Genomic DNA, 72,089 nt, shown 5'->3' on the forward strand with positions numbered 1-72,089 from the left:
GGAGCTAGAGGTCATGTATATGTGGTTAGTTCAATTATGGTAGCATGTACATTGGTCCATGCATGTGTGGCAAGACCTAAACTTTGATCAAGGTAGGTGACTTGGAAATTATGTGTAATCTTAATAGCTTGATCAAATTATGAAAATTAGTTGACTTGGACATGATGATTCTAATACCTCAATCAAGGCATCTGACATCATCTAAATACCTCAATTGTGCTACCCTAATACCAAGATCATCATATGGTTTGGGATTTCTCAAACGTGTTGATCTTCAAGATGTGTTAGGTATTGCCAAGTTATACACCAAAGAACTTATGTCCCAAAATTAGTAGGAGGGTCCAAAGTGGAAACCCTTACTTTGCTATCACCCAAGAATAGCAAGCATTCCAATGCATGGCTAGGAACACCCAGAATTTATGGTACTCAACATCTAGATCCTATAGGTAGTACTCAATATTTGGATCCTACATGCAATGCAAAATGAAAATGTCACAGTTAATGCTCTTAAATAATTTTGAGTTTTATGCTTCATTGTTTCCAACCCTTAATTCTAAGCAGTCCTTCATTGGATCATTTCCCAAGGGAACATGCCTAATTGATATACATAATCTTAGTTTGTCCATCCAAATAAGAGAGGCCCTTGAAGAAGAGATGGGACTTAGTCTAGAGAGTATGCCATCTGGCGGTTTACACGTATGGGGGGAAAAGAGAGGAATATATCCTCAAATGGGCCTCTATTTAGGTGGATTTAGCATGGAATACTTTTGGCAAGGAAGAATTGCTATACTAGGTCCTGGAAGAAACCTACTAAAAGGGACCCCCCTAGGACAACTAGGGACATTCCATCACCATTCCAGCCTGCAAATAAGAATAACACTCCTGGAATATGGGATATCTTCCCCTTAGTCCAAAGATGTAATACCGTCTATGAGCAGATAAAGGGAAATAAAGGCCTTACTAAAGAAATCCTATTGTTTCAATCCCACTTTCTCTACTACCCACCATTGGAAGCTGATAAAGAGGAGGATCTATTACAGATACTAGAGAGGCAAGGAGAGAAAGGCGGTCTTATAAAGCTAACCAATGAGGAGTCCTTGGAAGAAAGAGCATGTAAGGAATGGAGCACAAGGCTTAAAAATAGGTAGATATATAGGCTTCCCAAAAAGGAGTGGTATAGCTACTCAAATGGGAGATGGTCAACCCACAAGGGGATTGACTACATCATCCCTATAGAGATATAAAAGGAGCTTGTTGAAATAAAAGAGAAGGTATCCCAAGAGAATAGAAAGAGAATGGGCACCGTGCAATTTAGAAAGCTTATGGAAGAGTGCCTAAGGATAGAGTTGCACAAAGTCGTTCATCTCCTAAGGGAGGTACATTTTACTAATGGTATGTTAGTTGTAAAAAATGAGCATAAGATGTTGTAGCCCCCCAATCCAAGTTTATGGTTATTCCATCGAGGGGGCATAAAGTTGGATCTGTGTACACCCTCATCTAAAACACACAAAAGGTTTCTACTTAGTTTGACAAGGGGAGATCCTCTTAAGCTTAATGTGATCAGGGCTTTTTTGCGATTACTCTTTACAAATGGTAACCACAAACAATTTTGTTTATATCTATGGGGGCCGAGAGCGATCGATAAGTCTACATTTGTGCATCTTTGGAGCATATATTAGGGGATGCAACATGTTCCTTGGACGGACTTAGATTGACTAATTGCTTTGAAATGAAAATAATACATGATAAAATATTAATATGCTTCTAGATATACCTACAAAGGTAAACGATGTGCAAATTTCCATTATAAAGAAGATGATTTCATGCAATAAGCTTGTAGTGGAAATTAAAAATGGATGTATTTATATTGCACCCGTGATAGCATTACTGTTAGTTTCATCCAACACTATATGGATGGCTCAGGATGACCGAACCAGTGGCTTTAGACGTCATATACTATACCTGCTTACGCCCAAGGCGGCTATACGAAGAGACCCATATTTACTTACAAAACTAAAAAAAGATGAGAGTGGGCTGGTTAACTGGGCACTTGATATGCCTGCCAAATGGTCTCAAATAGGACAGAATGTAGAAGCTGCTAACAACCAAAGAGAAGGGGGGAGAGATGTCTCGGGTGTACTAGAATGGTTGTTTAGCAACATAAAGTATCACCCCCTAGTGAAATACCACTAGGTACCAGGAAGATACCCATACCTAGGGGGTTGCACAATTCATATATACACTACACAAAGGCAAAAGGGATTGAACTTGTCATTTACCTTTCACTTGGAGAAGTGCTCAACGACCCTCTAAGATCCCTAGGATATAGGGATATCATCATAAAAAAGAAAATGAATGGAAGAATGGTAAAGGGAATTAGTTTAGAAGAGGAAGAACCTATAAAAGAAGCCTGCGATCAAACATTGTTAAGTATTTGATGGACATGGAGCACTGGGAAGGGTTCTTTAACGAGTTACCATTATGGGGGAGAGGGGGGGGATATAAAGGACAACCATGACAACTATGATGACCATGAGGACTATGACGATCACGATGACCATGGCGACTTTAAGATATCTGACAAGACTATCTATCCTTAAAAAACTCAAATGGAAATAGTCAATCCATTTGAAGCAGACAAGGGGGAAAAGACGAAAGAATAGGAGGACAATAGGCTATTAAGGCTAGAGGAGAGACCATGGAGTACAAAGGACAATAGAATTATTAAGAAACAATTTGATAGAGGGAGCCTTTCCTATCTAATTGAAGAAAAAGTGGGATCTTTGATAGGGCCAAAAGCCTAGAAAACCAAAGAATTTCTATCAATTTACCCATGGTTAAAGGATGCGCTGGTAAACTAATACAAGGATTGGGCCACAGAGCATATAGTAGATGAGGCCAAAATCATACTACAAGGGGATTACTCTATCATAGAGGAGGTAGAGAAGGTATACCAATCCATAACAAAATCGCATACCGTTAGCATTCACGTACCATCTACGTTGTGTGTCTCAACCACCATGGATGGATTAAACTACCTACTGCTGGCTCCAGCCTTAGAGCAATCTATTGAATAATTAAAGCTATCTCGATTGCAATTTCAAAGCCTTTTCAACCTAATAAATAGAGCAACATCCCCAATAGTGGACATTGTTAATATGCTCTTTAGGCTATTTAGGAGACAAGGTAGCACTTATTTTATTCATTATTTTATTCATTGTCCAAGACTAATTCCCCATGAGGTGGAAGGATCTGGCACTATCTCTTGTCCAAAAAGGGAGTGTAAGAAGGTTCTCAAGGAACTACTACAAGAAATGGTCATTTCGGAGCATCTAGTTATTGAGGAACTAGATATGGTGGCATGTCACATGGGGTTGTATGCAGGTCTTACAGGGAGAGGTTTTGCTCCCAATACATTGGGGGATTACAAAACGGGCCGTTTTTGGTCCTTTATAATGCCCAAATGGGGAGAGGATATCCCTAAAAGACTGCTTAAAACCCTCTTTTATGCCGATTTAAATGACACTAGTCTTACAAGAGCAAGAGCCATATGAGAGCAAGTTATGGATTTAGACAAGTCTGAAAAGGATTCTTATCTACAAAGGGTTTTACGCTATCCCATTCTTTAGGAGCTTGCTCTATTTCAGTCATTGTTAAACCAGAGAGACAAAATCTATCTACCCTCCTGTGTACTACCATACTATGGGAGGGTAGAAGAAGAACTAAGCAAGAAGTCTAGGGGCAATCAGTATCATAAGGGGTTGCTCTCCTCTCGTATATTAGCCTCTCACGAAATAGTACTTCTTGCCTACTTGAAAGAGGTTCTCTATCAAAAGAGGCTAGGTAATTCCCTTTCCCTAGAAAACGATGGACTTTTAATTCTTACCCAAGCAAGCAAACAAGATTTGGTGTTTGAACAACTAGAAATTTTCTTAAAGCAACAAAATAATAGCTTCTTAGGAGTCAATATCTCATTAGAGAGAAAATATTAGGTCACTTAGCCACTTCAATCTAGGTAGTTAAAGTGGCAAGAATGGGAATAACCATCATAGTTGGCATAGCCGGCATAGTTGGCATATCTTTTTTTTCACTCTCACAAAATTTCAAATTAGTTCATGCTCTTTTATCAATTTGGCTCTTCCTTATTTATTTCACTAATAGCTTTAATAAGTTGAGGATCTTATGAACCACCTAGCAACCTTGATACACACCTTCGGAGTACTGAAATACGTTCAGATTCTATAGCAATGCCTCCATTATTTTCAGGAATTCGTCCGTGATTCTTTAAAGCAAAGTAAAAAAACTCTCATCTAATGAGTAGCAACTTATTCCATTGGATATCACCACAAAGGTATAGGAAAAGCTTGGCCATGTGTTTTCCCCTGAGAAGATAAGCTTGTGGTCCCACACCTGGGCTCATTTATTGGGTCTTTATACCAATATATAGTTCCTAGTTTCACTTAATGGTATGACTCTGTATCTCGGTCCCTTGGGTCCCTCCATGTTGACAATTTTGATGTACTCCATTATGCGAACAAGCAGGGATGTGGCTAGATAGGCAAGGTTGATGGGTATAACAATGCTCCATAAACCTTGCACGGCCATATCATGAGCTTGTTCTCTTAGTGAGTCAATTTGTCTTTTTTCTATACAAAATCTAAAAGGAGAGGTAATCACATACCCTATTTATTAGTTAGAACAAGTTACTCTATTAACTATTATAGCAAGATGTAAGAGTTAGCACATCAATAATGAATATGTTCCTTAGAGGGAGATGAGGGGGATTTATGATGCCTCATAATACAAAAGATAGGAACACCACTAATGATACATCTTTAGATTCTAATAGTCTTAGATTAGAATCTTTAAAAAAATGGCACGCTAAGCAATGGATTACTACTTTTATAGTGGAAGAATTAGTGGTTGTACTGCATTTAAAGACGGCCTATTTATTATATAAACAACAATGCATAGCGTATGATATTTCATGCGTGCGTATTCGAGCATTCAACTGTCTTATTAAGAATGGCTTGGCATCACACTAGCCCAAGGCGCACGACTACTGGGGAGCAAAGAGCATATTATGAAAACCTCACAATTCATGATTGGGTCCCTACTGTAGATTTTAATTCGAAACGATATGAGGAGCCCCCCCTCTGATTTCTCTACTATGTTCTCGTAATAAAGGCAGACACCAAAGTATTTATGATACCAATCTATGAAAAAGGGAGGGTTAAATGAATAATCCTAACACTAGAAAGGGACCCTTTGAATTTAAGCAGCCTCTTGATATAGCTGGATAGCAAAAGAAGAAAATGAGTCAAACTCTAGAGAGGGCAAAATCTCCACAAGTAAAGGAAGATCCACCCACACGTATTAGTGATAATCCGCTTTATTAGGCTAGCCATATAGACATACGAGATGATTATTCAACAAACATTCTATTTTCTAATAATCAAGGTGATGAACCTAAGTTTCCCTTCAGTGGGTCAGGGCCTTATTGTCTCATAGGGGGAATCTTCAATATTCTAGCTTCAACCCATACAAGAAGATTGACATGGAGAAAGAAGGCATGGGTGTTGAGGCTCCTAATAGAGTTCTGTAAGCTTTCCTAAGGACAAGGCCCATGAGGAATTTTAACAGGATAATCGTGATACCATACACATTGTGCAATGAATAAGCCAACATGGATATAGATTATTGAGGGGGCATTATTTGTTCCAAGATATGTTACAGTGTGATCATGACAAGCTCTTTGAGTTGCCATCACCATTGGCTAAAGCTTTGATGGTCAATGAAGTAACCATGTGACAAGTAGGGATTTATATCCCTCTATAGCCTATGTGAGTGACTTTGAAAATATGGCAAGATTGCATGGAGAATTAAGGAGCATATGGATAATTGAGTTAAACTTGGCTCCATGGATAATTGAGTTGAACTTGGCTATGTAGAATGGCAAGATTGCATGGATAACTAAGAAGCATATGAATAATGAGTTGAACATCATGTCATCAACCTAAAGAGGAATGCCATTGCAAGCCATCACAACAACTACCATCACAAATAATCATCAACCAAGACACAAAAGGATTGATCTTTCTTTCAATACTTCTATCTATAAATTTATTTTTTAATAAAGCTTGAGATGTAAGGTCCTTTAAAATTTTTATTTTGTCATTTGCATGTTATACTTGGAGTCCATGTCTAATTTATCATCTTTGATCTAACTTAGAAAAAAAGAAGAAATGAAGATGTAGAATGAGAGAAGAGGAGGGAGAAGCTACATATAGTTTGAAGAAATAGACATCAGCACAAAACTAGGATCGTGACCCAATAGAGTGGAAGTACACATTAGGACAACATGCACTTTGGTGAATGTGGGATATTTGTTAGATTGCAATGGTCCTTCTCAATACATACACATAAAATCTAGGTAATAGCTTAGAAACTCGATCTTTCCTCTTGCTAAATCCTTCCTTCTCTTGCTTGAAGCTAACAACATTGATGTCCTTTCTTGGTGTGGCACTACTACAAACCAAAGGTAGGAGTTACTAGATCACTTTGCAAAATTAGTGAGAAAATAGGATATGACTTTATAAATATTGTGTACAAAGCTATCTTAGTTTCATACATTAAGTATGGTAAAGAATTGCCACAATTCTCCCTGAAATTTTTAGAGATACGGGTCACTTCTAGAACGACCCCGTTATTCATAAATTCTAAAGAGAAGTATGCCACCTCTCCATCATATATGATCTATGACACTCATGTAGCTCTACACATCATTTGCCCACTTCCTTTTTGCAAATGATCTAATCATTCACAATTTTTTGTTTATCATGATATCATTTGCAACAAAATCAAGTAAGAAGCATTGACATAATCACTTGTGAACTCAATAAATCTCAAGTATTGTAACTTGAAGATGTAAATTATATGACTAATTTGTACTTATAACTATTTTCATTACATTAGATCTTAGTTATTGTGTTTGGAGTTATTAAGAATTGCACAAATAGTTGACACTCCAACCAATAAAAATTTCAAACAAGGCCTCCAAGTCTTAGCATCTCTATATCTTTCACATACATTAAAGCAATTATTTTCATAGAAATGCACCTACCATAGGGTGACCAAGCAAGGATAGTTTAAACTTGTATTACCCTAATGACCTATGCTGACATGGAGGAATGTTGAATATTACCATACACTTGTTGCCTACTTATGTAGTGATATAATGTGTGTGTGTGTGTGTGTGTGTGTGTGTGCGCGCGCGCGCGCGCGTGTGGGCGTGCGCGCGTGCGTGGGCATGTGCGTGCACGTGCACACGTGCCCCTACAAAGTTTTAAATTATGAATTTTCATACTAATTGCATTCACCATTCATGATTATACCTTTATTCAATGCAACTACCTTGTGTTGAGGCTTGCAAAAAAAAGACAAAGAGTAGTATATGGTGATTTGGTTGGTGCAAAGCTCATGATAAAAAGGAGGAGGAGAAGCATTTGTTGATGTTAATCAAAGATCTAAATCATATAGACCATTAAAGCTAGCCAAGGATGTAAGTTTGATAGACGTAAGCACAAAAAAGGTCACCATTTTGAGTGAAGCAAAGTTGGACGTGAACTAAGAGGTCAAGCAAGAAGTGTTTAGGAATTTCTCATGAGGATAGTGGAAGATCAAGAAATTGTGTAAGCCATCATATGTAGCTTAAAAGAAAACTTTTAAAAGTACTACATGTGTCAAGATTTGGAGTGATGTGGATGTATAATCTAGTGATCTTTATCCAACTTCGTATTGATCTTAATCCTAGAATTGATTATTTAGGTGCAACATTACCTCTCGCGCCCACCTTGACACTACTATGCCAACTTGTCATGCATGTCATGGTGTATCTCAAGATTGATCACTATTACATGGTTTAAATCAAAGGCCTAGTCCCTTAAGCAGTGTTCTCAGCTACTTAAGTAGCTTTCTGAGCTACTCAAGGGAGGTGCATGCTTAAGATGGGGAAGGTGCTCTTAAGATCCTCCATATAGATCAAGCTCTTCGTGGACCAGTAATGGATATGGAGTACATGGATTGAGTTATGTATAGTTATGGGTGAAAAACAATAACTCCAAAATCTTCCTCAAGCTTCTGCACCACTATAATAGAACCAAAGCTATTATATTCAAGCAATCATCTACATAGATAATGGGTGAGGATATGGATGATTGTCTTTATTAATAAACTTTGAAGCTGCATGTGCCAACTCTCCACATTATGCATGCCATTCATGCCTTCTTTCATCTTTATCTAATCTCTCTTCTTTCCTCCTCTCGTACATTGACACATCCCCATCTACTTTAGAAAACATTATGGTGATCATCATGCACTCTTGTAGACAACTTTTGTTGGTGCCATTACTAAGCTCATGTGGACTTCTAAAAAAGGTCCTCTACCACAAATGTGGCTACAAAAGAAATGTTAGAGACTTGTGAGACCCCTACATAGGTATTTCAAAAGTAGGTGCATTATGGCAATGGTGTGAGCAATAGCACAAGGTGAGCTAGGAGTTGGGAAGAAAGGAAGTGTGAGGAAAGAAAGTTGACATGGAGCAACCAACTAAGATGAAGTGAAGGGAGGATGTGTGGCAAGTTGCCACTAGTCATGGCCCTCATAGTAGTTTGAATCTTCTCGACAATTTCGAGCATTACAAGTTTTGCGTGTTATCAGTATTATCTAACAAAGTCTCGTTATGTATGGGTGTAGACCAATACATGTGCATTTGAGTTACTAGTACTCATAACCCACTTAAAACACATATATTCACATGTGTTTTTGAGTTATTAGTACGCATAACCCACTTAAAACACCTCTAAGATACTAGGCGAACATGATAATCAATATCATCCTTCACATGAGAGTTGTTCAAACCCAGCACCTAGAAATTTTCCTTGCCCCATCTTTGCATCATGTAATAAAGCTCTTCCCCTCACTATTGTTTACCACTGCCTAATGTTTGTGTAGCCTCTTTATACCTCCCCTACACCTTTTGATTGCAATATGCAAAATTCTCTATAGTCTCCATTGTTGTACATAGTAAGAGAAGTATCCTATGTAGGAGTGTTGACGATCTAAGAAGGTGTGACTATTGATAGAGGGAAACTACCTTTTTTGTAACATTTCTTATGGGCTTCAATATGATGTTTGTTATCCTTTTGCAATTTCTTACTCACCTTCTTGAGACTTTGATTGGTTTCTATTTGCTTTTGAGAATCTTCGGTCTTCCCAAAGCAACATTTGTTTTGCCTTAGAGTGCAACAATATATTTGGCTACAGGAACTTGATATGCAACATGGTCTCTAATACAAAAGGTATAGGGTGACCTTAAATAGTTTCCACTTGCTCCTTTGAAGAGCTTTTTCCATTTAGATCATCTACCATTTGAACTTATTCCTTTGTTTAGCTTCAACCAAAGAATGCAATGAGGTTTACATTACTTCTCGCATATAAGGACTTTACTCATCATATAGTTGACACATTTGGCATTGGAAAGTCCATAAATAGAAAGTGTTTTCACCTTATATTTTACATTATTGGAATGAAACTTGGCCCTAAGTATATCAAGATTCAACACTTAAAAGATTAAGGACCATAATGGTAAATGTCTACTCTCTCCCATTGTCCCCAAAATCAACATAGCAATTGATAGCACTCATATCAAACTCCATAGAAAGCTTGACATAGAACACATCCCTACACTAGTGGTTTAGGCACCACTTTCAATCAATTAGTCTCTGAGGGATTTGGGATGCAAGGAAGGGACTATGGATGTGATGGATCCTAGAGGCACTAATGATGTGCATGTTTGGAGGCCTCGACTACTTGCAACCAAATAAGGAACAATAAAGTATTGCAAGAACCCAACTAGGTAATGTGTTTGCACTTTAATATCTCCTTACTGATGCAACGTATGTAGCTTGTAGCCATCTCATCAATTTCTTCAAAAAGACAGAGTGTCCTAACCCATGGACATTGGATCAAATTTAATCAACACTTATCAAAATGTAAAGTGCACATTAAGCATGTGTTTGGCATATTGAAAAATAGAGGCTTTTGCCTGACATTAATGTTGATCTCCATCACGCTCCTCGTATATAGTAGCTTGTTTTGTGTTGCACAAATTTCTTTTGGATACTTATGACAATGAACTTAGAGAGTATGACCTCATTCTAATTATAATACACCAACTCGTGCTACACAATTTGAACATGTAGAGGGAATGGCTCTTATGAAAGCAATCTTTAACAATCATTCAAATTCTTTTTACTTTGGCAAATTGTATTAAAGATGCATAGTTTGTGTACTGCCAAGTTGAATTGTGCGCTAACAACAACTGTGCACTAACTTTAGTTGGTTAGATAGAACTAGATATGATAGTTGAAACTTAAAGATAATGTTATTCCCTAGTGAATGATGTTGCCCTAAGTTAAAACTATTGTGGATTGGATGATGATCCTGCCTCAAGACCATTGGCTTTTGGTGTTGTGTATAACATTTTTGTATGCTCGTATAATTCCCACTTTAACCTCTTTAGGCTGCTCCCATGTGTAGGCCTTTGCCGTATTATCCCATTTGTTTTAACATTAGCTCCCAATGAATTTTACATGGCACCTTGCATTGAAATCTTAGGCCATTTCCACCCGATGGTTCTCATTTAGATTTCTTCTATCCAAAGAAATCTTGATAATAATGTTGTTTCAACGATGCAAAGAGAACTAATGGTGTTGGAGTCTAACATAACGTTGAGTGGCTATAGAGAACAAGACTTCGCATTCTTAAGTAATAAAAGAAAACATTTCGCATCAAAAGCATCCAATTATATACTTAGTCACAATCTTTTTTGTTCATTTATTTTACTTTTCAGTATAAAGCCTTACTATGCTTTCCAATCATCTGCATGACCAGTTTAGTGCTTAGTACACAGGAATAATTTAGGTACGCCATGCTTATGAGAATGTAATCAAATGTGCTTATGAGTAAAAACAAATGGCAAGGTATGACTAATAACATAGATTTCTAGGAAGTAGAAGATCTGTAGCCAAATACTACCATAGAAGGAACATGTTAGTGACCACCTGCATATCGATAAATATACAATACTATCTGTAGATAAATAGTCCTTGCGTTCATGCTTGTTATATCACAAGTCTGTTTGGGGCCCTGATAGAAGTTCCATGAAGCATTTTGATCAACTCATATGATAGAATCATCATTGAGCTTTAGGCTGTAATGCACCCAGCCAGCTTGAACCCTCCACTACAGGGAATCAACTGCCAGAACTCAGATAACTCTCCTTGTAACACATGCTGCACAAGCAAGCAAGTCCATAAAATTGTTAATACCAAAAAGTATTGTCGTACTTAAACCGTGGATCCCGAACTGCAGATCTTATCAAGAAACACAAGCCCACACACTACCACCATGAAAAAAACCACGCTCACATGCACAAAAACAGTTGACATACACCCTCTACAAATCAGTCTTCTTTGGTTTTCAAAAGGAAAAATAAGGGTGAAAAACCCAACCAACAAAATTTCAAGAAAACCTCATTTTCTCCAAAAAGTGGGGAAGGGGGAAAATGGAATCTAAAAATACAAGCAGACGTCAAAAGCCTAATCAGTGCACTGTGATTCTTGCACTACTCTATATGAATCCTTCATTTTGTCATATAAAACAAAGAATTGGCTTTCTTATTGCCAAATTACAAGAAAAATGGTTACATTCCCAACCTTCCACCACATCTGAAATGGGAGGAACCAATGTTTATAAGCAGGATCAATGAATGCCTCCTGTAAAAGAATACATGATTTGGAGTGGTGCACTGCATATTCACAATATATATGTGGACCACAGTCCACCCTTTACTGTAAAACTGTCTAGAACTCGGGATGCAAAGATATAAGTTACAGATACCAATATTATAGTGCGTCTGTCCGAATAGAGAGACACAGTCCATGGTGGCATTTGTCTGGTTTGTTATAATGAGTCACGACAGGGTTTCCTGCCTCATCAATGTCAACCAGGGCAGTGTCCCCAGCAACATAAGCTTCTCCCAGCAAAGCTTCACTAACTTTATCTTCAATCAAATGTACTATCGCCCTACGCAATGGCCGTGCACCATATGTGGGATCGTACCCTTGATCGCATATGAACTTGATCATAGCTTCAGATATTTCCAACCCTATTCCCAATTTTGAAAGCCTTCCATTAGTCTCTTTCAGCATCATTTCTACAATCTCTCGCACCTGTGTTCAGCAAAAACAGTATGTGAGAAATCAATAAAGCTCAAATATAACTGACGTCTTTGATGAAATGGAACAGGATGAACCTACATCTGACTTCTCTAGCGAGCGGAAAACCACAATTTCATCCAGTCTGTTTAGTAACTCTGGCCTGAAATATGATTTGAGCTCATCTGTCACCAGTGCTTTGAGGGCTGCATACTTTCCACCATCAACATCATCTGTGAAAGTGAAACCTATTCTATTACTACCCCCCTTAGCAATTGATGAGGACCCTATGTTTGATGTCATCACAAGAAGAGTATTTTTAAACGAAACTCTGCGTCCCTGTAAACAACCAACAATAATGAGGAAATCAGTATGTGGGGCATAAATGAGTCTTTTGCCTTTAGCAATGGAGTGTCACAGTAGCAGCTACCTGAGAATCTGTCAGATGTCCATCTTCAAACACTTGAAGAAGAATGTTGAACACATCAGGGTGGGCCTTCTCTATTTCATCCAACAAAACAATCGTGAAGGGGCGTTTCCGTACAGATTCTGTAAGCACTCCCCCATCACCATACCCAACGTAGCCTGGGGGAGGACCTGTCAACTTGCTTACTGCATGTCGTTCCATGTACTCACTCATGTCCAGCCTGATCATTGCCTGCTCCTGCAGCATTCTATCATTGTTTACTGTAAAGTTTCTAATGAGTGATTGTAGCTTAGAAGTAACCTGAGACACTTACAGATCCAAAGTAATGCTGAGCAAGAGCTTTGGTAAGCTCTGTTTTTCCAACTCCTGTGGGTCCACAGAAAAGCATTGCAGCTATCGGACGATTTGGATCTTTGAGGCCAACTCGTGCCCTTTTAACAGCTCGGGCGATTGCGCCTACAGCATCATCTTGGCCAACAACACGGCTTCTCAAAGTTTCTTCAATATGAAGCAGCTTGCTTTGTTCATCTGCAGTCAACTGTTCAATGGGTATACCAGACCACATCGATGCCACTGATGCAATGTCAGCTGCATCAACCACCACAGACCTGCATAACACCATGGTAATAGTATTAAGCTTTCCATGTTCATCTGAAGACATTATTTCGTCTGCTCACTCACTGGTCTAATCAGCTACATCAAACTGCTGGTAACAATCTCCCTGAAATAGGGGAAGTATATGTACCCATCATCAGTACCGTCACTACGAAATACGCTCGATATGCTAAGTGATGAGTCATCCTTAGTATCAGGACTCCGTAATACAGTATCTTGAACCACAGAAGCAGTAGCACCACTCACCAAAGAACTGTCAGTTACAATTTGAGGAACAAGAACCTGAAAACAGACACGAGAAAAATCAGTCAAATATAATTATACTGAAAATTTGAAGAACAAACAAAATTAAAATTGTCAAAACTTGTTAATTCTAAGCCAACCCAAACTCATATTCCCTCAGGTTTTACTAATGGATTAACAATGTTGACAATTGCCATGGTTACCCAATGACAATTCTTTTCATATGACGGAGAAAGAGGCCCTTCATTGGTTGGTACTACAGCTTTGAAATAAACATGTATTAGATAAAACAGTGCAAGTCCTCACTGAGAGTATCACTGAATTTGTAAAAAGTTTACAACATAAAAGTCCACCCTGACATAAAACTCGTGATTTTGTGCCCTCTCATACAGAAAGTCACGACGACCTGCTAGCCATGACATGAGGAACTTCAAGATGCACTACTAGTAGATACTTTGGCTCGTGACCTGCTAACAACGCCATGGTCCTGATCAAAATTTTGGTTGTGATTCCTAGATTGGCGAAGATCCGTTGTGACCAATGTGGTAGATAGTATTTGAGGGTAGTAAAACTCAATAAAGAAAAGAGGCATCCAATTATAGACAATCCACAATTCCACCATTCACCACATCCAGATTGCTTTTGGCTTTGCCAGCAGCATACTCTGCCAGGTATACAGCTTATGTAGATGAGACATAAGTACTTTAATGAGCGCATTCAGAATATTGAAAATAGCCGAAGTCCATAAAGTCAATTTACATCATTGCAAGTGTGCCCTATACCACCCTGCACTACTTGGTGCTCAGATTCTAACGATCAACAAAACAACGGCAGTAGATTCTGAAAGAATGCCAGAAAATAGTGGAATGGAAAATCACATACTGCTTCTTGGAAAGCTTGCACAGCTCGAATTTCTTGCCAATATTCACTTGGTGACTTTGAAAGAATGCCAACTTCTTGCTCCTTTCGCCTTTTGAATGCATCAATGCGAGCTCGGCTTCCTGCCTCATCCAAAAGATCAATAGCTTTATCTGGAAGAAATCTGTCAGCAATGTATCTAGCAGATAAATAAACTGCCGCTTCAACTGCTTCAGTAGTTATTCTACATTTGTGGTGTTCTTCATACTTGTCACGAAGCCCCAGTAATATTTCAACAGCATCTTCCTACAAGAAGGAATATATTATGGAAAATCTAATCCAAAATGTCTTTGAACTGAAATAAAAGATCTATGCAAGAGATCAACATACCTGGCTAGGTTCATTCACAATAACTGGCTGAAAACGCCGTGCCAGAGCCTTATCCTTTTCAATGTACTTTCTGTGCTCGCCAATTGTTGTAGCACCAATACACTACATAGTAGAACAAACAAAATTTTGATAATTGCTATAGGTCACAAATGGAAGTCCAATACTTGAGCTTCCAAAACAAAGCAGACACCAATAAAATGATACAAATGTGAGTAGACACCAGTAAATGCGTATATTTCAGGAAAACTCAACAAACATTGTCAAAACTTGAATGCTGATCGTAATTGAGAAAACACATTTTCTTAATGGCCAAGAATGTGTTTAAGGAACGAGGTCTAAATGCTAAATAACAGGTGCAATTAGTCCACTCAGGAAATACAGACCTAGACCAACAACAACATACATAGCATACACTAGACACTTCAGAAAACACATCAGGGCTACTTAAGAAAACCATAGTCAATAACCATCAGATAGTTATAGTTATTAATTAGATTTACAACTGGTCTTAAGACCCAGCCCCGAAATCCTTATAAACTGTACAGTCATGGAGCAACTAGTTACTAATCTTAGTTTTTGAGAAGATTCTCACAGGGTAAAATATCAAGCCCAATCTCAACATAAGTATATACTACGTTTCCAACTTCCTTACTGTCAACTAGCCTGATTAGAAGGAAACCCAGCTATTCACACAACCTACCTAGAAAGTAACCCTGTACCTCCCTCAAACTTGGGCTATATAATTGGACCCCAAGGTCTTAAATATATGGATCCAAATGATCTGATGCATGAAAGTATTCAGCTGCCAGCAGAAAGATGCTTCTTCATTCAATGGGGTTTTTTTTTGGCCCATAATCAACTCTCACTTGCTTTGTTGCATACTGAACATATGCTGTGAGTATCTATGCCTTTGTACACCAGTGCATGATCTGTAGCCATGAGCAGTAGCTTTTGCACTCTCAAGTTGATCGTAGCAAGCTCAACCCCAATAGATTTGGGTAGGGTTATTGTTCTCCAACTCCTCCATTGAACACAGCTATATCAATATGATTCTTAAAAGCTACGTCCAAATAGTTTTTCATGATGTCTCCTTGTACACTAATGAGCTAGTGTACAATGTTCTCACCAAATAACAAGGCATATGGCTACAGCCACTTCTTTATATTCACAAAAAAAAATGGTTTTTGAATCAGAGTAACATTGTTTGTAGTTTCATAATGGAAATCAGCTAATTGCAGCTAATGGTGAGCCAAATGACCAACAGAACACAGCCAAGCCCCAAGGGCACTCGCATATTTGCAACTTGGTAGGCACCACTTGCACTACATCGCTTCTTCACAGCAGCCTTCAATATCAATGGTAGTCTCCAAGTGTATTGCAGTCAAGGACAATTTGTAGACTAGTGGGGCAGTACAGCCAGCCTACAAGATGGCCCCTATGCCCATGTTTCCAAAAGGATTTTTCTCATTCTTCTGTAATTTAATGTATTTGGCAGGTCTGACCTGGTTTACTTCTAATACTTAAACCAACCTCAATGTTACCCACTCACGCACATATTGAATGTTTAGTTCCATGCTCCAAGCTAGGACATCTAGGGATGTAGTCAGTCACATGAACCTTCACATTCAATACCCCAACATAAGAGTAGGAAGACTTTGGTTCTCTTATCACTTTTGAGAAATTTTGGAAGTCTGTCTATTACATCCTTCGACATCTGGATGGCCATTGGTAGCATTGGTCACAGCATAGTTGCACTCGTACGTAGTACGAACTGGTTCGTACTATATGGTTCGTACCGTACCATACCGTACGAATTCGAACCAAAAAACAAGCACTTTTTTTTTCTTTTTCTTTTTCTTTCTTTTTTTTTTTTGGTGGTTGTTGTTGGTGGTGGTGGTTTGGGTTGTTGACTATTGTTGTTGTGGTGGTGGTGGTGGTGGTGATTTTGTAGCCTTGATCGATCAACCAAGAAAGGGGGTGGAAGCTTGATTAGACTCCTCATACATGTTGTGTTATGATTTATCCTAGAGCCAAAGGCCATACATAAGGTATTCAAGCAGTTCCAAACGTTTCTAATTGATGTCCCATCATTTTTCACAATATGTTAGTATCATCAATAAATAAATTCAGCACCATTTGAGAACCATCAAGTAGCTTAATCCTATTGATTTTACCTTTGTTCACAGCTCATTTTGCACACCCCAACCCAAAGCATTAGTACACATTGCTAATAAAACTAGGCCAAAGGATAGCTTGGCCTAATGTACCTTCTGAGAGTACACGAATTAGTGAATGTACCATCGGTAGCTACTTTAGCCTTAGCAATGCCAAACAAAACCATAACAAAATTCATAAATCTTTTACCAAAACCTTTGGTGGTTTGTTTGGTAACTGTTGGTCTCACAGATCATTTTGGCCTCTTGTAGACATTAATAAAGCATCTCATGTCATTTCATCTCCCTCTCTCTCTCTCTCTCTCTCTCTCTCTCTCTCTCTCTCTCTCTCTCTCTCTCAAGCATACATGCCTCTTATTTGTATGATCATTCATGTATGATGTATCCACTCCTATGTATGTACTTATAAGTTATAGCGCATGTTGCACATGCGACATATGCCATAGAGATTTTGGCGTGTTACCCTCAAGTATTCATCTTATATACTCCAATAGCATTGCTATTTAGACTTTAAACATCTATTCTATCATCTATAGTTCAAAATAATGAAGTTATTTTTTTTCGTACTAATATCGTACTATACCTTATAAAATCTTAAGGTACCATTTAGTACCATATTTTATCGTACCGTACCATACCATACTTTTCATACCTAACAACTATGGGTCATAGTCATTATGAAGTGACTTAGAACACTTCCGGATTAGGGCAACCAACCCTTATTTAAATTTTATAGGACTCAAGATCCTTTGCACAATTTATTGTGTAGGTCACAATGGTTATGAAGTGACTTAGAACACTTTAGATTAGGGCAAGTGGGCCCTATTTAAATTTCATAGGACTCAAGGCCCTGCTGTGTAGATTATTGTGTGATCATCACTCTTGGACTCTATGCCCATAGTGTAAAAACCAAACAACAGTTTGTTTTCAAGATTTAATATTTCAAGAAATGGAGAGAAAAAATACTTAAAGCTAAATACAACAATTTACAACCATGGAAATGAAAAACTAATGGAGATAAGATTGACAATTGAAGATGGACCAAACCACTGCCCAGTCTCCCCCGCCCCTTCCTTCGAGGACATTCCAAGGAATTTCTTTGGTCAAGTCTTACGTGCACAAGTGCTCGCAGTGTTCAACTTAACAAAGTTGAATGGCACAAACAAGCACAGATGTCACATCCTTTACAAATTCCCAACAAGATGTGGAGTAGAATTTCTATGAATTTTGTAGTGTGATCAGATGTCACATCCTTTACAAATTCCCAACAAAACGTGGAGTAGTATTTCTATGGATTTTGTAGTGCGTTACCCATACAAATCGAAGTCATGATGCAATCTAGTTCATGGTCGACCAATTGATGAAAATGGCTTCATTGTTAAAAAGACAACCATAAAAGCCACAAATTGGCTAGCCTCTTTGTTGAGCATCATTATAGACTTTATGGTTTGCTCAATGAAATAGCTAGTGATTGTGACCTAAATTCATTGGCCATTTCTTGCATATGGTATTCCAAAAATTGAAAACTCAATTGTCCATGTTATTCTTGGAACATTTTGAAACCAATGGACAAACCGAGAGGACAAATCAAACTATGAAGCATATGTTGCATGCATATGTCTCCCATAGATAATTTGATTGGAAGTGTTACCTTTCTCAAATTGAGTTTGCTTACAACAACACTAAGCATTCAACTATTGGCTTTAGCCTGTTTATGCTTGTGTACCGTTATAAGCCGAAACCACCAATCATCGTCAAGCTCAAGGGAGTAAAAATGCCATCCATACTTTTTACATAATATGTAGGAAATCTTGATGATTGCAAAGGAAAGCATTAAAACGGCCCAAGATCATGCCACATTTTATGCTAAGCAACATCGTACTCCTTAAGCACCAAGAGGGTATGTGGGTTTACCTTAAGTCCCAAAAAACTCTAATTCAATGACTAACCGCAAATGTTATAAGTTAACTTTAAGGTATTGCGACCCTTTCCAAATTACCAAGAAGATAAGTAGTGTATCCGAAAAGCTTAATTTACCTCCAAAGATCCAACTTTACCCTATGTTCCACGTAAGTCATTTGAAAGAACAACTGGAACAAGGAGAACAAATTGTTCCAACTGAGGAAGTTCCACAGCCCAAGGACACAACTTGATATGTTCCATTCGAACCCGAATTGGTTCTTGACTATAGGACTAAACAATCCCATCAAATCGTTTATCCTGCGTATTTAGTCAAGTGGAAAAACTACCCAGAGGCAAAGGTTACTCAAGAGTTGTACATTTGTTAAAGAATCATTTTCTCCACTTCATTCCTAAGAGTATTCGTAAGGACAGCAATATTCTTAAGGGGGGAAGTGTTACATCCTTGAACATCCAGATGGGCACTAGTAGCATTGGTCTCACAAAGGTTATAAAGTGACTTAGGACACTCTGAGGTTGGGGCAACTGAGCCCTATTTATGGGACTCTTAAGGCCCTATTGTGCACATTATTGTGTGATCACCACTCTTGGACTCCTGGCCCATAGCAAGATGCATCCATATATCCGAATGGTACGGGCTCGTGGTATGGGACGCCAACTCTTGCGGTGTGGTTGTGACCCGGAGTGTTGCTAAGTCCCACGCTCATACGTGAGTCTGTTTGGCTCTACAACTAGAAGGTGAGTCTGATATCCAATCCCTTTATGTTCATGGATATGACATGTGTCATCTCTCACGTACAAGTGCCTTGTGCTTCTGAGATGGGTCACACTTTGTCCTATGCTCAAGTAGCATCCTAGGTGGGCATTTCACTCTCTCTTAGAGGATCCCTCTACACAATCCAAGTTCTCCTCTATTGTGAGTTGTGCAATTTTGGGAGATTGATGTCTCACAAACTCTCTGAGTTGTGCAATTTTTGGGAGGCTAGTGTCTTACAACTTACAAGGTCCTTTGCACAATCCACATGAGTGAAGAATTACCACAAGGCAAATATTCTTGTCACAAATAAATAGATTGGACTTTTCTTTTAAGACAATGGCACTACAGTATGCTACTCGAATGTTTTCATGAGCTAGGATAGCAAGTGTAGTGATATACTTGCTCTAGAACTTTCATTTCAAATAGAAATAAAACTTTACAACAAAAGGAGAAGTAATCAATTGTTCAAATCTTTATCATGTAAGAGGTCTCAATGACAAGAGACTCTGCCTTTGTAAGTTGGAGTACAAAATTAAGGAAATTTGCACAACACCAACCATGCTTTCATTGACAATCAAACAATGAAGCTAAGATATCAAATCGAGCTATATATTCCCACCAAAAAACCAACCATCATTAGGAGGGCCGGAATTAACATATCTTGTGATCTCTTTTATGCATGGAGACCACCCTTAATATTTATTTTCACCAAATCATTAGATTAGTATATATACTCTCCTTGCAAACCATGAAAACCATACATCTCAAGAAAGTGTAAGATTCTTTAATGTCAAGAAAGTAGAGACTTTGGAGGACCATCCTATAGTCTTCAAATCTTCAACCAAATGTGGAGTTTGTCTGGACTTGCGGACAATGTTGAGGAAGTAGAGTCTTGTCCAAGCCATTGATCCGAACTAAGGCTCTGTTGGGACTCACGAATCATTTATCAAAGACCTAGTAAAGGATCAAAGTAGAGACTTCGGAGGACCATCCTATAGTCTTCAAATCTTCAACCAAATGCGGTGTTTGTTTGGACTTGCGGACAATGTTGAGGAAGTAGAGTCTTGTCCCAAGCCACTGATCTGAACTAAGGCTTTGCTGGGACTCACGAATCATTTATCAAAGAGCTGGTAAAGGATCATGATAACCAAACAAAACACAACAAATGGATTGCATCCAAATCGAAGCTAAGTACTCCTCTATAATAGCATTGTGAATGACCATCTGATATATTTCAACCATACATGATGTTATTCAAGCATTGTTGAAGAAGTAGAGTCAAGCCCCAATGATGCACTTATCTTGGCAAAAGCTCAGCGCATGAATTATCTTTCAAAGCACTAATAAAGGATATGATAAAGAGAGAGAACACAACAACATATATCCGCTAGGAGCCACATATAAAGAATTCTAGTGTGTCGCTTGCTTGCTGACCTGAGTATCATACATCCATTAAAAGCACCTAGTAGCCTACTCTGCTTCCAAAGACTCTGTATACAAGGGACCCCTTCCCACTCCAACATTCCTATAGTTGCAGCAGTTGGGTTGATACTTGGTTTGACTTGGTCTTCGTGGGAGACATTCTACGAGGGGCCCTTTGATGACTAGCTGTGACGAACAGCAGCAACATATACCCCTCCCAAAACCGCCCCCCCCCCTTTCTGTTTCCCTCCCTTCCCTCATTCCCTCCCTGCCCACATAAGCTTTTCATGGTACTCCATATAGATTAAAAGATATTGAATGTCATCATAAAATGCTAACCTTAAGAAAGTTATGGCAACCATGGATCTTTAGTTTGAAAAAAGATTTTCATCATAATAAATATGTTTTGCAGGAAAGAATCATAACCATAGGTGTATGGAATGATCTCATCCTAAAAGTAATGGTATTTATCTCTTCCTTTGAAAGCACACAGTGTGCTTTACAGTATCTGTCCTTTAATAGAATTCTATCTACAATGGGCCACAATGTTGATTTGACTCCCTATTCAGTTAAATCAACTGTAGCAGCTTTGGCATCTTTAAGTCCCACAAGATGATTCCATAGTGAGTGCCCAACACTTTTTTGAATGCGCATCAGATCAAGAAGATAAGTTATTCGAATACTCCAGTCAATACCAATTAGAAACATCAAGTGCCATCGATTGTCTCTCTCATCTCTGTAAGACTCGTCATCTGCTTGATTGGTTCATAATTCTAGATTGGGCACATTTATCAAAGTACAAAAATTATCCATTTTCTATACCATGTAACCACAAACCAAAAAAAGCAAACAATATGCTGATCTTTTACACATGATACCTGAAGTTCTCCCCTAGCTAGGGCAGGTTTTAGCAGATTTGCTATGTCAAGACCTGCACCACTAATTCCACCTCTGCCAACTGTGCCAGAACCCACGAGCATGTGAACCTCATCAATAAGCAGCACCACATTTCCTGAAATCAAAAACAACTTAAGCTCAGGTGAGTTTAAGTGTTTCAAGCAAGCTTATCAAAAGCTCAACTATTTCCAATTGCAAATCAAAACCTGCTTTTCTTATTTCATCTATAAGGCTGGTCACACGAGACTCCAACTCTCCCCTCTCTTTTGCCCCAGCAAGCAGCAGACCCATGTCCAAAGACATAACACGCTTGTCCTGGATATGCCAATGAAAAACGACTCAGCAACTGTAAAGATATGGAGAAAAAGAAAAAAGTCATCTCGTCTTTCTCTATTCAGAAGAATAAAGATCATGCTCATGCTACAAAAAATTCACACTAAGCTAGTCATTGGATATTCTTGGTGCAGCAACCTAACTTACATTGAGAAACTCAGGAACATTGGAACCAACAATGCGCAATGCCAAACCTTCAGCAATTGCTGTCTTTCCAACCCCTGGTTCTCCCAAAAGGATTGGATTATTTTTTGTACGGCGTGCAAGAATCTGTACAACTCTTTGAACTTCTTTGTCACGACCAATAACAGGATCGATCCTGCCTTCCCGTGCACGGGCAGTTATATCTACACAAAAATCAGCAAGGGCACCCTTTTCTGCCAGACCAAACGCCCAATTAGAAATACATAGTAAAAGATGTTAGGAAATCTTCTGTGTAATGATTTCTGCTAACTTGCCAGAGAAAGTAAACCATCCATTAGCCCTTGAAGTCTTATTTCTCTATATATTATCTAGCAAACACAAAGTTGAATGAGCAGGTAGAACACTTCTTTTCTTCTTCTCCCCTCCCCAGGTAGAACTCTTCTTTCCTTCTTCTCCCCTCACCCCCTAGTCCCCCCCCCCGCCCCCCGGGGGGGCCCTTTTAACTCCCTCCTCCTCTGTCAACATACAAACCTTTTCTGCCACTTGAACGCTTTGAAACTGTCCCAGCAGCAGCTGTCGACTTAGCAGGAACTGCAAGAGATGCCATGGGCGTTCGGCCTTCTTTGTCAAGCTCTCCTTGAAGTCTTGAGATAGCTTCAGTCTGCAGTTTCTCTTTTTTCAAGCCCAGCCTGCACTACTAAAACTTGCTGATAAACAAATTGCAATACTTTAATGCTGCTCAGAAAGGAAAATGGAACAGCATGAGAGTTACAAATTCATTGCACAGACCTCTCAAGAATCTCCGTGGCCGGGCCTTCATCCACTGTGAAAAGTGCCAATGCAATGTGCTCAGGGGCAATATAATTATGCCCCATCTTCTTGGAATTTTCAAGTGCAGCCTCAAATACACGCTTGCTCCCGACTGAAAAGGGCACCTCCGTCGCAGGCTTATCAGGACTAGTTGGTGGAACATTGTCACCAGAGACTGCTCGGGCAGCTTCACGTGCTCTCTCAATTGTGATTCCCGACCGAAGAAAGCCTTCACTTGCACGATCTTCAGCGATTAGCCCCAAAAGCAATTGCTCTGTTCCTACCTCGGTTTTTCTGAAAGCTTTGGCTTCTCTTTGTGCGAGCATTACAGACTTGATTGCCCGTTCAGTGAAGCGCTCAAAGACTGCCTTTACTACAAGCCTTGAGTATCGAGACGTCCGGCAACCTGGGCAGGAAACCAGATTGAACATGCAACCAGAAGAAACGACAGCAAAGTCAAATCCCTCCCCGTGTGAGTACAACCGGCCCACTTCATCCACAGATTTGCGTGACCTGAGGCCACGCTGGCAGGCCAAGGACTGTTTCGAGAGGACACCAGAGCTTTTACTGAATGAGATCGTGCAATGAGGCGGCCGCGCAGCTGCTGACATCCGCAGCAATGAGCCATTGTGAGAGCGTGGGATGCGAGACAATTTCTTGGCTTGAGGCCTCTTCTGTACACCAGTGGCGGCCCTTGATGTTGAGGCGCCATCAAAGGCAGATGCGGCTAAGCTTATGCTCTCCATGCCAATAATCGTCGGTGCCTTGATTCCGAAATTTGCAGCTAGATGATCCTTTGGATAAATCTGTTATTGCAATCCTTTTGAAGGGTGATAACCTAATTCGAATAATCCCTATACAACACAATACTCTGTGTGTGCGCGGGCGCGTGTGAGTATGTTTTTCTAATTACCTGCAGATTCGACGAATTAGACTTCCCGGGAACCAGAGATATGCCCGGGGATGGAAAATGCGCTGTAGATTGCCAGAATGAGACGATTAAGGATCGAGAGGTTATGTACAGAAGCCTGCTATTGCGAGAGACAGACTGCCACCATTCAGAACGCAGGAATGTACAAAGGGGAGGATGGGCGAGGGAGCGAATAGGAGAGGGGCGGCTCCGCGTGTGCTGGAGAGAGTGGACCACAAGCACGGGAGCGAGCGAGCGAGCGAGCGAGCGAGAAGAGACGGGCACGCAAGCTTTTCCCAACTTTGAGAGAGAAAGAGGAAAAAGAATAATGGAGGAGAATCACCTACACGTTTTCTAAGAGCATCAGCACACGCGTCTATTCCTTAAGGATCCTTCCCCTCGCTTTGCCCCCCTTTTGGGCACTTGTTCTCGTGGTTCATGTTTCAGCAAGAATCATACCCACTTCCGAGGCCTAAGCCTAATACCCTTGCAACCATGGCCCCTAGAATTTCTCGTGATCCAAACTCCATGGCTACGGAAAAAGCAATAGTCTCATGTGCATGTGCTTAAGGTTCAAAAAGCTTGCAAAATAAGTTGCAATGAAGTCAATGTTATCAAAGAGAATCTCAATGTTAGAATCATCGTGCCTGCAACGACGATCAAGGTGTAGAGAGCTTCCGAAATAAGCTGCAATGAGGTCAATTCTCTCAAAATAGTGACGGTCACAATGCTCGAATGAGGATGGTTACATGCTACACATACGGACTAGTATGTGTAGAAAAAAAAAGGGGCATTGTGCCATGTGTCGAAAGATTATAGATACCACATATGCAAGATGGCTAACACATTTGAGCATAAACACTTGTGTCCACATGCAACTCACAAAGTGACAACACCCATTTTAAGAAAGGCGCCATAAAAGGTCTAGTGTGCATCTATCAAGACTTGAACCCTTCGTAATCTTGTGAGGTTAAGTCTTGCAAACTAATGGGTCACAAGTCTTTTTATATTATAACTAGGCACAGAAGATGTGTAAAGGACACATGGATACCTTTTGCACTACCTCAACCATCCAAGGCAACATGTAGCTACCCTAAGTCAATTGTAGAATAAGCATTGTGTGCATACAATCAAGATCCAAAGAGCTTGTAGAACAAGTTCCAATGAAGTTGATGTTATGGAAAAGTGGCAATCACAATGCAAGACTAAGTTTTAATGAAATTGATGTTATGAGAAAAGTGTTATCCCCTTAACGCGGAGGGGAGAATTTCTTAGGATCGTTATTCAAGAGTGAACTAGATGAGTCAACGTCATCAATAATTTGAGCATGATAGGTTGATCAACATTAAGAACATCTTAAGTATGTGTTACCATGCAAAACTCCCATCTCTTCAAGGAAAACTCGTACTATAAGTACCCAAGGCTACTATACAATAGCATGATTCTTTGATTTAAGATGAAAAGAGAGTTGCCATTTGCTCATTCACATCTAAAATTGCACCTCCCATTCTTTGTAATAACAAACCTAGAGAGCAAGAATGCCTCCAAGTCACTAACATTAAGCATCATTCATTAAGGATTCATATTTGATACCATCCCACCTAAAGCTTTTGTCCTTATGTGGGTTCATTGGGACAACATCTATTGAAGGCTATCATAAAAGGTGAGAAGTGTAATAACATTGCAGAATGTGAAGGGAAGATCAAAGATAGCATGCCTTGATCTTTTATACCCTCAAAACTCCTTGGGGATAACTTTGTTGGGTTGCCATGTTGCTAAAAAAGGGGATAAAAGCTTGCCATAAAGCTCAGCACTATGTTGAAGGCTATTGTAAAAGGTGTGAAGTGTAGTAGCATTGCAAAATGAAAAGAGAATATCAAAGCTACCATGCCTTCATCTTTTATACCCTCAAATCTCCTTAGGGATGGCATAGTTGGGTTGCCATGTTACTAGAAAAGGGGAAAATATGCACATATAGACTTTCTATATCTAGTATCTTGAATATCAAAATCACTTCCATCTCAATAAACCTAAGTTAACCAATGTAATTCACCAAGCCAATTTGGTGGCATAATTACACATATCTATGTCTATTAAACATATATGAATACCTATTACCAAACATATCTTTGGGAACATAATAGTAGAACAACCTCAAAAATGCTTCTTGAGATTAACAACAATGTTTGTAATGCATGCCCCTTGACACAATGAAAGCATCCCCAAGTAGAATCTAGGCATGCTTCCTTAGCTCAAACGATACAAGTTTTTGTTGTTAAGATAACTAGTGGTGCCAATGAGCCTCAAAAAATGAGTGAGAATCCTTGATCATATGTTATACGTATAAAGAAAAGAATCCAAGAATCATTCACGTGATATTTGAAGAGAAGAGAATAATTATTTATCCCAAGACCTCTTCTACATATAAGACAAGCAAATTGTTTGACATCCATGCGGGGGGCATGGGGCAGGGGACAAAGACAAGAGGGACACATTTAAATTGCGCTCAACTCTCATGGGGTAGATGTAAAAAGATAGATCTTAAAAGCTAATGTGTGCCTAAGAGAGTCAACATGCATGAATACCCCACATTTCAACAAGCTAAGAGCTAACAAACTTTGAAACAATCAACATGCATGGATACCCCACATTTTAACAAACTATGAACTACCAAACATTCACATTCACCTTACAAATTTCATGCTTTCTTGAAGCTAATGAGTACTCTCATTACATCAATATGATTATTTGGTGATACTAAGTGTACTAATTTATTTAAAGTTGAGGATCATAGTTTCACTACTATATTATTTTTGCTATAGGTTCGAAAAGCCCCAAACCTCGACTTCCCGAACCTACTCCCTTTTCCAAACCTCCCTTTTTCAATCAAAACCCCCTTCCTTCCCCTCTTTCTCATGTAATCTCTCATTTTCTCTTCCCCCTCCCTTTTTTCATTAAAGTCCCCCCCCCCCTCCATTTTTAATTAAAACGCCCTCCCCTCTCTCCCGCTTATAATCTCTCTCTTTCTTTTCCCCTTTCCCTTTTTAATGAAATTCCTCCCCCCTCTCTCTCATGTGTAGAGCCTAAGTTCTCTCTCTCTCTCTCTCTCTCTCTCTCTCTTTGATTAAACTTTTCTTTTAATTAATTTAAAAAATAATAATTTAAAGTTTTTAACATAATTTTTCACACACTTTGAGAGAGAGATAGAGAGAGAAGAAGAAGAAGAAGAAGAAGAAGATGGAGAGAGGAGGGGGAAAATAGGAAAGAGAATAGTCTTTTTTAAATTAAACATTTTTATTTTCCCCCTCCCCTCTCTCATATGTACCACACACACACACACACACACACACACAAAGAGCAAAAAAGAAAGAAGAGAGGAAAGGAGAGAGAGGGGGGAACAGAGAAAAAGAATTATAGAGAGAGGAAATATAAAATTTAAAAGAGAGAGAGAGAGAGAGAAAAAGAAAAAAGGAAAAGAAGAGAGAGGGGAGAGAGAGACAGAGAGAAGAAAAGGAGAGAGAGAAAATAAGAAGAGAGAGAATTTGAACACAAAGAGAATTAAGAGAAAAGAAAAAATAAAGAGAAAAAAATGTAAAAAGAGGAGAGAGAAAGAAAGAGAGAATAAGAATAAGAATAAGAAAGAGGAAAAGAGGAAGAGAGATGGGGAAAAAGAGAAAAGTCTTTTTTAAATTTAAATATTTTGTGTGAGAGAGAGGAGGGAAGAGAAAGAGAGAGAAAAGAAAAAAAGAAAAATCATGAGAAAAGGGAGGAGAAGAAAAAGGGGTGGAGAGAGAGAGAGAAGAAGAAAAAAAAAAGAGAATATAAACATAAAGAGAGAATTATATATAGGGAAAATATAAAATTTACATACTTTAAGAGAGACCAAGGGGGGAGAAGAAAGTGAAAGAAGGAGAGAGAGAGAGAGAGAGAGAGGGAGGGAGAGAACATGTAGAGAGAATTATAGAGAGAGGAAAGATAACATTTAAAAAGAGAGAGAGAATTAAAAATAGAAGAGAAAGAGAGAAGGAAAAGAGAGGAGAGAGGAGAGAGGGAGAGAAGAAGAAAAGCGCAAAGAGAAGATAAGGAGAGAGAGAGAGAGAATAAAAAATTTAAAAAGAGAATAGAGAAAGAGAGAGAGAGAAGAAAAAAAAACAAGGAAAAAAGAGGAGAGGGAGAGAGAAGGAAAAGAGAGGAGAGAGGGGGGAGAATAAAAGGGGAGAGAGTGTGTGTGTGTGTGTGAGAATTTAAAAATTAAAAAAATAGAGGAAAAAAAGGAGAGAGAAAGATAAGAAATGGATTGTATCACACGGCAACTTTGCTTGCCGTCTATTCGCTAGTTTTCATTATGTTACTTATTCAATTCAATGTCATCTAAGCAACAATACAAAAGCTGAACAAACATTAACTTCAATACAATCTTGCTAATGACTATGCTTCTCTTGCAAGTTGAAACCAACATACAAAACATTATATATTCTTATATTAAAGAATGGTCTAACCTTCCTAAGGCACTTCACTAGTCTAATCAAATAACATTCAAGCTCCTCTTGAGGAGCTAAGGTAATGGTTTCAAGGACAATCATGTCACATCTTTCCTTGTGATGTAAATATATTTTTTAATAGAATTGCATCATACTAAAATAAATTATATAACATTGGTCAATGAGCTTGTAACATTGGTCAAATGCACTCAATTAAATGTACAAGTGCATTGACCATCATTTAGGTGTGTGTAAGATTTTGTGGGCGTTGTTTGTATGAAAGGTGTAAATCTATCCATCACCACTTTGCGAAAATAGATAAACAAATAAAATACTCATCAAACATAAAGTTGTGTATGCAAATGAATACTTGCTAAATTAGATTAGTTGCATGTTTTAACATGGCTTATACAACTATCATAAGGTTAACCATTTTAGCAATTTGTCTTTAAATTGATAATATTATTGTGTGCTTATTGAGCTAAACACATTAGTTGATCGTTAAATATAATTACTAAGCCTAATATGCCATAAATCAAGTTATACATCCCCTTAGATTCAAAACTTAGAAGTAAAGCACTAAAGTAACAAAGACATAAAAAAATCTAACAAAAGAACATGATTTGTTTGTCACCACATAGGCTTGCGTATTAGTATGCAAGTTTCTCACACTTTCAATTTGGAAATTTACGATTCAATTTTTTTATATCATTTGTACACAAAATTCTTTGATTTGTATTCAAACATCTACATCTCTCTCCGACATCTTCAAATTGTGCATAGTAAACATCCATGCACAGAAACTAGTGATTGCATGCATGCACTAGGTAGCATATGAACATAAAGACATGTACTTGAAGTGTATGCACTAGATGACCGCATAGATTTTGCGAGCAAGGTAACTTAATAGATATTAGTACAATCTCAAAATAACATGCAAAATGAATTGTGCTCTCTCTCTCTCTCTCTCTCTCTCTCTCTCTCTCTCTCTCTCTCTCTCTCTCTCTCTCTCATATTAGCTTATTCTTACAATATAGCTTGATGGGTTGGTCAACTCTTCCATGCCATTGTTACAACTTGAGGACAATATAGGTGCTTCTCACTTTGACTTTGCATCAAGGATGTAAAATATTTCATGACCATCTATTGCACATCACAATAACATAGCTTTCTCTGCTGTCAAACCTCTTGGCATTAGCTTATATGATGCCTCTTTCTAGCTTACCCCTCCATCTATAACTCCACCAAGGCCATGGAGAAATTTTAGCAATAGTTCATCCTAATGACACCAACCATTCCACCCCAACGTTTTTCTCTTGCCATTCTATGTTTTAGCAATTGTTCATCCCCACAACACAAACAATTCCCATGCCTACTAACATTAGTTTCTCATCTTCTCGTCACCACGGGCCCATGGTGACTAGCTAGGGTGCATCCCAATAGTTTCCTTCCTTTCCAACTCTAGTGGCAACCACACATATGCAAAGCAATCTTGTGCAAGGGTTCTCCCATGTTCATAGGCCTCCTAACAAGAGTACAGGGATGGTCTCATATGTCCCTCTTTGCTCCTCCCCATACAAGCCAAGCTATATTGTGGAGGGGGTGTTCATATAGAATAGTGCACACCCCTTGCAAATACTAAGTAGAAAGTACCAAAGGGCACATTTATGGTAGCAGATCAAGCAACCAAATTTTGCCAAGTAGGGGGACAAGTAGTGCGAGCTAGCCTCCTGTAAACAATTCACAAGGCTATAGGATGCTAGGGAGACTTTGGTGCTAATTGCGATAAAGCTAGACCTTGAAGATACGATTGAGAGCAAAATGCTATTGGCTCACATCCAAAGTACTATTCATAAATGGGACTTCATTGCCAAGTAGTACATAAAATTTTCATAGAAATGGTAAACAATGCAAGACAAGATGAAACTGAGTTAATAGGGAATGGAAGATAATACATGATTATAAGAAGTACATTCCATCTAGTCATCCGTCTTACAATTAGCAAATGACATCTTGAGAGAAGAAGTCAAGGAAGCTACTTGGCGATTTATAATGCTAGCATCAACATGATATCAATTTGAGTTATGTTGTAGTTGACACATCTTTAGATACTCCAAGTGTAGTACTTTTTTAATTTAGTGATGCCAACTTCTAATATTTTGTCAATCTTGAAGCTTAACCATTTATTTTTTTAATGAATTAATCTAAAAAGTATTTTGATATTGTGGATTGCAAAATTAACCACATTAGCATGGAAAGATGCATCCATCAACACAAACAATAGGCCAACCTTGATATTACAAGGAGACACGCATCCCAAAGACCTAACACTTAGGAAGAGACTTAGAGGAGACAACCAAGCAATTGATGGAGCACTTTGTCAAGACAAAGGAGTGATGAGCCACATGGGAGTGAGAGTCCTTGTAGACCACCCTAGTGAGTCAAAGGGTGACTCTTGATGCAAACCTCGCTGAGTGCTTGGGTTTTGAGAGGCTTGAGATTGGTGCGCAGATCGGACGCAGTATGCTCACGTAGTGAATCCCGGAAGGTCCCCAAGAACAATGAACTCTACCTTTTTGCACAAAAAACAATGTAAAAGCATGAACGACAAGAAGCAAGAGACAAATTGGGTTCAATCTCCCCCCATGCCTTGTGTGAGCGCTTCACAAAGCATGTATTTTATGTATATTTCAATCTTCATGCTCAATAATAGCCCAATTTACAAAAATATGACAAGCTTTTAGCTTTTGAGTTTGCTTTCTACAAAAATAGGAAAATAAAGCTAATGGACGGTGCCCATAGAGTCTGGCACGCCCAATCTCAATGTCCAAATAGAAATAACATATCCGAGCGCATAGGCGCATACAAAATAATAATCAATAATCAATGTCTCAATAGACATAACAAAATATAGGCGTGGCGCCTATCAAAATATAGTCCAAAGGTCGAATACTCGTTAGACTCCAATGCTTTCCTCCTCCACTGCTGCTATCTCTACATATCAACTGAAGCATTCACAATCATTAGTAAAATAATACAATTAAACCGACAAAAGTGAATACCTAGCAGTCTTCAGCTACATAAATAAATCAATTGGTTAGAAATAAATCCTAACCTTAATTTATTACGAGTGCGCACTCTAAACTCATAAACGTTTATTAATTTAATATGCATTTTGCTGAATCACCCGCTATGGAATCACCCACGTACACACTAAATTAATGAAACACCCGAAAAGGACAGGCGTCCCCATCAACTTCTCGCACAAAGAATCCTCTTTGTGTATGAGCCCCGGTCATCTAAGTTTACGGAATCCACCGTAAAACCTCACGGAATCCACCGTGGCACGGAATCCACCGTGGAATATGCCTCCTGGCATCATACCCTTGGGATGGGATAGCAATTGACCTCAATTGCTATTAGCTCAATGTGGAGATAACAAAGTGGGGAAAACATTTAAGTCTCTAGCGTGCATCCATTGTGCTTCCTCTACAGGATGGTTCTTAAATTTTACTAGATATCTAGAATACCTTCGGCCAGTTCTAGTGGTCATGTAGTCAGTGTCTATGATGGCTTCTGGTTCAAGTATTTCAGTCTCTTCCTCTAATAAAGGTGGGTTTTCATAAACAGGGTGGATAGGTAATTGGCCTCTAAATGGTCTCAATAAACTAATGTGAAATGTATTGTGAATTTTCCAATGAGATGGCAATTCTAACTTGAATGCATTATCATTAATCCACCTGGATGTCTATCTACACTTTGTAGTCTACGCTTTTCTATTCTAAGCCAAACATAATCATGAACTTTGAAATTCATGGCTTGTCTTTTCTTGTTGGCTTGTTTGGTATATGATTGTTGGGCTTTAGCAATCATATCCTTAACCTCATCAAAAATACTGTTATGCATAGTAGCAATATCATCAGCACTCTGAATTCTATTAGACAAAGATGCAACAGGTGTAGATAATCTATATCCATAAATGACTTCAAAAGGTGCTTTCTTTGTAGATGTGTGCGGTGTATTGTTGTATGCAAACTGTAATAAATGCAAATGAGTATCCCATGTCTGAGGTTTAGAGATAGTATATGCACGTAAAAGATCTAGAATGGTGCTATTTGTGGCTTCTGTTTGTCCATTTGTTTCTGGATGAAATGCAGATGAGAAATCAATCTTTGTGCCTAGATTTGCAAACAGTGTAATCCAAAAATTATTACAAAATCTAGAATCTCGATCTAAAATAATCACTTTTGGCAATCCATGGTTAGTAAAAACAGTTTTCAAAAATAACTATGCTGCTTGTGATGCTGTTAAAGTTTTCTTACATGCAATGAAATATGCTTGCTTGCTAAATCTATCTACAATTGTCCAAATCATGTCATGGTTAGATTTAGTATTTGGTAAACCAGTAATGAAATCCATAGAAATATGTTCCCAAGGTTTAGATGGAATAGACAAAGGCATTAATAATCCATATTGTTTACCATGATGTCTCTTTATTCTTTGACAAATCAAACATTCAGAAACGAAATTAGATACATCTGCATCCATATGCGGCCAATAAAAATCTTCAGTTAACATGCGTAATGTAGATATGATACCTCTATGACCTTGATATGGGGGACAATGAATTTCATTCAAAATAAAAGATCGGAATGGAATAGTAACACACAGTCTCTTTTCAAAAAACATAAATCCATCATTATATGACAATGAATCAACATGAATGAAATTATTTTGAACTAATTTTTGCCAATCAGAATGAAAAGTAATATCCTGGTGATATGTATCTTTCATAGCAATCAAAGAATCAAAAGATATGATAGAAATGTTATGAATTGCAGGTCTTCTACTCAATGCATCAGCAACTACATTTTCTTTTCCAGGTTGGTATTGAATGATAGGATGAAAACTTTGAATGAAGGAAGCCCATTTGATATGACGGTCAGAAATTTGGGGTTGGCTAAGTAGATGTCTAATGCTTTGCTGGTCGGTCTTTATCATGAATTCTGAACCCATTAAATAGTGCTTCCACTGTTTTAATGCTTGTACAACTGCTAATAGTTCTTTGTCATAAGTGGAATATTTGAGCTCAGAGGGTTTCAGCTTAGAACTAGAATATGCTATTGGATGATTGTCTTGCATTAGTACGGCTCCTATTCCTGATCCTCTAGCATCGGTCACAACTAGAAAGAATGGTCTATTAAAGTCAGGCAATTGTAGAACAGGGGCATTAGTTAATGCACGTTTTAGTAAGTCAAAGGATTTTTGCTGAGTTTCAGTCCATTGATAAACAATTCCTTTCTTAAGAAGTTTGGTTAGTGGTAAAGCAAGTAATGAAAAATTACGTACAAACTTCCTATAGAAACTAGCAAGACCAAGGAATTAGCGTAATTCATGCACATTTTTAGGAACAGGCCAATGCAATATTGCATCAATTTTCTTAGGATCAACTTTAATTCCTTCTTTTGATACAATATGACCTAGATATTCTATTTCTGTCTTAAAGAATTCACTCTTTTCAGGATTTGCAAACAATTGATTTTCTTTCAGTAATTGAAAAACTAATGATAAATGCTCATAATGCTCTTTTTCACTTTGACTGAACACCAAAATATCATCAAAGAAAACAATCACACAATACTGATATTTCAGAAAGATACGGTTCATCATTCTACTGAAAGTAGCAGGTGCATTAGTTAATCCGAATGGCATGACTAAGAATTCGTAATGGCCAAACTGTGTTCTGAATGCAGTCTTAAATATGTCGGATCTATCTAGCCTCACCTGATGATATCCAGACTTAAGGTCAATTTTACTAAATATAGAAGATCCCTGTAGTTTGTCCATAAGGTCATCAACTCTAGGTATAGGATACATATTCTTTACAGTGATCTTATTTAAAGCTCGGTAGTCAATACACATACGATAGGTATTATTCTTTTTCTTGACTAAAAGTACAGGTGCACCGAATGGAGAACTGCTAGGTCGAATTAAGCCTCTATTTAGTAATTCTTCAACTTGACTTTGGATTTCTTTTTGCTCTATCTGATTGTGCCTATATGGTGCTTTGCAAGGTGGTTGTGTGCCAGGGATTAAGTCAATCTTATGGTCTTCTGGACGTGAAGGAGGTAAACCTGGTGGTAGGTCTTCTGCAAAACAGTCCTTAAAATATGCAAGAAATTCCTTATGCCTAGGGTGCATATGATTTCCCTTTGCGTGCAATTCATTCACCCAAATGAGATATGATTTAGTACTCTTGCGTAGTGCACGTTTTGCTTGAGTATGCGAAAGCAGTGGAAAAATATTAGATGCATGCATACCATATAATGTAATAGATTTTCCTTGAAAATTAATATTCATTGTGTGCGTGGAATAATCTATATTTGGATTATGCTGGTGTCTCCAAGGCATTCCTAAAATAATGTCGCTTGACTGTAATGGGACAACTAAGAAATTTCTTCTTTCAATGTATGCACCAATTTGAATCTCTAAATCTTGTACTTCTTGTGTGCCATTGTACCTAGTGCCTAAAAATGCAGCTTTTATGCGATAATGCGTAGGTACTGTATGTAATTTCAATTCCTTTACCAATTTTGCTGAAATAAAGTCATGGGTACTACCGTCATCATGCAAGATAATTCTTTCCTTTCCATGCACCATACATTTCATAGTCAACAATGAATGTGGAGTAGGCATACCTGGTAAAGTGTCGGAAGTAGTAGTAGTATCATCCTCATCTTCAGTGAAATCTGGCATATCCTCATGCTCGTCTTCGTCCATGGCTCCAAGATAGTTGATATATGCTGGTGGCTTCTTTGAATGACAATTTGCTGCGAGATGCCCTGGCTGGTGACACTTATAGCATACTATTGGCTTGGCTTTGGTTACATTATTTGCAATGGCTGGAAGTCTGGGTACATTTGGATTTGCTTGTGGAATAGGCTTTGGATTTGGATTGACATTGGATGGTAATGCAGGTGGTTTAGGCCAATTCTTGTGGAAAGATGGTGATGAGAAACGACCTGGATTAAACCTTCTAAAATTGGAATTGAATTGTTTAGATCCATAATTACCATTGGCTTGGAATTGCTGTGGTCGTCTGTCTCTTCTGCGTAACTTATCTTCAGTGTCGTGAGCTAAGGAGATAGCGTCTTCAAGGGTAGCAGGCTTGAACATGTTCACTTCAGCGTAGTAATGTCCAAGAAGTCCAGACATATACTTCCGCTTATGTGTCGTCTCTGGTACGTCTTCAAGCATACGTAACTGTAGGAGTGCATTCCAAAAACGCTCTGTATACTGTGGAATAGGCTCACGATCTCGTTGTTGAAGTAAATCCCATTGCTTGATAGCCTTCTCATAAAATTGCGGTGGAAGGAAATTCTGCATGAACTTCTTCTTGAAATCTTCCCAAGTAGCAGGACATTCTATGCTCTTGCGTACTACAGTCCACCAAAGTGATGCTCTGTCTACCAAATGATTAGTCACACACTTGATTTTATCTTTTTCTGGATAAGTTTCCTCATGGAAATAGTCATCAAACTGACTAATGAATGATAAAACAGTCTTTCCTTCTCGTATGCCATTGAAAGTGCGAAATTCGAAACTTCGTTTACTTATCTTGGATTCCTTGCGAATGGTTTGTGCTTCAAGAGTGGCGTCGATGGTACGTCGAATCAAATCTTCAGCTTGAGGTTCTTCTTTATCGGTGGACGCTCTTTGTAGTTTTGTCAATTGCGCTTGCAATGCTTGCCTAGCCCTTCGCTCTTCTTCCAATTGTAACATGATTAGATCCAGCTTTTGTTCTATGGTAGGCTCAGGTAGGTCGTCTTCAGTCATAGGATCATCCATATGTGGGGTCGTCATCCTGTAAAACTCAATAAACCTTTCTCACTCAAAATCAGGTTAGCGGGATGAGCGTAGCTCAAATTCGGGGTTACAATATTTTTGGGTATTTCTTTCTCAATTTTCAAAAAATCTGCAATATTTCCATCTTCGTTTGCTGAATATACTTCAGCGAATCTATAGATAGGTAGAACACCTTGCCACGAACAACTTTCCAGTTCAGAGTTTTTGCATAGGAGCAAGCCTTCTAGGAGTTTTAAGCACTAGTTAGTTCTGACTCCAGTTGACTAGTCTGACTTGCAGAGTTGCAGACTTAGCAGACTTACAGAGTTGCTGACTTGCAGAACTTAGGCCGACTTGATGAACTTGCAGGACTTGATTCCACGTGACTTACAGAACTTGACTTTTGCGGTGCAGGACCTGGAGTTTGTTAACTTTGTTGCCTTGTGTAACTTGCAGGAAGCTTAGAGTCTTAAGCTTGATTTAAGAGATTAAGCTTAATAGCTTAATTAATCAGTCGTCGTCAAATCGTGAGGGGGGGGGCCGTTTTTTGTCCGCGCGAAAAACGCGGCCCTCTTCTGATACCACGATGAGCAATTAAGAAGCTCTTAAGCTTCTTCTAACCTTTACTTAAGCTTAACTTATGAGAAATAAGAGATGAAGTTTTTGTTTTCTCACTCTATAACCACGACTTCATGAAGGAGATGGATGCGTGGTCCTCCGCCTACAGAGCCTGGTCCTTCGCGATCTGATAGTAGAAACAGGGGTTCTTGATCGCCAGAAGTCTGCCTGTATCGACGGTTCGCGATGAGATTGACTGTAGAGCCCGATCGTTCCTGGAGCTCCGCCTTCGCCCGAGATTGGTAGCGATTGGAAGCTCTTGATCTCTGCTCCGCTCTGATACCACTGGTGCGCAGATCGGACGCAGTATGCTCACATAGTGAATCCCGGAAGGTCCCCAAGAACAATAAACTCTACCTTTTTGCACAAAAAACAATGTAAAAGCATGAACGACAAGAAGCAAGAGACAAATTGGGTTCAATCTCCCCCCATGCCTTGTGTGAGCGCTTCACAAAGCATGTATTTTATGTATATTTCAATCTTCATGCTCAATAATAGCCCAATTTACAAAAATATGACAAGCTTTTAGCTTTTGAGTTTGCTTTCTACAAAAATAGGAAAATAAAGCTAATGGACGGTGCCCATAGAGTCTGGCACGCCCAATCTCAATGTCCAAATAGAAATAACATATCCGAGCGCATAGGCGCATACAAAATAATAATCAATAATCAATGTCTCAATAGACATAACAAAATATAGGCGTGGCGCCTATCAAAATATAGTCCAAAGGTCGAATACTCACTAGACTCCAATGCTTTCCTCCGCCACTGCTGCTATCTCTACACAACAACTGAAGCATTCACAATCGTTAGTAAAATAATACAATTAAACCGACAAAAGTGAATACCTAGCAGTCTTCAGCTACATAAATAAATCAACTAGTTAGAAATAAATCCTAACCTTAATTTATTATGAGTGCGCACTCTAAACTCATAAACGTTTATTAATTTAATATGCATTTTGCGGAATCACCCGCTATGGAATCACCCACGTACACACTAAATTAATGAAACGCCCGAAAAGGACAGGCGTCCCCATCAACTTCTCGCACAAAGAATCCTCTTTGTGTATGAGCCCCGGTCATCTAAGTTTACGGAATCCACCGTAAAACCTCACGGAATCCACCGTGGAATATGCCTCCTGGCATCAGAGATGGTGGTCTTATTGCATCAATTCAACACGTATATGGTGTGAAGGACTTGAAGCTACCTCTTGGGACTACTTGACAAGTTTTCCCCTCAAATTGTAAGTCATTGCTTTTATGTTCTTAACTTCTCATATGTTTTTGAGGTTTTTACTTCTTCTTTCCTATCAAAAATTTTCCCTTCGAATCTTGTTGAGGAGGACCAGCCTTTGGGAAGCTTTTCTGGGACATACCAGCATTTGGTGAGACAACGATGATTGAGAAGTCATCACAATATCTTTTACAATGCAAGATTTTTTTCTATTAGTTCATGTGTATAGTGCCTACATCAATTGATTTGTATGGTTCTCTTGAATTACTTCGTTGTCCACCTCTCAATTCTTTGGAATGGTCCATCCTAGATGAGTGGATGCTTCAGAAATTAACAATGAAGATTGTACATGACATTCATAGCTCATTGAGATTTGGGAGAGCTTCAAGATCAATGGGTCTTTCATGGTTTATACCAATTCATGTTTTTACATATATCTTCAAAAGCACTAATGCACATCAATGTCCCTCCATGTTCATTTGTAAGAACATAACATAGGAATTTCTTAATCCCAAAATTGAAGAAGGATGGAATTACATGGATGGGATACACAAAGGTGATATCTTTTTGTTGAGATATCGAGCTCCACTCATGATATGCCAGGGTGACCGTTGTGCATTTATGTCATCGACTTGTCAGTTGCAGATGCAGTTGGTACACCGCCCATGAATAATAGCTAGATGATAGCTATCCTTATCTACTCTAGTTCGTGGCTCAGTTAGTATGCCACCTTAGTTAGTTGAGTTTGGTTTTGAGACCCATATATAGGGTTTTTCTATTTCTATGTACTTGAGTTCTTTTTGGCTTACACAACTAAGAAGAGGATAACTGTTTTCAGCCTTCACCTGTGTATGTATTCCCCCATTGTGCAAGCAAGAAAGCTACAAGTGAGACTCCTTCCTTCTCTAATCCTGACATGGTATCAGAGCCTTGTTCGTGGTAAGGAGCTCAAGAAAGTAAGCCAAGTTCGCGGTGTTCTAGTAAGAGGACCAGTGTTGCTTTCATTCTTCTGTTTTGGGAGCAAGTCTCTGCAGATAGCACAACCAAAAAGTGCAAGAGTGCATTGTCTCAGATTGAGACGCCCTTCGCGGTGTAGCAAGAGGGCAGTATATACTGTGGACAAGGGCTTTAGCCCTTGGTTGCTCTGTTTTTTTTATTTGAGGCCATTTCAGGGCCTGTTTTGGAGGCGGAAGTTTTCTGCACGCACTCAGGAAAAGGCCCAGTTTTATGCTGTGCGACCACTATTCTACAGGTCGGTGAAAAGTTACTGTAGAAATTGCATCGTATGCATGTGCGCAGAGACATTGGGAATTACAAAATCATCCTTGTTGCCTGTTGATGCAAAATTGTCACTAGGAAGTGACAGTGTGGTCAAATACCACTTTCGTCAGTTTTTCAGATTTGCCCTTGTGAGGTTGAAGCTGTGTTCTTTGCGGTGACAGAATTTTTTGCAATGTTCTATAATGGCGTCTGATTCTCTTTCACAGATTGTCACTGAAAAGCTTGACAAAAACAACTTCCAAGCATGGAAGTTCAGAATGACGAATTTCCTTATGGGAAAAGGATATTGGGAATTCATTGCAGGAAATGAAAAAGAACCAGTTCTTCCTAATGTTTTGAATCAACAGCAAATGCAGGCATTTAAAGCATGGCATGAGAGAGGCAAGAAAGTTATATACTGGCTGTCTATCAGCATTTCAGACTCTATGATTGTGCATATTCAAGATGCAAGTACGCCAAAGGAGGCATGGGATACTTTGTCAAAAATGTATAGCACAAATATGCAAGCCAGGAAAATGCAGCTCAAGCAAGAGTTGCATAATGTGCAAAGAGAAAATATGAGCATCAATGACTACCACATGAAGGTGAAGAAGATTGCAGATGCACTTGCTTCCATTGGGTCGCCAGTGGAAGATGATGATTTAGTTTCTGTGACCTTGAATGGTCTAGGAAAGAATTATGCACAGTTCCAACATCCATTTCCGTTCGTGAAAGATTTCCTGATTTTGAGGAGTTGATTGCTCTTCTAATTTCTGAGGAGCAGAGAAATGGTGGTGCATCTTCTTCTAAAGGAACTTCAAAAGAAGCTGTCTTCTACTCAAATGCTGGAAGAGGTAGAGGCAGAGGTAGAGGAGGCCGATCTGGAGGCCGTGGTAGAAATCAGAATATGTAGCAAACTCAAGAAAACCAGTCCTATGGAGGAGGACGTGGTAACTCTAGAGGCAGGGGGAGCCAAAGAGGTCGTGGTAGATGGCAAAGAGGGCAAAATGCAAACAACAATGTTGAATGCTACTACTATGGTAAAATGGGTCATATGGCTAAAGACTGCTATAAAAAGCAGAATGACATCATGAATGGAAAACTGCAACAAGAGAATTATGCGTCTTCTAGTAGACAGGGTGATGACAGAAATGAGCATTTGTTTATGGTGCAGCACATGACCAATTCTGTGACAAGTGCAGAAGAAAGAAACGATGTGTGGTACGTTGACTCAGGTGCATCAAACCACATGACAGGTCATGCAGAATGGATGCAGGATGCAAGGAAAATGGAAAAACCAGGATTTGTGGAGACTGGTGATGATACTGCATATCCTATTGTGCAGATTGGAAATATTCCTTTGTCTATGCAGGATGGGAAAAAGAAATACCTGTAGGATATATTTCATGTTCCGAATATCACCAAGAACCTGGTTTTTGTTGGTCAAATGGTTGAGCAGGGCTTGCAGGTCAGATTTAATTCCCATGGATACTTTGTTGAGGATATGAAAAATAAAGGTCGCTTGATAGCAAAAGGAAAGAAGAAGGGCAGAATGTTTACATTGGATGCAGACATGCCTGAATTGAGTGCAGCAATGTTTGCACATGGGACCGGTGTAGTTGCAGATATTGATATCTGGCATAAACGCATTGGTCATGTTAATGTACAGCGACTTAAATCAATGCAGGCCCAAAATATTGTTGTAGGATTGCCAAAATTCAAGGTTGCAGAAATGCATAAGGTATGTGAAGCCTGTCAGTTTGGAAAACAGGCAAGGAAACCATTTCCTAGACATGTTCAAGAGAGTAAGAAGCCATTGGAATTAATCCACTCTGATGTGTGGACTACTAAAGCTGCATCTCTTGGAGGCTGTCATTATTTTGTCACTTTTATTGATGACTATAGGAGAAAAGTTTGGGTGTATTTTATGAAAAAGAAAAGTGAAGTTTTTGGGAATTTCAAAACTCTTAAAGCTATGGTTGAAAAAGAAACAGGCCTGCAAATAAAATGCCTAAGGTCAGATGGAGGGGGAGAGTACCTCTCAAATGAGTTTGCAAGGTTCTTGCAGGAGCATGGCATAAAGCAGCAATATTCATGCAGTCATACCCCACAACAAAATGGAATTGCAGAAAGAAAAAACAGGCATATTGGAGAGGAATCTCGTGTCATGCTCAACGAAAAAGACTTGCCAGATTTTTACTGGGCTAAAGCAATTGCTACAGCAGTCTACATAATGAACAGGACTCCCATTGCAGCAATACATGGGATGACTCCAGAGGAGAGGTATACTGGTAGAAAACCAGATATTTCTCATTTGAAGATTTTTGGTTGCATTGCCTATGTTCATGTGCCAGATGAGTTGAGATCCAAGTTGGATCCAAAAGCTGAGAAGTGCATCTTTATTGGTTACTCTTTGCAGCATAAAGGGTATAGATGCTATAACCCTTCTACTCGTAAGTTTACAGTGAGTAGAGATGTTGTTTTTGATTAGATGAGTAGCTGGTATAAACCAGTAAATGTGATTGATGATGTAGATGCACAAAATGGTAATGCTGCACAGAATTCACAGCAACAATCACAAAATATTAGTGGACCTGGAACGTCCTCTAGCAGTGGTTCACATTCTTCGCCATGGACAGGCAGATTGAGATCAGGAGAATCTTCTCAAAGCAATGCAGATAGTGGTACTCAAGTATCACGAAAAGGAAAAGAGAAGGTAGATCAGCCCATGTTTGATGTGAATGCAGGTCACTCTTATGTGGATGGTGAATCCAGTGGCTTAGAATAGAGCATTGATGATGAGTTGGGTATTCCTTCTATTGTTACACCTGGAGTAAGGAAGACCAGGGATGTTTTGAGAGCACCTGGGAGTGAACCTACTTTGCGCAGGTCTACCAGAGCTAGGTATCCTGTGGATAGGCTGAAATATGATGGATTTATAGCCATTCACTATGCCTATATGGTCAAAGTGATACAGGAACCAGAACCCACTTCTTTTGAGCAAGCCATGGAAAAAGAAAAATGGGAGAAAGCCATGGATGAAGAAATGGATGCCTTGGAAGCAAATGCTACATGGGAATTGGTACCTTTGCCTAAAGGTAAGAATGCAATTGGTTGTAAGTGGGTTTATAAGGTGAAGCACAATGCAGATGGTTCTGTGAATAGATACAAGGCAAGATTAGTAGTCAAGGGGTATGCACAAACATATGGCATTGATTATGAAGAAACATTCAGTCCGGTTGCAAGGATGGCAACCGTAAGAGTAGTCATTGCTATGGCTGCATCAAAGGAATGGTCTTTACATCAGATGGATGTAAAGAACGCCTTCTTGCATGGTGATTTGCAAGAAGAGGTATATATGGAGTAGCCACCAGGTTATGTGCATGCTGTTCATCCTGAGTTTGTTTGCAGGTTGAAGAAAGCCTTGTATGGCTTGAAGCAAGCACCTAGAGCATGGTCTGACAAGATAGGACAGTATCTTGTCACTATTGGTTTTCAGATTTCCAAGGCAGATTTCTCACTTTATGTGAGAAAAACAGTATGGATTGGACATGCTGTCCAAATATGGGATGACAGGCTGTAAGCCTATTTCAGTTCCTTTGGAGCAGAATGTGAAGCTGAGCGCAGATGCATGTGAGCTTCTGGAAGACCCTACTATGTACAGACGCATAGTAGGAAGTTTGATTTATATGACTATTACCAGGCCAGATTTGAGCTATGTTGTTGGATTGGTAAGTCATTTTATGCAGGCTCCAAGGAAATCGCATTTAGATGCGGCTAGACGCATACTCAGGTATGTGAAGTCCACATTGCAATATGGACTACTTTATGAGACTGGGGTTCAGATACAGTTGTATGGATACACTGATGCTGATTGGGCTGGTAGTATTTCTGATAGACGATCTACCAGTGGATATGTGTTCTCTTTTGGGAGTGCTACAGTCACTTGGAGCAGCAAGAAACAGCCTACAGTTGCCTTGTCGAGCACAGAGGCTGAGTACAGGGGCGCAGCAATGGCTGCATGTGAGGTAGCTTGGTTGCATAAGCTACTTTATGATATGCATCAGCCTACAGATGGGCCAGTTGTCATTTATTGTGACAACATACGTAGTATACACTTGGCAAATAACCCAGTCTATTATGCTAGAACAAAGCACATTGAGGTGCATTATCACTATGTGCAGGAGAGGGTTTTACTAGGTCTTATTGATCTAGTTTATGTCAGCACAGAGGATCAGGTAGCTGACATATTTACGAAGGCATGGGGCGCAGAGAAGCTACGCAAGTTCAGAGACCTACTTGGTGTGTAGGAATTGGGATTAAGCTCGAGGGGGAGTGTTGAGATATCGAGCTCCACTCGTGATATGCTAGGGTGACCGTTGTGCATTTATGTCATCGACTTGTCAGTTGCAGATGCGGTTGGTACACCACCCATGAATAATAGCTAGATGACAGCTATCCTTATCTACTCTAGTTCGTGGCTCAGTTAGTATGCCACCTTAGTTAGTTGAGTTTGGTTTTGAGACCCATATATAGGGTTCTTCTATTTCTATGTACTTGAGTTCTTTTTGGCTTACACAATTAAGAAGAGGAAAACTGTTTTCAGCCTTCACCTATGTGTGTATTCCCCCATTGTGCAAGCAAGAAAGCTACAAGTGAGACTCCTTCCTTCTCTCCCACAATCCTGACACATGCAGAGTGGTGGTCTCTAGTGTTACATTTCGTTACTTGATTGCACATTCATCATTGTATATGTGCTTCTATTATTGACATTGGATGAAGAAAATACATCGATGGATTCCTTTGGAGTCCATTGAAGACATGGGACAAGCATTTGATATTCAAATTCATATGCTAGGTGTAATGATTGAGTCAATCATTGAGTTGTCCATGAACCTTGGATGCTACAACACGTGACGTTGCATCGTAGCATGTAGGGTTCCTAGACAGCTTAAATCAAAATTTTGATGTCATTTTTGATCATTTTGGGCCAAAACTAAGGCAATTGACCTGTCAAACCACAACTTTTTTACTGAGAAAATTTTAAAAATTTCATTGTACTTTATCACTTGTGTGACACATGCTAACTTATCATTCAACAAAGTAGAAAGGTTAACTAGACCGTTGGCTTGATAATATCAATTTCTCATTCTACATAATTGTCGAGTTCTCAATTGATTCTGCAAATTTAATCATTACATCGTCATGCACAGATACAATATGAGACATTCGAGGCACAATAAAAAATAAAGGTTTTTCATTACATGTCAAAGTCTACAAAGTACATTGCATTATTGTGTGTTACAAAACTGTAGGCCTTGGCAGCTCTAATCTCTCTCCTCTCTTATCCATCTAGCTAATTGCATCTCTCTACATGAGTCACCTGCTTGGCATGAATTGTGTAGAGATATGTGTCCTTAAAAAGAGTGACAAGGTACGCTTTTGTAGCTTTATGGATAGCCTCCATTGCAATACCTTGTATGCAAAATTGATATCCATAAGAGTGAGGGATTCCCTCACTAAGCACCCAAAGGGCACTTTCCTCTGATCAATAGATCCGTGCTCTTTTGGTACTTGCGGATCTCCCTATGAGCTGCTAGGTGATAGTTATTCCTCCACTTTAGCCTTTGCCCTTGGACTTGTCTCATTGGGCCTTGCACCATGGTTGCCGTCCTTATGCTTATTAGGCTTGGGGTTGGGGCTTAGGTGGGAGTTGCTTGGTAGGGGTCAACGTTTTGGAGCGAGGAGGAGGGGTACCAAAGAAGGAGGAGGAGGAAGTTGTTTGGCTTGCTTTGTTTTTAGCTTGGGGCATCTCATGGGACCCTTAGAAGAGAGAGAAATATACACTGCAAGGATATTGAAGAAAAGATATATTTACTTTCAATATAATTACAAGTTTGGATATTAAAGTAAATTTTATTTACATTTTTCATGATTTACATATATGAGGTCTTACTAGGCAATATACAAAAGCTTTTTTTTGCAAGGACTTTTCTTAGAAGGAGGAATATCCTTTTTAGGAGTTCTTTTGCCTTTCTTTGATACTTTGGTTGCTTAGGTGTTGAAGGCATGTGTTCACTTGTTGCAGTTGCAAGCCTCTCTCCTTCCTACTCTATTTCCACATTCTCTATGCCCTCCTTGTCCCCTTGGTCTTCTTGTATGCAATTGATGATCATGTATTTAAAAAGCTTTGCTTCTACATACTAAACATGCTCAATATTGTAATAATCCTTGGAAAAGTGTTACATATTTGAAAGAAACAAGTATTAGTTCATTGTTATTTTGCAATGGACTATCTTTTGAGTACAACTCTATCTTAAAGTTTAAAAGTTTTGACATGACCTTTATGTGTTTGTCATTGTTAAGATGAATAAACTTAATAAATATTCTAGCATTTGCAAGTACCCTTTACTGAAAGAATGACTAATTCATGTAACTACTTAGCTATTTTCCGTTACAAGTAATTGATGTTTTCTTATATCTACCATTTTCAATATGTTTTGATGATCATAACTTTACAGTCTATTATTCTTGTTGTAATCAACACTAGGCAAATCAAAGATTCAATCTTGTTTTTTGCAAATTAGCTTATAGGAAAAAAAATTATCTTTTCTATTGCCATAATTCATGTGAATGATTAGTTATTTTTTGTTCTTATTAAATTGCTATGTTTACCCAATATACAACACAAGTTTTAGATGAAACACATAACTCTCAATCTACTTTGCTATGGTGGGTTCTTCATTTATGTCGAATGGATTGGGTGTACTAGAGGTCAAGGTTCAAAAATTGTTTAAAGTGTCAAAACCTTATGCTTATTTGGATTTGCATGCCATTTGGCTACATCCATATAATTCTTGTGTCATATTATCCATATACACTAAGTCATAAACATCTCAAGTGTCTATCAAAGGTGTCCATTTGGATTTGTATGCCCTTTAGTTATGTGCTTACAACTACTATTTTTTATTCATGCAATATGTTGAGTTAAAACAGATTTCGTTCAATATAATGAATTCTCTTTTCACAAAATTATCTTTGTAAGTATATATGTGATGTTTATTCCATTCTATTTTGTTGTAAACATAATGACTAATGTTCATTCCATTCTATTTTGTAAACATAATGACTAATGTGATGGTTCCAAATTCAATTTGCATTTTCACTCATGTGTGTGTGTGTTTCAATTCTAATATTTGAGTCTAGTTACAAAAGGGCTAATCCTCTTAATACCATAGTTACGTCATATATGTAATTACTAATCAAAATTAAAATGTGCATTATTTAGAGGTTTAAGGTATAAATTTTTACATGCATTGTCTACCTCATAATGCCAAAGAAAAGAACAAACATTCTTTCAATAGAAGTTCATAATCAGAAAGATGATAAAGGTAACTAGATCACTAACGTATGTCATTGCTCATCTTGGATATATATGTGTCCAAGTATGAAGGGAGCTTTCAAGGCGAAAGCATCTACAATTGGAGATGTATCAAAGAACTAGAAGGGTAGAATTCTAGCTCTTAGATAAATGAAGATTGATTCTTACCTTGTGAGGCATTTGTGCAATATGTATTCATGCACAAACAAATGCATATTGTATCCACAATTGATATTCAATGAAATATTGTAAACATTAAGTCTTTACAATATATTGAGGATGAGAAAATTGATGATATTTACATAACTTATTTTCTTGTGTTTACAGAAGTATATCCTTCAAATTGTTGGGAGTGGTAAAGTGTCAAGAGCTTTACAACCACTTTCAAGTACTATCACTTTAAAGTCGATTAACAACTTTTTGAGAGATGCACATCCAAGCAACTTATATGGAACCTTGAATTTTACTATAATTCCATGTATATATACTATATAAGGGTGGTTGTGAAGGTAGAGCTTGAGTGGAAGCACACGCAGAACCAAGAGCAAAAGCAACATCTATGGGAGATGGAGCAAGAGAGCAAAAGATAGAGACATCGTATATGGAAACTCCCACAATCACAATGTGTGATTGGCCTTCCCTTATTTAAATGCCATTGAAAGAATGAAAAATAAGTGACAATGATGAGCGCCTATCCTTGTAGTATGTAGGTATGCAAGTATTGTCAGTGTAACGAATACATGGGTAGTTAGGCACATGTGTCATTATCCCCAACAACCTCCCACTTAAAGGTAAAGGTGCCCCTAGTGAGAAGAGAACAAGGGAAAAGTGACAAAGTATAAATGTACATAAACTACAACAGGATGAGGAATTGATGTAATCCTCATCCTACACCTATCATCTTTCTAAGAAAGGGAAAATGTTTTGCTAAGAGACTTTTAGTGAGAAGATTTACATGATTCTCATCAGTCAAGATCTTGATAAAATCTCGATGGACTTGTCCTCTACCACCTACCTGATGAAGGTATAGTGCACCTTAATGTGTTTTATCTTCACATGGAAGACTGGTGGGTTCTTGGCCACCTGAATGTCACTTATAGAATCTGAATGTAGTGTAAGGACCACATCAACAATACGAGGTTTACGACCAAACAACCTAACTAGAGAGCCTCCTTATATGCCTCAGTGGCTACAACATACTCTACTTTTATAGTAGATACGTCCATGCATTTCTACACCTTGGATATCCAAGAAATAGTGCCTCTAGGAAAGGTGAAGACATAGCCAAAGGTAGACTTCCTACTATCTACATGTCCTACATAATCAGAGTCAGTGTACCCCCCAGTATCCTTGGCACCATAACATATGCACATATTTGAAATACCCTTAAGGTACTTCATGATACCCTTCATAGCATATCAATGCCATTACCAGGTGTAGGTATATAGCATGCCACAACTCCCACTATAAATGATATGTTATGATGAGTGGCTATCATGGCATATATCAAACTATCCATTGTAGATGCATAAGAAATCTTGGCCATCTCAACCTTTTGCTCATCAGACTGTGAACAATCAACCTAACTAACCTTCACATAAGAAGGTAAAGGATAGCTAATAGGCTTAACATTCTACATCCTTAGAGCAATCGTACATGATGTGTATCCCAAGAATATGTGAGACATGTCCCATGTCTTTCATCTTGAGTTGATTTTTTAAGGCATCCAACTCATCATGAGCACTCCCAGCAATCAACATATCATCAACATAGAGTACCAAAATAATAAGGCTACCTTCATGAGCCTTCTTCGTGTATAAACATGGATCTATATCACTATGGATATATCCTTGGGAATGCATGAAAGCATCGAGCTTATAATACCATTCCCTAGGTGCCTACTTAAGGCCATAAAGGCTCTTTTTCAACTTGCACAATACACGTTCCTTGCCTTTTTTCTCAAAGCCCTTAGGTTGCTACATATAAATGTCATCATGCAAGTTCCCATGTAAAAAAGCCATCTCAACATCCATCTAATAGAGGTCTAGATCGAGCTGTGCAACCACATCCAAAACCAAGCATAGGGTAGTCATCTTGACAATAGGAGAGAAGACTTCATTGAAGTCAACACCATGTTCCTACTTAAAAAAGACACTCACCAGCATCTGTCACCATAACATAATCCATAGTGCACACAAACCGATCGGCTATCTCTAGTTGACTGTCACAAAATAGGCTATGGGGCATGTACCTCCTATCTAACATCATGGTTCTAGGCCATTGGAGCATCAATTGCTACAAGCTATCTAGTTGTCTATATAGTAATAGGAGACTCCTCGTGAAATCACTTTGTGTATTTCAACTATATGCTCAAGCTACTTGTGTATTTTCTCCTCATGGAAAACAATATCATAGCTTTAGATGACCTTTTGAGCCTATGGATTCTATAGGTGATAGCCCATCTTACCTACATCCCCATAACCAAGAAAGATGTGTTTCACCGACTTAGGATCCATCTTATTATGCTTATCGTTAGAAACATGGTAGAAAGCCTCACAACCAAATACATGCAAATGAGCATATGATGGAGGTTTTCCAAACGACACCTCATCTATAACCCGATAATCAAGAGTAGTGCATGGAGATTGATTAATCAAATATATGAATGTGGTAATTACCTTAGTCCAAAAGTGTTGTAGTAAGCCGACTTGGCTAAGCATACTATGAACTCGCTCCTGAATTATCATGTTCATGTACTTAGCCATACCATTATGGGGTGGGGTGTATAAGACAATCAACTGATGCTTGGTAATCCTCTCATCACAAAACTGCTCAAAGGATTTAGATACATACTTGCCCCCCATTATCAGATCATAGGTATTGCAACCTATACCTAGAGTGGTTCTCAACAAAAGCAAGCCAACATTGAAAGGTAGCTAAAACTTTCGATTTCTGCTCTATGGGGTATGGGCAAACCTTATGTGAGTAATCATCAATGAAAGTAACAAAATACTTTGCACCACCTAATGACTTGCAGGGTACAGGTTTACAAACATCAAATGAACAAGAGCCAAAAGCTCACCCACGTGTATAAGTTACTACACATAGGTAAGAATTTTCATTTCCTTTAATGGCATATGCCCAAGGTGGTGATGCCATAATGATACATGTGGTATGGCAGACACTATCAAAACATGGTCAATAGACCTAAATACAAGTAAGGGATACAGAGTGCCATACTTAACACCTTGTACCAATACAAGTTTCCCACGGGTAAGCCTCCATGAGAAATCACCAAAAGATACAACATATCTTGAATCATCCAATTGTCCAAGGCTTTTGGTGAAAGCCAGAACATGGCATACATTATGCAAAGTAAATATATTGTCTAAAGGAAATTGTAGCCGGATATCTCTAGTACTAACAATATCTAAGGTCATGTGTCATTACCCGTAATTTGACAGACCTTGTCATGATGTAATAGGAGTGGAATCACTCTTGATGAGGGGTGATATGAAATGAAGCCCCTAAATCAAGTAGCCAACATTGAGCATAGATAGAGGATGCATCAATCAACTAAGCATCAAGAGAAGAAGTTACAAGTATCTAGTCATCATCAAAATCAATCTACATGACATTAATCTCTTCAATCTTGACATTGGACTTGCTAGGGACAATGCTGTGATCATCATTATTTTCCTGCACTTTATTCTTTTCCTTTTCTTTGCACTTATCATTGCACATTTTATGACACAATGACTGAATATGACATTGCTTTCCACAATAGCGACAAGTCAATGTGGACTTATGGCCGCGGGACTTACTATAAGACTACCCACATGACTAAGAATGAGACTCCTTAGAGTCTCTCCCATGGCAGTCATTACTGCTCCTGCCATTGTTACCTCTAACTATCAAAGTATGAGAGGTGTGAGAACCATAGATATTCTTTCTATTAACCTCTTCATTCAAGAGTGCACCCTCTATAACTTGCAATTTCAGCCCATCACTAGGCATGTTTACTTATATAACAGTACGGAATGTATCCCATGACTCAGGCAATGCAACCATCAAGAACAAGGGAGGAAAGTTGTCCTTATATTCAATTCCTTATGACGTCAAGTGGTTGAAAATAAAATGAAACTCATTCAAATGGGCAAACATGGAGGTCCCCTCCTATATACGAAGGTCCATGAGTTGCTTCAAGCCAATACATTTGAGAGGTAGGGCTTTCTTTGTCATAGACATTGCAAATCTTATCCCATGACTCCCATGCGGTTTGCCCATCATCAAAGACAACATTATAGTAGACTTGCATAGAGAGTGACAAAATGATTGTAGATTTACATAATTCATTCACTTCAACCCAATCCTTTGCATCAAAGCATTCACACTTTATACCCTCATGTCTCAATGGATTAAATTGTAAATTTTGCACTAGAACCTACCAGATTTGTGACTTCCAATAGCTATAATTTGTGCCATCCAACTTCTCAATGTTAAAGATAGAACTATCATTTAATCCACCAACCATAATGCAAGAGATGAAAGAACAATCCAGGATAAACAGGTTGTTATAAATGATAACAAAACAGCCCCATAATCATGGCCAAATTAAGGGCTGAGTAAGAGAAACTACCAGAAGGATGAGTTGTCTACTAATTGTAATCAAGTAACTATCAAATCCAAGTAATTTCCTCAAATAGAATCCATAAAATTGAAATGAAAGCCCATTGTAATAAACTAAAAATACTAGAAACAACCAGCACTAAAGGCTGTCACAATTACAGTATATTAGTAACCATACATGTGGTAGGCATAGACATCATGCACATAGGATAACTTAAAGAGAGGAGAGCTATACATACTTAATCCATTGAGAAAAGCTCAATACATAACCCAGAAGCATATAAATATCATTGACAACACATGGACAAACATAAGTGCCAAGTCCAAAGTAAATGATCAAATCAGTCCACTATGGACGACTGCATCCAATACATATTAAGAGAGCATGTGCATGAAGTAAGTATCCCACGGTCTCAATGAAAGTAAGCTCAAGCTCAATTTCATAAATCCAAATCTCTATGTAATATCCAAAGTAGCACATTTAACTCCCATTTTTGGAACAAAATTGAATACCAAATTATCAATGCAAGCTTTAAACATCAAGTAGATGACATTGAGTATCCAAGATACATGAAGCATAAATCGGGAGCATAAAACCCAATCGACTTTTCAAGCATATAATTCTGTAAGCCACTGAATTATCCAAGGTATGTAAGCATAGCTAATATCAATGTAATTGAGCCCAAATCTCAGCTCAAAAGTATGCCATAGCATATTAGGAAGTATATATAACAATTGAAGTAGCGATACATCCATTGAGTATCCCGTAAAGCATGAATGGGCATTAGACATAAGCTCTTCACTGATAAATTCTTGCTATCTTGTTATTATAGTACTAAAATGATAGTGGAATTTGAGCTATTTTAAGCTCAAATCAGTCCAAAAGCATAACCATACCATCTAGATACCAAAATAGCATCCTCGAAGCATCAAACATGCATTATATAATTTATTTTTTGCTGTCCAAACCAGAGTTGTTCTATTCTGTGTGAAATAGAGAATAGAAAACTTCATAGAATTAACTCTATGAGAGCCAAATATGTAACTCTCATTGTACTCTTTGTTTCTAGCATGCCTAAATTTGATACCAAATGCAAAAGTTATGGCCAAAAGACAGCAGTGCTATCAAGTTGCCATAGTTGTCCACAACTTTACAATATGCTCTATATCCACTCAAAATGGATAAAATGACTGCTCCTCAGCACAATAAGCATTCAATAAGGCTTAACTAAGCCTTAGGAAGCTCCTCAACAAGCGTGAAGCAAGCTGAAATAATTCAGAAGAAGGAAAGACTCAATGCATAGCTCGAGAGGAAGAAACAATGGTTGCCATGAAACCTTAAGTTGAAGCTTTGAATTTGGGTTGAAGCAAAGGATAAAGAAACTCCTCACATGGTTAGCTCTGATGCATGCATATTCAAGGAATGTAAGGGTTTGAGACGTATCAATAGCATGCATGCAATGAAAAGTGCATCAAAGAATTGTTTAACAAAATTCAAAACTGAAATATAAAAAATTACTCACACTCCTAACATAATAGAGGGTTAGATTGCAAAAAGAGATATGGGTTTTAGGTAAAATTCTACCCTCTAAACTGAACATATTCTCATTTTTTGGTTGCTTAGCTAACTTTTCTTTCCATATATAAGTATTTTATCATGTGACAAAATTTATGCATGGTATTTAAGTAGCATATAGTTATGCCTTGTCCAAGGCACATGTGATAGTACAGTTGTGGATATTACTATTACTTGTGAAGGTCATGACCCTAAGTGTTGTAGATGAAGGGTGATTAAATGCCCATTGGGATAGGGAAAGGGAGGTAGCTTTGCTCCAAAATTAGCTAATTGACTACTTGTGTATCCTTATAATTTGAAATGAATTTTTAAATATGTATACGTCCTTTCTCTAAAATATGACACATATACACACACATTCATGTCTTAAGGGGAGAGAGAGAGAGAGAGAGAGAGAGAGAGAGAGAGAGAGAGAGAGAGAGAGAGAGAGAGAGAGAGAGAGAGAGAGAGAGAGAGAGAGAGAGAGAGAGAGAGAGAGAGAGAGAGAGAGAGATCCAAATATTAGTTAATACAGCGGATAAGTGTCACATAGGTGATTTATAAGCACATGTTAAATTAAAAAACATGTTAGTTTAAAACATAAGTTATTTTTTAAGCAATCAATGTGAAGGGGAGCTACAAGCTCTACCTCGAGACCTACGGACCGCTTATTGATCAAGCGTTTCAAGCTGAGCGGTCATGGCTACCTCTCACATAGCCGACGCGCCATGCCTACCTTACAAGTGTAGTGAGCTTACATTGATGCTCGATCGAGTACCCTCCTCTCTCTTGCACACCGGTAGCTCCATGATTCTTGATGCTAGCTCAAGCATCCTCAAGCCTCCTCCATCTCCAAGCTCCATCCTCCATAGCCGCGCGCGCGAGAGAAGAGAAGAGAAGAGAAGAAGAGAAGAGGAGATGGTGAAGAACTTCACCTTCTTGATCACTCACTCCCACACACACTCACTCCCTCACACTCTCACACTCCCACACACAAGCAAGTGGAGAGAAGAAGAGAAGAAGGAGAAGACTCCTTTTGCCACACACCAAAGAATGAGCTTCTCATTCACTTTTGAACTTTATATACATGCCCTCCCTTCTTTGGGCGGTCATCCCCTTTTTACATGGCCCGCCGTAGCCTAGGCCCTTTTTTCCATTGTCCTTCTATCTTCCTAGCTTTCTTTCCATCACCCATCTACATTTACAATTTGCATGGGTGAGAGCCCGGTGCTCCTTGGATTAAACCATGATGTGCTTGCGCCCTTTTTCAAAAGTTTTAACTTGCGCTTTTCCTTGTGTGCCTTTGTCTTCTGTTTCTCTTTGCATTGGCCTTTGTCTTTGTCTTCTGTTTTAGCTTTTCGGATTTTCCACCGCCTTGCACTCTTTTACAAGATTTTAGGGCGCACCTTGGTATTTTAAAATGCACCTTTTCCTTTTTGCAGTTGCCTTGGACTTTTTAAGGTTACCCTTGCGCTTTTGGCCTTTTCTCCTCTTCTTTCTTCAGTCGAGCTACCTTTTTTCCGCCTTTACCCTGCGTCTTTTTTATTTTCTTTTGCTTTCTTCGTGTTGGGGTTAACATTACCCCCCTCCTAGATGAGTGCCAGTCCCATGGCACTCTGCGTCAAAGGTAGCATGCGGAGCTTGCACCGAAGACGTGGGTGGAAGGGTTGTTGTGGGTTGCCTTGGAGGAGCTCTTATATTGGTGCGGAGGAAGGGCGTGGGTGGCACTGTGCTGTTCCGATCGGCTGGTGATATGATTGTTGTAGGTGGCGATAGGGCTTCTCGGTGTTGGGAATGGCCACTCATGGTTGGCACTGGGTTTGGTGTGCGTGGGATGCTCAGGGTGGACCCTGCTCGTGGTGATTTGCTGGTGGTTTGCATGATGAAGTAAAGGACAAGAGTTCAGAGTTGAGTATTGATGTAGAGCTAAACGGCGCTTGCGTGGGAGTCTTTAATACCTGCAATTGGAAAACCTCTCAGGTGGTCGCTCCCTAAGGGGTAGTGCTAGTTTGCGTAGCGTGCACAAGACATATTTGGATTAGTTTGGGAGACAGGTCGAACTCTAAGCAAGCCTGGAGTATTGTCCTGTACTTGAGGACCCAAACTGTGTATAGACTTTGGTGTAGATATTATGTGAGTGCTCGTGCATACTTAGATATTACGTAGTTAGAAGGCCACGGGCTAGTTTCTCGTAACAATGTGTGGATGAAGCAAAGTTGTCCATGTTGCGAAGTTCTTGTGAAGGTGTATGAGACATCCTTTGCGACGTAGCATAATTGAATACAGGGACACTGCACTTTTGGTAGGAAGCTATTGGAATTGCTTTGTTGAGGACGGTGTACTTTTCATGGCTAATCGTGCAGTGCTTACCACTGTTGATCGCAATGGTATTAAAGCAGAGTGCCAGAGGGGACTGTGCAAGTGGGTCAGGGTGACAGGTCTAACCATAGGCTAGACAAGCTCCCTCGGTATGTCCTGCCCTTGATGTGCCTTGAACTATTGTGGGTGATGCTCCTTGAGCATGAAGCAACGCCTTGGATATCCATCGTGGCATTGTGCTAGCTCTCCATCTATGCCTTCGTCTATAAGGCTTGGGCTTCTTTCATGGTCTTCTACGATATTTGTAAGTCCAAACCCTATCCTTGGCCTTGTCTCCTAACCTTTTTGTTTCAAGCATGGCCTCACTCACTGGTTCTCGTTGTTCGACCTGTGCTTGTATCAACTCTTTCAACAAGCCCTTGCTCTCGTTAATAGGCTTGACTGTTACGTCAGCATCTTCCTTGCCTTTTCCTCGAGGTTCACTGAGGTCACCCTTGCTAAAGGTTGTGACTATCCTCACACCCGGTAGTGTCAGGTGTATCCTCTGTTCTACATAGTTAGCCTCGCATTTGGTCGCCCTTTTGAAGGGTCTTCCCAGGAGGGTTTCCTTACCATATTCAGCACCATTTGGAGGAACATGGAATAGGATAGGCAAGCTTTCAGTTTCAATTGTTGCAAGGATATTGCACTTCCCTATGAGTGCTTGTGGAGGTCTCCCATAAGGGCTAAGAGTTGCATTAGTCGGTGTCAGCTCTGGTTGGCCTAGTAGGGTCCATGCCTCATAGGTCAAGACATTAAAATCTGCTCCTTCATCAATAAGAGCATCGATAGTATGCTCTCTTTTCGCGGTGAGTTTGACCCTAAGATAAGCAAGTGGTACTATGTCTTCATCTTCCGGGTCTTGGCTTGTAAATTTAAGCCTTTTGACAAATGCCTTTGAGTCCCCAACTGCACGGCCAGATGTGGATTCTCCACTGATATCTTGGCTCGTCAGTGCAGAGCTATTCAAGGAGCATCTATTATTAGGACTGTCATATCTAGTCATTTCTACATTGGTAGCTTGACGATGTTGCATTCCGCTTTGACTAAACATAGTTTGAACACAATACACGTATGTCCTTGTAGTGCGGCCTTTTTGCCCTTGATGGCTAGATCGGCCCGTTAAGGTTCTAGGGTCTTTGTTTGCCTCTATTCGAGTGCGGGCTTCTGGTTTCTCCTCTGCAAGGGAGCCTCCATGCTCGCGTAGGGCCATTACTGCCCAAGGGTCTAAGTTGGAGGGCCTGTCACAGCGTGCGTTCTCTCTCCAACCTAATTGGGGTGGAAAAGGAGGGGGTAGGGCCCAGTTATACATGAGGTTTAAGTCATGCAGTCTGGTCCATTGCCACTTGGATTCACCTAGGAGATCTTGGAGTGGTTTGAAGTTTGCAGCTGCATTGCCAGCTAGCTTGTCTGTCAAGTATTCCAACATCTCCTGGAGTTCCCTTTTGTTAGTTGGGACTTGGAAGTTGACAGGCTTAGGCTTTCCGCGAAGGGTTCCTACCATCATGCAAACTGGCATGGAGAGTGCATCGCTAGGCTTGCCGATCGTTTTCATGGTTTGCTCATATGACTCATGGTCTGAGAATGGTAGGTCGATTGTAGCTAGAACGTGCATCCAATCCTGCTCATCCTCTGGGCATGGGATATACTTGGTCAAGGGCCCATAGGACTCCTTGACCTGAGTGTTACCCTTGAGCATAGCAGAGATGGCATCTAGATTGATTGGTGAGGTCTTCCAAGTATCCATCTCTATCCTTACGGCATCCGTTCTGTTGCCAAGGAAGATCAAGCCGTTACCCCAATCTTCGATGACTCTAGTGTTGCACATCTAGGGTCGGCCTAATAGGATATTGTAGTCCACTCCCTTCATGACTATAAAGTCAACAGAGAACTGGACGCCTGCAATCTTTACTGGCCAATTCTTAAGTACCTTGAATGGCTTTACTCTCATATCGTTTGCTAGTGTGACCGACATTAAACCTAGCAATTTCGATCGGCGGGTTTCCCCAAGTCTGAAGCACTGCGTGGCTAAGCACACTAACCCTAGCTCCCGTGTCTACGATTCCCTTTCTTGTTATGTCGCCTAGGGCTAGGACCAGTAAGACTGCATGCATCTCAGAACCTTCCTAGAAGGCATTGACGTGCAAGGACTTAGGCACAGAGTGCAGCGTCAAACTCGGTATTTGCGTTTCTGCATCATGGTCTTGAGGGTCTACCATGACCTGCTCTCGTGACCCTTCGACCCACTGCTTAAGATCTTGCCATAGGGTAGGATGCTGCCTAAGCAGATCTCCCAGGCTAAGTGTTACAGGGGTAGTCACTAGCGTGGTCAGGAGATCGTTGGATACTCATCTTTCCCCTAACCTAGATTGTCCTGGCCAATGGCCGCGACTGATCTGCGGCTCTGTAGCATCAAGGCTTGGTCTTAGCAGCACTGCTTGTGGCGCGGTTGCTTCTACCGACTTAGGTTGAGGTGGTGATATTGGTATGCTTACGATGGAGAGATCATCGATCTCGTCCTCTATGATGGGCTCAGCGTCCTTGAGATGCTCTTGAGCCTCCTTGACCCATTCCTTCACCTTTTCTATGGCCTCTAACTGCTGCTTCTGATGTGGGTATTCCCCTACCTTAGCGCTTCCCTTTTCGGCTGTCTTAGGGGCTGAAGTCTCTGCCTCTACATCTGAAACCTTCTTTCCAGCAGGCAGAGTCATAGTACTCTCGGTTTTTAGTGCGACTTTAGCTTCTGATCTCTTCTTTTTCCGCCTGTGGCTTTTCTTCCCTATCAAGGCTGCGTCAAGGTTGCTAGGTCCTGGCAGAGAGATGCCAGCCTGCTTCGTTTGGGCTTGAGTCATGACCCGCAATGGGATAGGTGTGGCCTCCCCATCAAGGTTTTTGACACCAAACAGCCCCAATGGGACGGATGGTACGTTGGCTGAGCTAGAAGATGGCTTTCGCTTTGGGCAATCTATGAAGAGATGGGTGATTCCGCACTCTGCCCACCTTTGGTTAGCCTTGTCTCTGTTTTGTTGCTCTCTTTCAGGGCAGCGTGATGAGACATGACCGGGGTGACCACAAGTCCAACAGGTGACTGGATCCTGCATCTACCCTCCTAGGCCTCTACCTCATCCTCTTCCTAACACCATCACCGGCACGGGTCGATAGTCCATGAGGACAACGTTGCCCTCGTCGTCATGCGAGATGTAAGGGTATATATAGGTTTCTTCCTCACTTGGCTCTTCCACGTAGTGGATTGGATCATCACTCGGTGGATGAGTCACGTAAGGACCAGGCGGTCTAGGGATGCCCATAGGATTTATTTCCATCCTAGGAACGGCTGGCTTCATATCGTTAGGCGCGGGAAGGGCCAATGGGGCTCCCCTTCCAAGGAATGGCTGCTGCCTATTCGCTAGGTAAGGCTGGTCGTAGGGTTGCAAGTACGGAAGTCTTCTTGGTAATCTGCATTGCGCGACATCATGGCCAAACCTACCGCAGTTAGCACAAGGTCTTGACCTAGGGTCTTGACACTCGGCCGATAAGTAGTTTCTGCCACAGTACATGCATTGGACGTGCGGGCACATTGGTCGTCTCAACATGTCTTGCAACTTCGCTAATTCCATCTTGACATCAGCTAAGCTTTGGTCTGTCTCGGTGGCCTTCCCCTTATCTTGGGATGATGGGATTGATCGCTCACTAGAGGTTGACGCTATCTCTGAACCCCACGAGTTGGTCTCCTCTACACTCGAGCTCCTGGAGCTCCGCTCTTTCAGCTAATCATCGACTCTGATGGCTTCCTCAAACACTCTAGCTACCGCGTCTTGCTGCAAGCTTGAATTGCCTACCAAAGCCTTATATAGCTCCTTGTCTCAAATTCCACTGATGAATATAGTCGAAACTGCTCTTTCAGTCGATCGCTCACCCAGAGGGATTCTCTTGAAGAGACTCCTCACATGGGTTACATAGTCACAAATGTCCTCCTTCTCTTTCTGCTTGACGTTCATCAAGCGTACTAGTAGGTTATCAGAGTATTCGGGCTCGGTGAATCTCTTGATGAAGAGATCCTTGAGGCCATTGAAGTTGGCTTGCTCTACAGCATCTAGGCTCATATACCACATCCTACCCTTGCCGCCTAGGCAAAGCCCGAACGCTTGTGAGCGTTGAGATAGGTCGTTGAGGCCATTGGCTTCCCAGACTTGCTCAAACTGCTCAACAAAGCTATATGGGTCATCATGGGACTGGTACTTGTCGAGTTGCTTGGCAACAATCAGTATTTTGGACTGGCTCTTTGAGCCTTGGTTCGCCCCTAGTCTTGCGAGCAGCGATGTCGCTAGTGTCGCAACACTTTGTTCTGCAGCCGTGTTATCTAGCAGTCACTTCATGAGAAGCTTGCTCAATGTCAAGTTCCCCTCTAGGGCTCTCTCGTGATCTGTTCGGTTCCTACCTGCTAAGTTCAACACTCGCTGCACCTCACGCAACTCCGTACTTTGCCTTTGGCTTCTAGCCTGTGCTGATCCCTATTGTATTCGGTCATGCTTTGCAATGCTTTGCGGGCTAGCTTTCTCTCTTTTTCTAGATCTGCGATGATAGCGTCTGCTGTCCTACTGCGGTGCTCATACACGCCCGGTATAGCATACACGCCCGGTATGAGCACTGCAGTAGGACACGCCGTGTATGCGGGCTAGCATTTGGGAAGACGTTCAAATCGAGTTCCTCATTAGACCAGCTGTCTGACCTTTCCTCTGCCATGGTCGATTTGTCTTGCTTCACCAAGCTATCGATCAGGTTTAGTAGACTTGTTAAATCCACGTCGTCGGTGCCCCTTGCTTGGTCCTAATCTGCGCTTTGATGGTTTGTCTACGTCTTGGGTCCTCTCCTATTGGGGTGGATTCCTTGAATGATTATGTTCGAGTGTATTCCTTGTTATTACAACCAATCCTCAAATTATGCACACTCAGTGTGGTGTCTGTGCGTTCGGTGCAAAATCAGGCTTTCTTCTCTTTCAGTGCTGCCCAACCAATGTGGCTTACTGTGTGTGTGGGATTACGGCACTCAAGTGCGATGTCAATGCTACCTTCAGCTCTTGGCCACTGGGTATGAGGTCAGCACACAGCTGCCTGGTTAAAATCTGGGTCTCTGCTGCGTCTCTCAGGTATGTGGGGGTCTGATGTCTGGTCTGGTGTTGTGACTAGGCTGCAACAACACACTCTGCTAGGTTTCCTAGCCACATGGCCAAGTTTTCTATGATTTTCTTGCACCTACAGGGTCGCACTAGTGTCGGCAACATGGGTCTGGGCTTAAATTATTAAAATAATGTCAAAAAATGCATTCGGCCAAAATTGGCCCGAATGGCAGGGTCCAAATCCTAGAATCGGCGTCCGAACTGTCAAAGTCCGAATGTCTCGTTCGGTTGGGCCGAAGGCCGAATGGCCGGGTTCAGGTGGGTCGATTTGGCCGTCCGAACACCAAATGGCCGAATCCCAAATTCAGAGGGGTTGAACCGCCAAAGCCCGAATGATAAGGTCCGAATGGCTAGATGGCCTGAAGCCAAACTCCGAAGCCCAAAGGCCTTCGTTTGGGCGGCCGAAGCCCGAAGCCCGAATGGCACGTGGTCAAATGCCCGAAGGCCGAACACCAAACCCTAGGTTCGGGGCAGCCAATTTCCCGATTCTGGGGTTCGGACGTCCGAACGCGTCGGGGTCAGTGTACTTCTGACAATGAAAATGGTGACGAATCTAGTGTTACGTTGATGATTAGCTATTCTAGGCTGTTAAATACACACAAGGGCATGCCGGGGAAGAGATTTGTATACCTATAGCACCCTGGAAGTGTGATCGAAGGGCGTCTGCTCCTCTCCTGTGCCTGTAGCTCTCTCACTCTCTCTTGCTCTCTCTCAACTAAGTCAGAATGGAAATGAGCTCTTCTCCCCTTACCCCAGCCTTACATAGCATTGCCCAACCACTCTCTAACCTTAGAGCCTTTCCCCGTTGCGATTTCCCCCTTAAAAAACACGATTTTTGCCTTCTTTTTCTTATTGCAACCAGATTTATAGCAGCAAAAACCCTACCATTTCAGTTTCGAATCTTAATCCTATCCTACCTAATGCTAACAAAAAATCTCAAAACCAAGCATGGGTTGTATTTACCTACTCAAGCACTCATAAAAAAACCCAAAATACTTACTTGTTCCAACGATTAAACCTCCTAAATCTCCTATCTATCTCAAGCACCGTTTCGGGCAAAGGCCCTACTCCTATGCTCGATTTGATGTGCGCGGTGCTCAAGGCTCGATTCCGTCGGTCCCGGCAACAGAACCAAAATGAAGGGGAGCTACAAGCTCTACCTCGAGACCTACGGACCACTTATTGATCAAGCATTTCAAGCCGAGCGGCCATGGCTACCTCTCACATAGCTGACGCGCCATGCCTACCTTACGAGTGTAGTGAGCTTACCTTGATGCTCGATCAAGTACCCTCCTCTCTCTTGCACATCGGTAGCTCCATGATTCTTGATGCTAGCTCAAGCATCCTCAAGCCTCCTCCATCTCCAAGCTCCATCCTCCATAGCCGCGCGCGCGAGAGAAGATAAGAGAAGAGAAGAGAAGAGAAGAGAAGAGAAGAAGAGAAGAGGAGATGGTGAAGAACTTCACCTTCTTGATCCCTCACTCCCTCACACTCTCACACTCCCTCTCTCAAGAGCACACACAAGCAAGAAGGAGAGAAGAAGAGAAGAAGGAGAAGACTCCTTTTGTCACACACCAAAGAATGAGCTTCTCATTCACTTTTGAACTTTATATACATGCCCTCCCTTCTTTGGGCGGTCATCCCCTTTTTTATATGGCCGGTCATAGCCTAGGCCCTTTTTCCCATTGTCCTTCTATCTTCCTAGCTTTCTTTCCATCACCCATCTACATTTACAATTTGCACGGGTGAGAGCCCAACGCTCCTTGGATTAAACCATGATGCGCTTGCGCCCTTTTTCAAAAGTTTTGACTTGCGCTTTTCCTTGTGCACCTTTGTCTTCCGTTTCTCTTTGCCTTGGCCTTCGTCTTTGTCTTCTGTTTTAGCTTTCCGGATTATCCACCGCCTGGCACTCTTTTACAAGATTTCAGGGTGTGCCTTGGTATTTTAAAATGCAACTTTCCCCATTTGCAGTTGTCTTGGACTTTTTAAGGTTGCCCTTGCGCTTTTGGCCTTTTCTCCTCTTCTTTCTTCAGTCGAGCTACCTTTTTTCCACCTTTGCCCTGCGTCTTTTTTATTTCCTTTTGCTTTCTTCGTGTTGGGGTTAACACAATGATGTTTGAAATCCTTGTGCACATGAAGAAGAGATGTAGAACCTTTAATTTTTCCTAAGGAACTTCAAATGCAGCTAGCCACTGTATATGACACTATGATTGAATACTAAAGTTTCTTGGGTTATTTTTATCAAATTGTAAGGCTCTATTGATCAAAGTGACACAATATCTTTTGAGCTTTACTCCTTTGATAACTTCATTTTCATCAAATTTTATGACAAATTGCAATTTATCACCACATTCTTCTGCAGTTATGTTGTAATACATCACCATTGCCGACTAACCTTGCATAGATTCACATAGTAATTATTGAGCTATGTAAACCTAACCTTATATACATTTTTTAATCCCCACCTTGAATGCTTCCATGCCCATAATGTATATGGGATTTTCTATTAGCTCCAAATCCTTTGTGTGTTTAATAGCCTTCGATCCTATATTAACTTTGAAGGTCTAGGAAGAGACATAATTCTTTCTCCCCTTAGCACATGACCAAACCCAAGCCTAGTACCCTTGAATATTTTCATGTCCTTGTGCTAATACTAGCCTTGTCACAAATAGATTGTGCATTCGTAGCAAAAATCTCATTTGAGATATCCTTTAATATGGAGTCGATCACCTTCTCCTTCGTAGCCTTAAATTTTGGGTTGCTCAAAGTGTCTTCCAATATACTACCTTGAACAATCTATGAATTGATGATCCAAGCTCATCTTGGCCTAGGTTTTCATTCTAATAGTAGTACAAGCCTTGATACATTGCTTCAATTGACTACTATTCACAATCAACTCTTTAATTGGCTTTCTCTTTTATTTGTGCTTATTAGTAGAGGGTGGTAACTAGAGAAAACAAGTGAATAATGCCATCGTATTCAAACATAGCATAGGCTTGCACATTGGCAAGAATCTAATGACTAATCTACAAGAGGATGGTGAGGTAATATGGGACTTACATGGCATTTTGTAGTAAACCAAAAGCATGAGGATGGCAATAGTATAAGGCAAGGTGTGTACATAAAGATTTCACCACTAGAAGTGTGTGGAGTGAATTGTAAAGTTCGTGCAATAGAGAGCAATGTGGATATGCTACTAGTTGTACCAATTGGTGGGAAGAGAAATCCATCCTCTAGTAGTAGCCAGCCAAAAATATTTGGCCAATCTAATATGCATCCAATAAGCTTACTTGACCACCATTCAAGGCTAGGAGTAACCAATACCACACTTGGTTCAAGAAAAATGTAAAATGAAGGGGGGTGATCCATCAAACCCTTTGACATAGCATAGTCACAATCATTCCCCTTAAACAATGCTAGTTTAGATTCTAACCTAGATGATGATGGTATTGATTTAACATCTCTTCCTAAGAGCTTCTTGGAAAAGCTACCCAACTTATCGAGTCTACCCATTGTTCGAATTCAACAATAGGAATTGGATTTTTCCACTTTCCATACACTAAATTAATATTCCTCAATTTTTAAACCATTTATATTACCATGATGTATTGGGATAGTTTCCCAAATTGTTGAATTACATTGGATTCTTTGAAGTCTTTTAATATACAATCAAGTGAATTGGAAATCATCAATGTGTTAAAAAGAATTATAAGTTCTTACTCCCATAAGAGTGGTAAAATTATCCCTATCTGGAATAGACTTTTTAACCCCACAAGGTTAGGCCAAACTATGGATTTTTCTAACTTTACTTTTTCATATCATATCATGATACTCAAAAAGTTCAAAGAACTTGTGTGGTGTTACTAGTTTTCACTTGATTACTTTGAGCAATGACATTTTGCTAAGGCTTAATGTGTTCATGTCCACTATCCATTCATTTCCAAGGTCATTGTGGGGTTGGATGGCATCTTAACATCCACTGTCTTGAAACCTTCCTTGTGTAAAACATGGCCTTTCCAATAAAAAATTAGAATCACAATAGTTGTAAATTCATCCTTTTAGAAGTATCATTAATGAAATGAAGCTTTTCTATAGATAGAAAATTAGCCTTAATAATACATAGCATACAAGAAATGAACCAAAAAAATGTAGAAAAAGCTTGCATTATGATGAAACTCATGGGACCAAGAAACCATAACTAAAATGATAAGAAGCCAACAATACAAGAAACAAGGGTCTAAGAATGCCAAGAGCTCCCAAGGCTCTTAATGAGGCCAAGACTCATGCATGATTAGACATTATCATGCTAAGTGGGTATGAACACTAACTTTCATGCTAAGTGGGAGGATCAAGCTCCTTAAAGGAAGAAACATACAAATGATTAACCAAAGATGCAGTTAAGGTTCTAACTACACCTTTTATACCAAACCATAATCCTCCAAGGTTTAGTGTAAAGGCAAGTTAAGGTTTAGTGTAAAGGCAAGTTAAGGTCCTCAAAATTTAAATGTACAAGATTCAATGAGGGATCCTAATGATGGAAACCCATATCATTGAGAGGCTCCAATAAGAGAAGTCCTCCTATGATTAGAAGTACAAATGAAAACCCAAATCTATAAATGTCCTACATGTAGGAAAAGAAGGGCTAATTCAAAAAAAGAGCCATAACTCTTATTGGGGAGCTCTAATTTGTTTAAATGACATCTAATGATGAAATAGACACCATGGCATCTATACATACCATAAAACTTGATTTTTTAGTTATGGAAATTTAATTTTCTATAGAAATTTATAACAACAAGTTTCCCTTTTCCAAAACTCATGTAGCCTCCTAGAAAAGTTAAGGAAACGAATCAAGATATAAGAATGGTTGCCATATACTCTTATGTAAGTAATCCATTCCATTTGGTGAGGTAGTCTAGCAAGATTCTATTTCTTAATACCTTTTCTCTCTTCCCAACAATTCTTTTGGACTCATATACAACTAGCATATCCTCATCAATAGGAGGCAACTCTTCAAGCATTTGAATTTTAGGAACCATGTACTTCTTAAGCTGAGAAACTAAAAAACATCGTGTATACATGTAGAAGAAGGCAATCAAAGTTAAGCAAGATCACCAACTCTCATAATGATTTGGTAAGATCCATAAAATCTGTGAGTAAGGTTATTGTTATGCCCACCCTTAAGAGAAGTATAACTTGACTTGGGTACCTTCAAAAAGACCCAATCTCCCTCTTCAAATTCCAAATGCCTTCTATTCTCATCATCCTATACTTTCATAAAATCTTTTGCCTTATTTATATTGTCCTTACATTCCTTCATAAGAGCTTCTATATTCTCTAATTCTTCAGCTTGAGGATTCACATCATCATGAAAAAGGAATGAGGGTATTTGAACCTTGTAACCATAAAGAGCTTTGAATGGAGATATACCAATACTCGTGCAATGAGTGTTGTTGTAGCAAAATGCAATAAGATGCAACCATTAATTCCAAGAGGCTTGTGTGCCATAACAAAAGTACCTCAAATATACTTCCAAACACTTATTGACTCTTTTGATTTGGCCATCTCACATTGGTTGGAGTCAAGGTAGTTTCCATAAAATTAAACAAACTCTTCCAAAAAGTACCCATGACCTTAGCATCTCTATTGGATATAATCTTTGTAGGTAACCCATAAGCTTAAAGACTCCTTTTATAAATTGCTTTCTCACTTTTTGACTGAAAATTGGACTTTGGCGGGAATCAAGGGAGTTGATTTGGTAAGCTTATCAACCACAATAAATATACTATTTCACCCATGCTTGGTGGTGGGTAGCTCCATGAAAGTGACATTGATGGGCACAAACTATCTTTAATGTATAGGTGTGTGGGTACAATGTATAGTGAGTAAATGTGGATAGTTAGGCATCGGGGCATTTACCTCCAACAACCTCTGGATGTGTTGTAGTGAGGAGTAAAAGAAAAAAGAGAACAGTACAATATGTAAATAGAGTACATAGGATGAGGAAAGACATAATCTCATCCTACACCCATTAACCTTATAAGGAATGCAAAACATTTCATTGAGAGACTTTTTGTAAGCAAATCTACAAGATTCTTGTTAATTGAGATCTTAACAAACACAACAAATTTGTTCTCTACCACCTCTATGATGAGGTGATAGCACACCTCAATCTATTTATTCTTCACATGGAAGACCAAATTATCCACCAGCTGAATGGCACTTGTAGAATCCAAATGCAATATACAAGTAACAATAATACCAAGGTCTGCCACACTAGACATCAACCTAACCATAGGGCCTCCATGCAAGCCTCAGTGGGGCTACAATATACTTTACCTCAATAGTAGATAATTCCATACATTTTGCACCCTAAACATCCAAGAAATAGTACCTCTAGCATAGGTAAAGACATACCCAGAGGTGGACTTCCTACTATATGCATGTCCTATAGAATCCGAGTTAGTGTGACCCACAACTCTTGTATCCTAGCTACCATAGCAAATACACATATTTGCTGTGCCTTTTAGGTATCTCATGATACCCTTCATAGCGTCCCAATATTGCCAACTAGGTATTGCCATATAATGGCCACAACTCCCACTACAAATGCTATGTCAGGATGAGTGGCTATCATGGCATACATCAAACTACCTAGTGCGGATGCATATAGAACATTGGCCATCTCAGCCTTCTGATAATCAAACTATGGACAATTGGCCTAATTAACCTTCACATGAGAAGGTAAAGGACAATCAATAGGCTTATCATCATGTATATTAACTTGCTCCTAAGTACTTTAGGTATGTACTCCTTCTAGAACAAGTAGAGAGGTCCCTTAGAGTGATTGCATGTAATTTGCACACACAGTATTTGTGAGGCCTATCTCATGTCCTTCATCTCAAATCTCTTCTTATGCTGAGTCTTTAGTGCATCCAGCTTAGCATGAACACACCTAGTTATAAGCATATTATCAATATAAAGAAGTAAAATAATAATTCTACCATCATAGGCCTTCTTTGTATATAAACACAATACATATCACCATGGAAATACCCCTATGAATTCATAAACACATCAAACTTATGGTACCACTCCCTAGATGCCTGCTTTAAGCCCATAAAGACCCTTCTTCAATTTGCACACTAGGTGTCTCTTGCCTTTGTCTGCAAATCCCTTAGCTTTCTGTATATAAATATCATCATGCAAGTCCTCATGTAAGAAAGTTGTCTTTACATCCATCTAATAAAGATCCAAATCTAACTAAGCAACCAAGGCCAAAATCAATGTAGAATAGTCATCTTGACTACAGGAGAAAAGACTTTATCGAAGTCAACATTATGCTTCTTCTTAAAACCCTTTGCAATCAATGTAGCCTTATATGTTTTCTTTGGGTAACTAGGGGTAGTCTTCAACTTGTATACCCACTTGCATGGCAATGCATGTTTTCCATGAGGCAAGGAAACTAAGTCCTATGTATGATTCTTCTATAGTGAATCAAACTCAAACTACATAGCCCTCTTCCAAGGATGAGAATCACCTATGCACATACCCTCCTCATAGATAAGTAGCTCAACAGAGTCCATCACCACCATGACATAATCCATAGAGGGCTTATAGTGGTCAAGAGGATGTGAAACTCTAGCAAAGCACCTCAAAGTTGGCTATGGGGTCTGGATGACATGTCCTCTCTATTGTCTAATAGCATGATCCTATACAACAAGTGGATTTTGGCCACTACACCATCAACAACTATAAGCTTTCTAGCTCACTATATTGTAATATGAGGCTCCTCCTGACAGATGACCCTACATACCTCAACTATCTGCTTAGGTTGCTTATGCATCTTTTTCTCATGGAAAATCACATCATGGCTACGAGTAACCTTCCGATCCTGTGGAGACCAAAGGAAATAGCCCATCTAACATGCATCCCATATCTAAGAAGATGCATTTGATTGACTTTGGGTCCGCCGACCTATTGTGCTTGCCTTTCGAATATGGCAGAAAACCTCACATCTAAAGACTTGCAAATGAGCATATGACAAAGGTTTTCCACACCATATCTCCTGTGTAACCTAACAACCAAGAGTAATGCATGGAGATCTATTAATGAGATGCATGACAATAGTAACTACCTTAGTCCAAAAGTACTACCTAACTAGACATACGATGCCCGACTATACATACTATGGACTCTTTCTTGAATAGTCATGTTCATGTACTCTACAATACCATTATGGGGTGGGATGTATGGACCTTAGGCATTTCATCCCTATACCATGACTGGTTCTCAATAGAAATAAGAAAGCACTTAAATGTAGCTAGAATGTCTGATTTCTACTTAATAGGATAAGCCTAAACATTGTATAAATAATCATCAATAAATGTCACAAAATACTTCATGCCACCCAATGATTGATAGGGTGTGGAACCACATAGATTGGAATGCACAAGAGCGAGAGGCTCATCCATGCATGTAGAGCCAAACTTTTTATGAGCATTATGTGTCTACTTGCTATAAAAACAATGATCACATGAATCAAAATACAAGTAATTAAGAGGCAAAAGATACTACAAACAAGTCAGTACTTTCATTTCTTGCAAAGACATGTATCTAAGGTGAGGATATCATAAAGATACATATGATAAATCAGTAATAGCCAATGCATGATCAACAGATCCAAGTACAAAGGATAGAGACTACTTGCCTTGGCACCTCAAGAAAAAACAAGGCAACCACCATAGACAATCTTTTGTGCAGAATCATGAAAAGAGACATGATATCCTACATCATTCAACCATCTAGACTAGAATTTTTATAAAAGTTGGTGCATGACATATATTATGCAAAACAAAAGAGCTACTTGAAGCAAACTAACATCCCAATTCCAATGATATCCAATATAGTGTCATTTTCTAGTCTCATAGAATCTATAATGCTATAATAGGTATGAAACCAATCCCAATGTGGGGTAACATGGAAAGAAGCCCTTAAATAAAAAAGCCAACACTAAGAGTAAATAGATGAATCATTAATCAATTGAGTAGCATCAAGAGATGAAGTAGCTAAGATATAGTTATCATCAGACTCAAGCTACACTACATTTATCTCTTCAATCTTCACATTGGAATTACTATAATGCTATGATAATTAGACTTTGCATTATCCTATGTGTAGAGGCAAGCTCAAGCTTAATTGCCAAGACCCACCGACCACTTATTATTTAAGCTCAAGCTCAACCGCCAAGACCCACGGACCACTTCAAGCGTTTCAAGCCGAGCACTAATGGCTACCTCTCACATAGCCGATGCACTATCTCTCTCTACGAGTGTAGTGAGCTTACCTCCATGCCCGATCGAGTTGCCTCCTCTCCCGAGCACTCTGGTAGCTCCACAATCCAAGTGCAAACTTCAAGCGAGCTCGATCCTCAAGCTCCACGCTTCAAGCTCTATTGCCGTGACCAAGAGAAGAGAAGAGAAGAGAAGAGAAGAGAAGAGAAGAGAAGAGAAGAGAAGAGAAGAAGAGATGAGAAGATGGAGACCTTCTCCACCACGGTCCCTCACCCTCACACACTCACTCCCTCTCTCAAGCACAAGCTCAAGCAAGCAAGTAAGAAGAAGAAGAAGAAGAAGAAGAAGAAGAAGAGGAAGAATAGGAGAGCTACTTTTGGCCACACACAAGAATGAGCTCCTCATTCACGTTTCAAATTTATATACAAAATCCTAAGTCCCTTTTGGGTGATCATCCCCTTATCCCCTTTTTTACATGGCCAGCCGTGGCTTACTAGGCCCTTTTTCCCATTGTCCTCCTATCTTCCTAGCTTCCTAGCTTCCTTTCTACTGCCATCACACAGTAAGTATATGTAAGACTAATGAGCCTCCGATATTGTCTAGCCCTTTGTGGAAATGAAAACTTACACTTGCTGTACATGGTTGACTTAGAGTTAAAGTAGCCCCCTCAATAGTAAAACGTGGTGGCTAGCTCTTGAAAATAATACCTCTCTTGTGACATATGATCGAATATTACTAGTGCTATTGAAGATATATTGATTGATCAAAGAGGGCCTTTGGAGTTGTTGGCTAACTACATAGCTACATAATGTACCTATAAAGGAAGAATATGTGCACTATCTAGGGGACGTGTTTGCTTCACTGTTGTGTAGTGCATTGTGCAAGCAGTGGTGGAACTAGCAGATGGGTCACAAGCTTGAGGTGTTGTCCCACACTTGAGGACCCAGTTCATGGAAGGGGGAGGTGCTATGCATGACTTAGGGAGACAGGTCTATCACAATGTCCTGCCCTTGATGTGCCCTAAGTGTGTGAAGTAGGGAGAGGCTAGGGATTTAATGGTCCCTAGATGCAATGTTCGTGGCATGCATGTATTACAAATGAGAAACTTTTATTTTTCTTTTCTCTCTCTTTTTTTTTGTTACAAGAGATGATACTAAGTTGCATCCCCTTCTCTTGTAGGGGCAAAACTGGGTGGATGTTTAAGTGACTTACTTAGGAAGGACTAGCTTAGCATATAGCCTTTTAAGTTGACTCTCATGTTCAGAGGTGTAGTGGAAAAAAATAGGTGGTTACACCTCATGAACTGACTATCACTCATGTCCTCTAGTAGGTTCATGCAAAAGGCAGGCAATAGGGTAGCTTTCATCATGAGTCTAGTCATAACATAACTATCTATGCCTGCATTTATATAAAAAAAGAGGGGCAGTAGTTCCTCTTCCTTTGCAGCAGTGGGCTTTTGCTTAAGAAGGATTCTTAGGAGACGTAGATAGTTACAAGTGTTAATAAATGCTGGATCTAGACATGAAGAAAACTCCTTGAGAAAGTGTGCAATAGAAGGGCAAAGATATTTTTCAGTGAAGGTCATGCACTCCTCAAGGGTCATGGCATTAACATTGTAAATTTGTGAGAAATCATACCTTCCACACACCTCTGGATCAAAATCTACTTTGTATCTCCTTGGGTAGTTCACTTTAGCTGTGATTCATACCCCTTAACTACTCTAGGCTCATCCATCACTTTATCCTCTGAGTATCTGGCTAGTCCTTCTATCATAGCGTTGGTTGCCTTGCCCTTTCTTCTAGCCACCTTTTGCCTAGCCACATTGAAAGCTTGATCACCTCCTCCACCACCCTTGGTGATAGTACTCGGTTGAGTGATCGGGGGTAGGAGAAGTTGAATTTGAATGGGTTATAATAGCTTTCATGTTGCTCCCATAAGGTCAGTTCTTATGCCTAGTTGACTAGCAAGCACTAAACTTTCTTTGTGACAAATTTTCAAATTCCCTCCTTTTGTGCCTCATTTTCACAATTCTCTTTGGCCCAATGGGGTCTTCGTCGTCATGTGCTTTTGCTTGCGACTC

General features: G+C 39.7%; 1 protein-coding gene across 1 annotated transcript; it reads right to left on the reverse strand.

Annotated features, from left to right (window-relative positions):
* Nucleotides 1-11,719: 11,719 nt before the first annotated feature.
* Nucleotides 11,720-24,479, reverse strand: ERD1 (Clp ATPase). Its single transcript, XM_087677556.1, has 13 exons — nt 24,182-24,479; nt 23,248-24,074; nt 22,990-23,147; nt 22,462-22,691; nt 22,188-22,296; nt 21,963-22,096; nt 14,812-14,913; nt 14,446-14,727; nt 13,451-13,602; nt 13,019-13,313; nt 12,709-12,942; nt 12,381-12,617; nt 11,720-12,293 (listed from the first exon to the last, which is right to left on the reverse strand). The coding sequence occupies exons 2-13, from the start codon at nt 24,012-24,014 to the stop codon at nt 11,967-11,969; spliced, it is 3,027 nt and encodes a 1,008-aa protein (XP_087533682.1). The 5' UTR covers nt 24,015-24,074; nt 24,182-24,479; the 3' UTR covers nt 11,720-11,966.
* Nucleotides 24,480-72,089: the final 47,610 nt, after the last annotated feature.

The sequence above is a fragment of the Lygodium microphyllum genome, chromosome 5 (genome assembly GCF_053477565.2).
Source record: "Lygodium microphyllum isolate KBCC chromosome 5, Lygodium_microphyllum_v1.1.10, whole genome shotgun sequence".
Classification (NCBI taxonomy): domain Eukaryota; kingdom Viridiplantae; phylum Streptophyta; class Polypodiopsida; order Schizaeales; family Lygodiaceae; genus Lygodium; species Lygodium microphyllum.

What these genes read in the sequence shown, in the direction of transcription:
- ERD1 (XM_087677556.1), bottom strand. Translation starts at nt 24,014, where the DNA reads ATGGAGAGCATAAGCTTAGCCGCATCTGCCTTTGATGGCGCCTCAACA. An exon ending in GCCACGGAGATTCTTGAGAG is followed by an intron (nt 23,148 to 23,247) that starts GTCTGTGCAATG and finishes TTAGTAGTGCAG; the next exon opens with GCTGGGCTTGAAAAAAGAGA. An exon ending in GACATCTGACAGATTCTCAG is followed by an intron (nt 12,618 to 12,708) that starts GTAGCTGCTACT and finishes GGTTGTTTACAG; the next exon opens with GGACGCAGAGTTTCGTTTAA.